This window comes from Gambusia affinis, linkage group LG14, assembly GCF_019740435.1.
Source record: "Gambusia affinis linkage group LG14, SWU_Gaff_1.0, whole genome shotgun sequence".
NCBI lineage: Eukaryota > Metazoa > Chordata > Actinopteri > Cyprinodontiformes > Poeciliidae > Gambusia > Gambusia affinis.
The window spans coordinates 13,789,501-13,861,589 of NC_057881.1; the positions used below are offsets into that span (position 1 = coordinate 13,789,501).

The following is a 72,089-nucleotide window of genomic DNA, read 5'->3' on the forward strand; positions in this document are numbered from 1 at the left end:
TTGATACATACAAAAGCATTGTGTAAGGCATCACTACCAGTTTCTTTAGCAAGACATAAGTATATAATAAAAAGGTTATAAAATATGATGGAGTCTGTATGTTTTCCGTGTTATATATGGATGTTCGCCTGCATATTGCTAATATCGTAGCATTGTTGCCTTGCAACAAAAACAACATGGGTTCAGTCCTGACCTTTGCTTTTTCACAGTAGAATTTGCATGTTCTCCCTGTCTATTTGTGGCTTCACTCCATGTACTCTGGTTTCCTCCCATAGATCAAAAACGTGTTAGGTTAACTGCCCTTATTTATGAGTGTGTGTATCTATGGTTGTTTGTTCTTTGTGCCTCTTTGTTGGCATGTGATGGACCGGCAACTTGTCTCCAACGTACCAATGACTGCCAGAGCTAGACAACCCCTATGACTGCACGGATGGATAAGATGTTGAGGGACATATATTGGCTTGTTCAATTGTGTAACTAACATATGATGACACAACAACTTTTTGAAGAGATACATTATTTTGCAATGAAATATTTTAAAATCTGCAGTCGTATCAGCAACTGGATTAAGGGCTTTGAGTGTAGGAGTAAAGACAACGCTGATAATCAAAAGGGACTTGGCTTCACAGAAACCCCTGATCCATTAATATGTTGATGACTTTGTACAAGCAACCTGTATGATTTTGTGGCTTTGACGCGTGTGAGGGTAAAGAGCAACATTGATTCAGACCACTAGTGAGATAATGTGGACAGCTGCCAAGGAGACTAGGATGGATAGATAAAGAATGAGCAGAAGAGAGTGATCCTCACTTTGCGTAACACCCAGCCCCTCCCTCCGGAGACACTGAAAGTGTTGTCATGAATAATGCATTAGGTCTTAATTTATGGCCAAACTTTAAATAGTGCTGAAACAGGCAGTACGCCTATATAAAAATCTATCTTGTTGCATTATATGCTTAGCTGGTAATCTTTAAAACCCATTTGCAGAAGTGTAATTAAACAACATGTTACTGTTTATTGCTGAAAAATGTTTTTTTTGGGGGGGAAGATAAAGAACTGTAAATACATATTAATTTATTTGGATAGGACATAGCCTAAGAAATTATATTATAGGAGCCTTTAAAGTTACAATATTAACTTTAAGTCATCACTATGTATTTAAACATTTGTTTCAAACTCTTGATTCACACCTGCGTCCTGAAAGAGTTTTTTTATTTATTCCTTTTTTTATTTTATTGAACTTGTCAGCTTATGGTAACTTTTATTACTGGAGGCCTTGGAGCGTGGAGAAACTAAGATGTGATATGTGGTGCGTGAAAAACAGCAACAGGGAGCTGATTGCAGTCTGTGCAGCCTACCTTCTCCCGTCTTCGACTCCTCTCCTCCATGGTAATGAGGCGATGAATGGCAGCATGTCTACAGGGAAGGCAGGCGTACGGCATGCAGCTGGAGACTCCTACGCATGAGGCATAGGAACACGACTATCTGTTCAGATCACCCAAGGCTTGCAACGTAAATGGAAAAATGGGATATATGTAGGTATTTTATGGTAGTCGAAGTTCTTGTCATCACGTGTGGAAACAGTTTAAGTTGAAAACTGAAGCTCTGTGTTATATGTTTAATGCTTTCCATGTTTTAGCAATATGAGGGTCCAAGAAACAAACCTTGTTTCAGTTTTTAAAACGGATCATTACCCAACCCCTGATCCAACTTAAAACAATCCAGAAAGTTAAGTGCCAGTCAGAATCTATTCATTTAATCTTCATCAGAAATATATTACATTTCTGAAAGTATTTACTTGTCTACAGATATGAGCTTGACTGGCAACCAATTCTTAAGCCACAGAATTTTTTAGGATATAGGCTCAAATTTTGTACCTCTGACTGCCTCAACATTTCTAGATTACTTTATTGTGGCGTTTCTGGAATTTTTTGATAATTTTCCAAGAAGCACATTTGAAAGATCAGACTTTGGTGTGGGACAAGAAGGTCTGGATAATAATCACCTCTCTACTCCATCCCAGGGGGGTTGTATTGGGTGAGGTCAGGACACTATGAAGGGAACTCATGTTCTTCCATCCAAACTCACCCACCGATGTTTTAATGGACCTTCTTTGCTGAAGCATTAAGAGTTTGTCACCGGAACAGTCACTAAAAAAACTAAATCCACTCTGTGCCAAATATTATTCTACTGAAGAGACGCAAGGGCTTAATCTTTTCCAACTGATAATTTCAGCCATTGGATTGCCAGTTAAAGAGGCATGTTTTGGTCTTCCAGGACACATCTGGATGGATCTGGAGTCATATTATTATGTGCTTTAAATCTTTGCATTGGATGCTTTTCATTTCCTCTTGGTGCTGTAGGGATGGATGCATCTATAAAAACCCATTCCTCAAAGCTCTTTTCTCAGGTGTCTGTAGTTAATGACTCTGCAACTATCATAGCAAATGAACCCACTTGGTGGCTGTGATGTTAACACCTGCATAATTTTTCAGCTAAAAAAAAAAACAAAAAACAAAAACTAAAAAAACAAAAACCCCAGAAAATCAAGGGAATGCCAAAACTTTATCAGACCCAGAATGACAACACCGAAACATATGTCCCACTGGGAGAAAAATACTCATCTTTATTACAAGCAGTCTTTTAAGTAAATATTGTATCAAAAGTTACACCCACCATAAATCAAACATCCCCACAAGTTTTATATTTTATGCACAGTGTTGCTTCCGGCATTTCTGCCTCCAAAACATGCATTAAAAACAGAGGATTCTCTGAGGGGAGACATGCGTTCTTAAATTTATTTATTTATTTTTCAGGGCGTGAAGCAGCTCATTTGAAATGCTTCAAAAAAATACTTCTATTACCCCCTCGGTGAAAAATGTCTGAAAGACTGTACACAGCTTGCTGCAATTGAAAATGTATCCCCTGTGGGCTTTTTGGCCACTCCTAAATCCCTCAGTTACTTTCATTGTTTGTGTTGGTGTTAATATTTCATAAAGATGTTTCAATATTTATTCATCTTTGCTCTCTCCACATAGATAACCATCCCACCAGCTCCCTTGTATCATACATTTTAATGTACTGAGCGATCACATCCCCCGAGCAGAGTGTGCAAGTTTTTCTATCCCTCCCTTTGCAATACAAGCATCTTCATCAATAAAACATAACAAATGCCTCTGCCAAGAATCACTCCCTTTCAACAGTGTGCAATACATAAGCTGATATAAGTGCTCTTATTATTGTACATAAAAACAACTTCAATGCTCTTGTACTGTAATTGAGTCATCAGACACTTTTATCTGATGTCTTGTTGAAACTATCGTCCAATTTCATACAGAGCAATCGATTGAAAAATCAATGTAAACACGTAGAATGATTAAACTTACGTAAACAAATGGAAAGCATATGAAGTATGTTATTACAGAATACATAGAAAATAACTAAAACTATTTTGAGCTTCTCCTTTCCTGCACACCACAAGGAGGCAACAGCATACTCAGCATTGCCTCATTGCGCATTCGACCCAACATATGGATCCATCAAAGAGCTTTTCCTTATTTTGGTTGTTTTTTTAACTACTTTCAATACGAGTACGACTTACTGTACTATTAACAACAGCTTAACTACATTTGAGTTGATTTTTACATCTGCAACTGATGATTAAGAGGAAAATGACAATAAAAAATTTAATGTGTAGTTCCTGATTGTTTGTCTGCAGTATGTTCCCTAGCTATCTGAAAAATGGTTGGGGATTACCTGTCGCCTCTGGAGCTGGAGAATAGTTGCAAATAAATGTGTGGCACTGGGCACAAGTTTTAAATCATCCCTTAGAGCAGTTAGTGCAGAGAATACTAGTGGTCAACACCATTTAAAACATTTATGATCACTTGGTCACCATGGAAACAAAGAAGTGATGGATGACCATCTTACAGATCAGAGGGAGCCGAGGCACAGGCCACTGATGAAGGCTGTTCCTACAGTTTAAAGTCCTTTTTAGTGGTCATTGTTTCTCCATTCTGAAAAAAAGAGCAGTTCAAATGCGCCGATAAAAAACTCAACATGAGTGTAACATTAATGTCCATAATTTCACATAAACTTCTGTACAGAATCATATTAATGTCTGTGTGTATGAGAGCTATTTTAAGTTGATCACTGATAAAGGCTGTTCCTACAGTTTAAAGTCCTTTTTAGTGAGATGCCAGTGACCAGAGTTTTCTTTGGAAGCCAACAACACAAATAAATAAAATAAAGAAAGAAAGAAAGAAAGAAAGAAAAACATAGAAATTTTTCCACATTGGAAAAAAATAGTCATGATGCTACTCTGTAAAGATCAGAAGAGATAACAGATGTAATATTCAGTGCAATGTTAGCATACAAATAAGTATTTGTTAAAGTCTGTTAACTAATCTTAAAACAAATCAACGGTAGGTAGCGTTACAACGTCAATGATCAAAAAGTAATTATTCTTCTTTCAGTTTCTTTCTCCCCCTTAGACATTCACCTCCTGGTTGTTGTTTTCTGTAACACACCTGGCTGTTGGTTATTGAAATCAGTTACAACCAAACATGCCAGCAGCACATGTCACAACAGAGCTTTGCTTTCTCGTCAATATTTAACTTTATTGCCTCCATACAGAAAATAGCTTGTGGGATGTGAATTTTTCATACTGTTTAAAAGCTCTCACCAGTGTGTTTCACTCAGGTATACATCCAAATGTTGCGGAACAAGATTTTCTTTGTGATAAATAATTGAGCCTTTTTTTTAGATTGGGGAATGAAGGCCCATCTGCTGTGAAAAAGGGCTCAAAAAGAACCGACTCACATGCATTATTCTTTGCCAGACTAAGCTGAACAGTGAAGTTTAAATAATGGAAATTGAACAAATTTTAAATTAGGTCTTAATAGGTAAGGAAAAATACCTGCCCTTTCTAAATGAATGGTTGTCAAGTTCTCCCAAGAACCCCTTTGATCACCACGCTTATTAAATCTTAAAAAAAAAAAAAAAAAAAAAAAAAAAAAAAAATCAACATCACAGTGACAGGCTTATTGTTAAGAATTAATCCTTTTAATGCCTAAGCACTAATCAAGCAGGAAACTTTTGACACAAATGGTCACTGGCTTGACACAGTGGTTACGGGTTATGTGAAAGGGAGCTGATTGTAAATTATCTAAAACTAGTAGAGTTTAAATCAAAAGGCGTCCAGTCACCATGTGTTCTTCTGCAGCATGCGCCTACTCCCGTTTCCATGGCCATCAGAGAAAGGTTGTTCGAGATCCTTCACGCTGTGAAAATGTCAGGAAATGGCCAGATAGAAAGAGTTGGAGAGAGACAAAGCCATAGAGCCACTTCCTGCATATCCATTTCCAGTTGGTCCAGATGGTTCATGAGCTGCATGGTGGGGAATGTTATTAGTATCGTTGCCTTGCAGTAAGAAAGTTCTGAGTTTTAAACCCCAATCTTTTGCTCTTCTGCGATATGTTTGCATGTAGTTTACTTCATGCATACCTGTGTTCAGTACAGGTACTTTCCTCCTCGTGACTAAAATATGCCTGTTAGTTTAACCGTCTTCTGTATATCACCCTTAGATCTTAAGGTGTCCCTGCTTGTTGTGTTACTCTTTGTTGGACTGATTCATGGTGAACCGTGAATCTCATTCGTCAAACTTGAGAAACGTGACCTGGAGATGATGTATAAATATGTATGCTGTACAAATATATTTAAGTTGAATTGAATGGCCGTCTCAGTTGTATCACATCAATACTAGAATATTATCAAAAAGGTATTGTTGTTATGATTTGAGGTTGTTAAGGACACAAACACAGAGACGGTGACAAGAATAATTTCCTAACAAGTAAACCAGAGTGAGAACAGCAGGAGCATCTAAACTGAGAAGTACTTATGCTGGGGACTTTGATTACTGGATGCAACACAGGTGAGTAAATGAGCAGATGGGCAACAGCTGTAAGAGGCAGCAAAACCAAGGAACTGAGGTAAAAGTAAAATTTATAGTGATCTAGAACAGTGTTTCCCAACCTTGGACCTCAGGGTTCCCTTCCCAGCATGTTTTAGGCGTTCCCCTGCTTCAGTCCAACTGATTTCAATTGATAGCTGATTATCAGGCTTCCTCTGAACTGGAGTCATCTGAATCAGGTGTGTTAATGCAGGGACTCATCTAAAATATGCAGGCCAGTGGGTCTTAAGGACCAGGACTGGAAAATGGATATAGAACACAGGAAAATATAGACATAGAATGAAGCAATATACCCAAAATAATCATAGTGAGCTTCAATAAATCATTTAATGAACATTTAAATGTTGTTTCTCTGAAAAGTATAATGCAACAATGCCCCCTATAAGTATTTTTTCAACAAAAATATAATAGTGCAAGGTTATGGCTACAGTATAATCTGTATTATACTGTACAGATTACAGTATTATAATCTGTACAGAATATTAGCACTGTCAAGAGTGCTAACTTGACAGTTATCCAGCAGATACTCACTGGCACCATCCTAAAAGGTCATTCCTAAAAGGTGGCTATTCACGGACTGAAAGCAAATTAGGAAATCAAATTGCAGTGTTACAAACTCAAATTATGATCCAAGCAGGTACCGGTAACCATTAAATCACTGTGGCTTTCCTGAAGACTCAAACAATACTGCAGGTTGATTGCTTTCATACCATGCTTCAATGATGCAGTAATTCAGAAGCTTGGCTTGTATATACTGTTCCTGTGCTTAGATTTAATACTCTGACCTCCAGAGTATTAAAAAAATTTAAGTTTAGCTATATATCTATAGTCAAAAAAGTAAAATAAATGCTAGAAATACATCACTCTGTGTAATGAATCTACAGAGTCTGATTATGTCACTGGATATAATGCTAATAATATATAGACGCATGATTCAGATGCAGAGATGTGAGGTCTTGCTAAAACATTCATTTCAAACTACAGGCCTTACACTCATTTGAAAATAGTTCTGACAATTTGACAAAACAAGCGCAATAATTTGGAGATAATAATGCACCGTTATAGTTTGTTCTGATAATTTATTTAAGCGCCATCAACGGTTTTTTTTATCTGTTTAAATCATGTTGCACTTAGCCCACTGCAGAAGAGACAGCCAAGCAAAGTTTGTAAAAAATAGTCAACAGTCTTTCACTCCATGTGAGCCCGTAATTAACCAAAGTTCAAACCAATCAAACAGAAACCCAGAGGAAAAAAAAGGACATTAATATTTCAATTTTTCTCTTATTAATTTAATCACATTTCATATGCTGATTTGAATTGGCCATGCTCCACCACTCAGAGTTGACTCTAATCCCAATCTAATTACTAATTATACGGTTGGAGGTTGATTGGACCAATCCTCGCAGCCAAGGCCAATTTGACTCCCTCTGATGTCGAGCACCTTTCATGTGTGATGTCTCCCAGGTTTTGAGGACGGTGTGTGTGTGTGTGTGTGTGTGTGTGTGTGTGTACACGGGCGTGCATTTGGAGAGCACATGAGTGTGTGCCTGCATGTCTGTGTTTTAATCAAATAACTATTTAGCACCCTCAGTCAATAAAAATGTTTCCCAACTGCTTGTAGCTGAGTAAAAATTTCAACAAACTAACGGATCTGAATCCAGGATGTTGCTATCAGAAGAAAACGTGTTTGTTGGATTTTGGTTGGTAACGCTGCCTGGATTTTTCACCTAAAAATCACAAATATTAATTATATATTTAATATCCTTAATACCGTATGTAAAATTTCCTGTTTAGGTGATTTAATGGCACAGATTCTTTCCACTACACCCAAATGTAAATATAAGTTCAGTATATTGTCTCTGATTCCATATGCCATGAAAACCACCACTATAATTCAATTCACCGCCATTCAGTCCAGTTCATTGGGTTTTGATTCAGCTACATAGGTCACAAATTGATTTGATGTGACATGACAGGATAAATTGGGATAATATAAAAAGATAATTATCTTCAACTGAATGAGAAAAAACTGTTATATTATTTTCAAAAACATTCTTTAAATAAAAAAGCTTTCTAGTATGATTACATTAGAGTGAGCCTCATTGGGATATAAAAAAATATGCTGTGTAAGAAATGTGTTTCTTGGACATTCAGTAAATGAACAGTGAGGAGAAAAATCTTCTTTTTTAGCATATTGAACAATAAAAATCATGAAAGCTGAAATTGGCGAGTTTTTACAAGTGCTAAAAGTAAGGACATTCATAATTCTGTGACTATTATCTATGCCAAACTCATTATAGCAAACTTACATATGACAAATAAAATCACACATTGATCAGCATTGTATTTTAACCAAAAGCCATATAATTTTTATTTTTATTTTTAATAACAGTATATTAATAAGTTTGATTTGAAAAACACTTAAATGAACAGATGAGGTCCAAAACCCGTGAGTAAAATTAACTGTATTAATTTACATCATAAAATAAAATTGCACATCAAAAATGGTGTGTACCCTTTTCAATGAGGGAAAAATGTGTGTGACATATCTCTCCTGAAATTTAGACAATCTTCTGTTTACTGATGAGCTCCAAGTCATTGAGGTCTGACATGCTAATCTCCAGCTCCTGCTACAGATTCTCCATTAGCTCAAAGACCAAACTCCGACTGACCCGCTTCAAAATGTTAATATTTATTTCAGTCAGAAGAAGCACATTAGTGCACATCTGAAATACCAATAATCAGTCAATAATGGGTCTATTGATTGATTCAATAATACAGTTGCACATGTTTTCCACACTAAATAATGCCATAGAGGTAAATAGCTCCTTATTTGATCATATATAGACAGTAATGTCTTCCTATTAGCTTATTAAGTGGTTTGAGTATTTGCAGGTGCAATTTAAAAGTCATACGCAATAACATGTAATGCAATAACAACTACTTCATGTTCAGGCTCCTAAGCATATCCTTGTTATTTTTGTAGTTTTAATTTTGAAAATGGTGCACAGAGAGTGGGCTTTGTTGGCTCCTAATGGAGGTTTAATATGATGATTTGAGCGTATGATTCTCTGTGCATATTTGTATGTGGCGCATAGCAGTGGGTATATTTGAAAAGGTCATCTAAATTAGTTGCAGAACCTCAAGTTGCGAGAGCTCTGACAGGGCAGTGATGAATGGCATCACATTGGGACTAAAAGACACCAGAAAACCAGTGAGGAGTGACCAGAATAATTTATTTCCTCTTAAGAAGTTTTCACTGGAAGAATTTGCAGGATAGAATAGACAATGTGTGGGCAGCTGCTCACAGTATGTCACTAGGAAAAAGAGAGGAGAGAAGCTGAAGTTTTCTCAATAAATAATATGTATATATCCACCATGTTTCTTTATTTCGGTTTATGTTCAGGAACATTCTGAAATAGGCTTTCTGTTCCTTTAGTTTTCACCTTTGACATGGTTAGTAGTTTGAGATTTTCTCTGACAAATCCTCTGTGTTTTAGGAAGCCACAATATCTGTAATCAAGCAGACTTCAAATTACATTCATTAACTCTGAGATGTTATAGATGCAAAGCTGCTGTAATGGAAGCTTTACATGCAAACACTTTTGGTCCAGTATAATTAAGTTGTCTTTTTTATCTGACCCACACATTATGCAAACCACATCAGATCAGAAATGAGGACGTTTTGCAACTCGCGTTACAATGTAATTGACAAGTAAATATAGTGAAAGAAACTGATCTTTGCAGCTGTGGAAAAGTAAGCCAAAAAAATCCCTAAAAAGCCTGTTGCCATGGCCTTGGCAACAGGATCAAAATCCTCAGTTTTGATGCCGATTTTGGAAACTAACACTGAAGCTGTAAAGCACATTTCTTCTCAGGGACTGTTTTTTCTTATTTTTAAAAAACTTTTTCAGTAATGTGTGTGCTTGATATAATTGCTTGCTAAAAAATGTTTATGGATTTCTTATCACTTCATCCCCACCAGTTGCTTTGACGTCACAGTGTGTGAAATGCAAAACTTTGTCACAGTAAATTGTCAGTGGGGATTTTTGACAACCTGCAGTGTGTCTGTTTGCTTGGTGTTATTAATGACTCCACTACACCAGGGGCCTGATTTAAATGAGCCAATCAACCCTTATCAAAGTATCTAATCAGATTATTAAAAAGCTCTGATTGAAGAGAAATATTCATTCTCCAAGTTTTAGCTGAAAGACTTCAAACCGTAACCCATGTCTTCATTTCAAAATCAACGCATGCTTTAAAAATACCATAAGGTATTGTTACTATCGACTCTGATAGTACGGCAACCTTATGTAAAACTACATAGACAGAGGTAATAAATAAATAAATATGCCACGTAAAAGCTGGTCAGTTCAGCCCTTTGCAAATTAATAAACCCATTTTCAAACCTCAGATTGCAATTTTACCATTTCCCACCTTCATCTAATACACATAAACAAACCATTTTGTGCCCGTTTACAATAATTCCCTGCCAAGGGATTTTTTTTCATGAAAGCAAGTATTTTCATGAAATGTGATAAATAGACCTAAATGTTCAATTTTCTTGTCTAATTTAAACTAATGGGAATTTTTGTCTTTACCCCGATTTTATTGATCTTGGCTCTATTTCCCATTTGGGCCATAACACTTATAAATTACCGTATGTCTAAATATAATATGATTATTGTTAAATCAGAATACCCTTAGACAACCTACTCTTGATGGTTAACACTTTTAACTGAATTATAAAACCCCATTTACTAAGAATGGACTCTGAAGAGAATAAAGAAAGTTAGTTTAATTAATCAGTTGTACAAAATGTGCACCTGATGGAGGCATGTTCTGATGCTTGGTCAGTGCTGAACATCCCACAGGATCCATTTTACACTCAAAAATGTTAAAGAGTTAAAGCAGCAAATGAGTACTATGACCAGCACTAGATGGTGATGCTGTGTTTCCTGTCAGAGAAATGTGAGCTGATTTGAAGGTAACTTAGTTCAGGATTTAAACACAGTTGACTGACAGCATTTCACATATCTCTGTTTAATCTACAATGTCTCTTTTAACTGTATGCTGCAGATACATTCAGAGCTAGCATTCTACACATTAAATACCAGCTAAATATATTCTAGAGATTCTGATAATGTTGTCAGCTTTTAAAAAAACAAGCAAACAAACACACAAACAAAAAAAAACAAAAAACAAAGCTGCAAGTCAACATTTAAAAACATTTTAGACACAATGTTCCAAAATGCTTATCACATGGCAAACAAACATGAAGCCAAACTTGGAAACCTTTAGTACACAACTTTTGTTTGCCACTATTCTGACTTCCTGTGGCAGCTAGTTATGCTGCGGTGCAATCATTAGAGTTGTTAAGCATTTGGTTTCAGCAGTATTAGATTATTTTTGTTCTCCTCTGTAACACCTCTGTTGAAAAGATTCTGTCTGTCTGTTTGTCTATCTGTCATAAATAGGCAATAAATGTGTCACTGCTGCCTGTATGTTACTCGTTCCCCTTGTGGTTGGGCTTTGCTCCTTCATACAATGCTTGGTGGAACAAAACTGATCTGACATCTTAAAATTGCTTGGCGATGAAACCATATAAGATTTCAATTCTGCTCCATGGGGAAATATTGTTTCAAGCCATTACTCTTCATCAAGGGGATGTCATACCCACTCTATCAAGCTATTGTCCTCCACGGCGCGTGTTTTCAGCTGTGCCCCTGAGACAATAGTATACGAGTTGCACAAGCCGCTGAATTCCTATCACACAGCCACAAAGGACCACATTGTAATGATCAAAATACTTCAATGGTGCTTGCATGGAAATTTCATCATTATTTCACAAGTGAGATGCTTCAAGCACAGCTCTCTTGATGAGATGAGATGGTGTAGCTTACAAAGTCTCTATTAAAAACAGTGTAATAATTCACTTGGATATGTTCCCCACTGTCACTCTTGAATATGCTCTGTTGCAGCACGACTGGCACAGCACCAATGATCTGTGCTCATTCCCCGTTCATCGTAGTTACTGAGGATGGCACAAATTGCAGCCCTGGTGGATTCCTGCTGCTCTAATCCTCTGCAAAACTGTGAGGGGGTTCATGTGGGGAAACCCTGCCAGCTACCTCAGGGGGCGAATGATCTCTCCTACCTACCCCTAGCAACCCCAGTGGTTATATCGCTGCAGGAAAAGATCTATCTCTGCTTATTATTACTTGCACCTCCCACCGGCTGCACAGAAGATGAATCATACCTGTCAATCCTTATCCCTGGTGCAGGGAGGCCATGTTTGTTTATATTGATCAGCAGCATATGTGGCACAGCTGTTGCTTGAGGAGGCTGATGCTGGCAGAGGCTTGTTCACGCTTTCCCTTGGCAACAGTACAGTTGGCAGGGACGATGACAAACAGTGCACACTCGACTAATCAATACAAACAATGCGGCAGCAAATAACAATAAGGCCAGGAAAAGCAGAAATGATAAGAGGAAGGGTTTTGATTATTCGGTGCATGAAATATACTTTGTGCTGGCGTCCGGCAGAATATGATGTCAACATGAATGAACATATTTGATTTTTCTCACTTTAATTTAAGCAAATAGATTCCTCTTATAGGAAGGCACTTTTACCAAAGTGTCCAGCATTTTTAGGTTGTCAGTGTAAATACTCACCACTTGTTCAAATAACACTTGTCCTAGGTTTCAATATGGACTGACCAAACCTTAAAATGACTTAGTATAACCTGGTACATTACAGGTTTGATGCAACTCTTAAGACAATCAAGGATTAATTAGAAAAAAAAAACTGATTTACGAAACAATACTTTTTTTTTTAGCAATGCCATGAAGCTTACGCTTACACAGATGTTTATTGAGAAACAGCTCATTTGGATTGTTCAATTCATTCTGAAAATATTAAATATACAAAGTTTTTGCTCTCCTCTCTGCTGCATTGTTCTTAAAAACTCCAAGACAAAAGGAAACATAAAAGAGATTGCACCCAAAATCAGGTAATCAAAGAAATGCAATGTGAAACAAGCTCACTGACATCTTTCCAGTTTCAAAGGGAAGTCTGGGTGAATTATAAAGATCCTCTTTAGTTTCATCTATATCTCAGCAAACTGGATCACAATTTTGTATACAATGTTCACAGAAAACTGCAACACCTCTGTCCACACTAGCATTAATGCTACAGCATTCACCCAGCCGTCTTTTGCATGCATATGTCTTTAACTCTGTTGTAATATCCTGTCAAAGTATTACCATGTAGCTATGGAAAGTCCAAAGCTGAAAACCATTTGGATGGAGAAACCGTCTTGCGATCTCACATGATAAAAAAAAATTATTTAATTTTAAAGAATTGTGCGAACAGAGACATTTATCGAAAAGAGAATGCAAGAATATAAATCAAGAAAAACAAACATAAAAAAACTTGACATACAAGAATATAAAATTACCACAAACTATGTTCGAGACACAATTTTGTGTTAATAGTTGCTTATGTACCTCAAAACCACATCTATGTCTGAAATCAGCAGCACAAGTGGAGGAAAATGACTCAAGAAGTAGCATCTGGCAATGATCAGTGGCCATTAATTGGTGTTAACTGGTGCTACTAGTGTTTACAGAGTTGAAGGATAATTAGTTGGGGGTCATCTCAGGGTTGAAATTAACATGTCAGAACTCTGCAGCTGTCTGTGACAACTGAGTGAAGTCGAGGTGGAAAAATTATTTATTTTTTTGACGAAACAGGTTACGAAGAAATGTTTATCTGGCCAAGATGTGGATTATAATAGTTATTTTTACGAGAAAATGAAGAATGTATTATGTTTTAGTGTGTTTACTTTGACCAAAGTAAACACACTCTTTACTTTGATTAAAGTAAACAGTCTATCTTTGTTTTATGGGACAAATAGGGGAGGTGAAAAGAGTGTTTATAAGTCTGAGCTGGTTCGGATCACTGCCCAGTCGAAGTGACAAAAATGAAGTACCTCAAGAATAGCTGTCAGCGGGACTCAAACCTGATTTGCCAACGCAAACAGTGAAAGAAACACTCTGACCGAGTCAGACGGTCGAGGACCCACTCAGAAATCCAGCTGGAGCACCTGTACAAACAGTCCAGCCAGAAACTCGGTGTGGGCATTTACCACACACAGCTGGAAAGATCGGCTATTGCTGTGCAGAAGAGAAGCAGACGCAGCTCTCAGATTGGAGTGTGGTGAGAAAATCTGATGCATTATCGAAAGGGCAGCCATTGTCATTTAACTAGGTGGATGCAGAGAGACGTGAATAACAAGCGAGTTGCATCCCTGGTGGGAGAAGCATTCATCGTAGCTCATGTGGCACCCTGGAGGAGCACTTTATGGATTTTAATAGAAAGCAGAATAAGTATTAAAGAATAAAACAGAATTTTAAAGATGAAGACGCAGGAATTTAGGATAATTTCTACTCTCGTAAATTAAGTTACTATTTGCTATAATAATTCCCGATTACTTGTCTTTTATTTGTGTCTTTTTTTACTGAAAGTACAGCAGACAAGTTACCACTGTCTTGTAAAAGTTTCATTCAAATATTTAAATAAGGCCAAATCACCAGGGTAGCACTAAAACTCACACACTAATAAGAATACCATAAAAAAAACTACAAAAAAACTAAAAAAAACATAGGCACCCTTCTGTCAAAATTTAATCGGGGGATGATTGATGAGTGATTAATGACCCTAATTAATTGCTTTTAATTTCCGGTCACATGAAGCCCCGTCGCCCCAGGACGACTCATGACCTCAGCATGCTTACATGGATTTAAGAAAACTTACATGATCTTACCACAATGAAGATTTGAGTAAAGAGCTCATATTCTATTGTTTTTCAAAATCAATGTGCATAATGGTTTAATACACAGCTTCTGATATTTTGAAGAATTGATTTCCTGAAGACTTTATATTTCAGTTGGACGGTGTGGGGATTGAACCTGTGACCTTGGTATTATAAGTACCCTACTCTGACCAGCTGAGCTAACCATCCATGCAGAATGTTGAGTTTTCATCAATGTAAGAAAAACTTATATGATCTTGACAAAAGCAGTGAAATTCTAAAGTTTTTCAAAATAAACATGAATAAGGGTTTAATTTAAAGTCTCCTGCTATTTTGAAGCATTGACCTTATGAAACACTTTATGTTTCCATTGGGCATCATGTGACCGGAAATTAAAAGCAATTAATTAGGGTCATAAATCACTCATCAATCATCCTCCGATTAAATTGTGACAGAAGGGTGCCTATGTAGTTTTTTTTTTTTTTACCATTAATACAGCCTTGTTCAGTAAAATGTGAGATGAGTAAATCAAGTTTTATTGTCTTTTTCTCTGTGTATATAAATTATGACAAGATGATCAGAGTATTGTAAAATATAAATAGTACCAGCAAACATCTTGTTATTAGTTATTAGTTGTTCGGGCTTATAGTTTCTGTCACATATCACACTGGGTATGTGCAAAAGTATCGATGATTCTTCTCATGGCCATTTTCTTTGCTGTTGGTTCCATTTTGAAGCTGCGTGGAGATTTGTACATGTTTACGCTGTGGGAAATAGGAGGACTGAACTATTTTGTTTTTAGAAGACAATTGTAGTAATAATCACATAGGTTTCTCAAGCATCTTTTGTTCATTGTGGTGAGTGCGTATGCAGATGTTATAACTATTTTGTGAATAGGTCATGTAAATTATTGATTAGCCACTGATTACTCAGGATTATGAAGATAACTAGTTCAGTGTGACCTAACTGTTAGCTTTGTCAGGGTACAGCAAGAGCTTATATGGTGCTGATAATATTAATAAAAGTACAGAATTATGTAGTTAAAACATGGTGTTCAGTGCGTAAAAAGAGTACAATGAAGGAAAAGAATGTAAAAAAAGAGAAGGAAATACTTTACAATTTGCAACTTTTCTTGCTTTTCTGACATTAGGCAGCTTATAACTATAACTTTGCTTTGGTGCTGATAGAAACCACACCCTAGTACCGCTTGCTACAACTAACTGTAAAGTATTAAATTATAGTAAGCTCCTTTTCTCTCCAGAACTTAACTGCAGACTTTTCTCCTGGAGTCTCTGCCAAGTGCTACACGTAACAAAGGGATGTCTGCTGTGATATCATCCCAACCCTCCCCACACAAGAGGATAACTCCCAGCCATCAGAGTCACTTGGCTCCGATACGGGATAATGAGTGGAGCGAATCAGTTGTGAGATAACTTATCTCTCTAGGTCTGCTGGACTTTCTTTTTTTTCTTCCCTCATATGAATCCGTGCGTTTAATAAACCCAAAATTCATTTTCTCTCTGTATCTCTGCTGATACAGTTTGTCTGTCAATGAGAAGAAACTCTGCGGCTGGGAGATAGAGAGGTGAGAGAATTCACTGCACACTGCAGACGCTGCGGAAAAAGTGCGATAAGAATATTAAATAGGAGGAGGAATTTTGTCTTCTACCCCAAACCAATAACCAAACCGAGGATGGAAATGGAAAGGGGAGCTTGAGTCTGCAATCACTCTAATGACAGATATTGAATGCCCGCTCTGTTTTAAAAGCTTTTTAGAGTTAGGGTTTCACTCAATCATATAAATGTGTGTGTGTATATATATCTTCAGCCTCTAGATGTACACAGCTGGTGGAGACACACCGCAAAGGTTTTTCAGTTTTAATTGGAGTGAAAGGACCTGACTCAGGTGCGGCATGTATTCCGCACCTTTTCAGCTATTGCATCGTCCTTATGTTTGTGCGTTACTTTTTGTAGATTCATCACATTAAATCCTAGTAAAATACACTGAGCTTTGTGGCTGTAACATTTCAAAATGGGCAAAGATTTGAGCATTATGACTATTTTTGCTAAGCGCTACATCCTAAGATGAATAAAATATAATTTGCTCTCTTAATGACCACAAGAAAATGGCATCTGTGTTTGGAAATAATGCAAGGATATTAAAGCTTCAGTTACAGTAAAATTTGATAGACACTGTGACTGAAATTTTATGACCCCAAATCACACAGCATGACATTTAATAAATCCTTAATTTCTCTATTATCATAAAATCTGGCCTTAATCCTTCAAATAACCACATATTAAACAGGTGAATGATTGTCCATGTCAACATAAACGCTTTCGGTTTACTGTTTATCACCAAAGTGCTGCTGAAACCCGAAAATGTCGAAGACAATTTGGCTATTTAAATCTGACAGTAGGATAGTTAATCAGTACCCCTGATGATACCTGCAAATTGCCCAAGATTATGTTGACACATCTTCATTGCCGCATGTAGGAGGGGGTTCGATAGCGGTAGTGCTACCATTTATCCCGCCGGCAGCCCTGGGGGATTCTTCTTCAGCAGTATTCTTTTTAATGTCTGGCAATTAAAGGCCGTCGAACTGCCGGAGAGGGAGGATAGCTGGGGAGACCGAGGAAGCTGGTGCAAATGAAATGACTTTCAAGGAGACAGAAGCACAAAGGGAACAGAATAAGGAAACAGGTATATAAATAGATATAGAGCACCTCACAAAATTACTCAGACCTCTTGAAGTTCTTCACATTGTGTTAGCGTACACCACAAAGACTGCAGTATTATAATGCATTTCGTTGTAAGTTTTTTCACAGACCAACAGAAAGAAGTGACTATCTGTGAAGTGAAATCAAAACAGTCACATGGTTTTCAGTTTTCTTTACAACTAAAATCTTAAAAAGGGTTGTGTACATTTGTGTCTACCAGTCAATTCTTTATGGAGCCACCCATTGCTGCTGTTACAAATACAAGACGTTTAGATTGTGTTTCTATGAGCTTTGTACATATAGAGAAAAGTAATTTGCAAAGTAGCTCAAGTTCAGTCAGAGTAATTGGGACAAATATACGTTTTTTAGGCTTGCCATATATTCTCTTGGAATTCGGCCCAAACTTTGACTGGTTTAGTTTTAAACAAGTTCATTTGACTGATTTAGTTCTAGTTTCTAGAGTTGCACCAACTCTACCTTCCAATGTCTTCTGCATGTCTCATACAAGCTGTACAGCAGAAAAGCTGTTCGACAGGCAAATCTATCGTGCCTAGTTTTCCCTCTCAGTAGCAGTTGATGCTAATGCTTCACATATCTATCAGACTGACAGGCACAGCATGTTGGTTTGTTTCACTCAACGGGAGAAATTAATCACACACATTTAGTACAACAAGAGAACATTTGAGCTCTGCATTAACTGCACTCACGCTGCTTTTGATGGCCATATTAAGACAATAGTCTCCGACTTCTTATTGAGGCTATTTGTTAACAGTTCTAACTTAACTGTCAGAGCAGGCTCCTTTCTACCTGATTGTATGCCTGTGTACGTTTACAGCATATGTTGTGAACAGCAAACGTCAAGGTTTTCAAGTTATTTTCCTGTCTAACTTTAAAAATACCACTGTGTGGACACGTGTGGCAGTTTCCCTTTTCCCCTGACAGCCTTTGTGTGAGCAAAAATATCACCAACAACTTTTTTTCTCAACGTATTCCTCCATGAAAGGACAGTGTTAAAGTGGTCCCAGCAAATGGCAGCTCCCGTGTAAAGTAAGTCATAATACAAGCACATTATAGGGAGATTACATCTATTAGTTGCTGCTGAGCTGCATGCAAATGGCATGCCCATGGGAGACCAGAAAATCGCTTTAAACTTCAATAAGTTACAAGCGGCGGTAAGCCGAGCCATAATCTGCACAAAGCCCCAGGCAGCAGTAAGACTGGATGCAATTAGAGAGGAAATAAATTTCTATACTGTAAATAAAGAGAAAGTAAAAAAGAAGAGACTGATGGAAGTGAAATCAGCATTGTGAATTGAGATGGATTGGCTTACTTTAATTGTCATTGTTCAGTCCACCAGCAGGTCATTGGTAGTGATCAAATAGAGTAACTATTTAACTGATGTAATGTGAGCTATAGAAAACCTTAACCTTTATTAAAATGCTGAGATTCATCTTTCATACAATCATTTTTGTGAGTTTCATTACATTTTTGCAAACCTTAGATATATAACCTGTCATACAGATGCCTTGCCAGGAATTTACACCTGAAATAGTTACAAAATCACATTAAACAGACACATTCAGCCATCAAATCGAATTTTGTAGTTCTTTTCTAACTCTTATATCTATTTCCATAATTTTATTTATTTACACTTAACCAAGAAAAATAAACCTTGAACTCATTAAAGGTTTCAACAAAAATATCAATAAAAGATAAGAAGATTAGAACAACCTACCCCATTGTAGTTATTTCAGTATTTCAGTGCAGTACTTCTCAGTGGGTCCTTGCTATATTTAATTTAATATTTTGGGTCACTATTATGTTAAAATTTTTACATAACATATGGTCACGCATTTCACTTAAAGGAAAGCACAATTAGTTGTTTTAAATATTTTTCATTTGAAAAATATTTCTCTTAAAACAGTGCAGTAATAATACCAGGGTTTCGCTCAGTGTATTATAAGCCTGGCGGGCCAAAAGGCTTTACTTGTGCCCCACCAGGCTTAGCATTGTTAATTTATCTTGTTTGTTTTTTTTAATTATTGCCTTTTTATGACTTAATAGTTGGTGTTTAGGTTTTAATCTTCCCGTCTTCCAAAAATGCACAACTGTCAAGTAATATGTTCATATTTCCTGTCAACATTAAACATTTGTTTTGACTCAAAAACATGGTTGAAAGATTGCCCTAGCGTCCCAAGGGTCTAGTATGTTTTCTGGGGGAAACCCTGTAATACAGTGGGCTGTTTAGTTTTTATGATGCTAATAAAATGTCACAATGACATCATCATATTGTTTATGCTGCAATAATAATCTATGAAAAAAATCTAACTCCTCCACCCCCACACCCTCCATCCATAATTAATCCCTAGGATTAAATAAGTGTCACTTCTTCCCACTCCTTTCAGAAAAGTAGTGGTAACAAATAATTTTGTTCTTGGCTACGTATGCACATGTTTTTCTTTGTCCCACGGATTGCTTGTTCTCTTGTTTGTTTGTTTTTTCAAACCTTTGAAATACATAAATAAATGAAAAGAAATGTAAAATGATACTTTAAGATTGCTACCTTCTTGTGTTATTGTTGTGTGTACAACAGAGAGGTTTTAGGTTTTGATGGATTGTTTTTAAGTAGGGAGACTGTGTATGTCAAAGAACAGCAGTCAGAAGGTGGTTCTGATCCATACAGGACTGATAAAATCCTGATGTTTTTGAACATCCTAAGTAAAATAAGTTAGAATAACGCAAGTAAATCCTGCTGCGCTCACTGCTCCTCCACGCTCCCACCCGGCTTCACGTTATTGGTTAAAGTCAAGAGATCTCGCCTCCGATTGGACAAAATTATGTCCGTCACGTAAAGCAGGAATTGTTTCAGGAAGTAGTGGTGTGTTGGCAGTCTGGAGAAATTTGGATCGAAGTACAAAAAAACAAACATTTCCACCGCTCTGCTTCCTCATGTACGTCAACTAGGGGAAGTAAATGCTGAGGAACAGCGCCTAAATAACTCGTTTTTTCGACAAAAAGGATAACTGTAAGTATGCACGACGATGCAGTGAATAGAAGCTGCTGCAGCTAAAATGTGTTACCTTTTGCAAAGTTGTTATATGCACATTTACTCTCTAGCTAATATTAATACTCGTATGTTGTGTACATGCTAATAAAAGAAACATTTTCTTAGCTATAGTTCACAGAAATATTCTTAAAAGTGTAAATCTTTACTTCTAGAATAATTCACCCACTTAATAAATACATCTTTATAACTTCTTTTTATTTAAGAGCTGTTATTTGCTAGACTCCATAACTCGATTTACTGCATTTAGTCAAACAAAAAAGTACCTACTCTGTTTATGTTGAGCGCCTTTGGTCCCACATATTCTCATTGAAATTTGACTCCTGCATCTTATGTTTGCTATACTGTAGATTTTCATTATCAAGTTTCTTGTGAGAGTCTTGTGATTATCACAAACCCATTAGGAAAGAGCAAGAGACATTGGTGTGAACACACACACACTTTCCCTTCAAATAGCAGAAATCCTGCTTCATTTTTGGTGGGTAAAATTATAACCAAATATTACTGTTCTAGTTCTGAAAAGGTCCAGGTACAGAATGTTTGATCTTGCAGTAAGATCACTGATTGGTTACTTGGGTAGGTAAATGACCGCTGCAGGGGACCAACATGACATTAACGTGTTGTTTTTAGATGCATGGAGATTACAACTTGATGTAAACAGACACATGCAGAGCAGCAGATGTAGAAATAAATTGGACTAAAAAGGACATCTAATCTAATATTAGCTTTATTTTCAACACACTTTATTTTTATTTTTTAACTAATCCCACCAAAACTTCAGAAGCTCTGTAATGCTTGATCACTTTTTTGGGTTCGATTTGACAGGATAAATAAGGTGGATAAAGTAAAAAAGAAATTAGGGACATTCTGGATCTGTTTCTTTGCTTTTCTTTACTTTTCAAATGTAATTTTGAAGTATCGGATCGGGACACTCAAAATCCAATGATTCGAACTCGGGGGCAAGAAAACCTGATTGGGACATGCCTAAAATTTGAGGAAGTAAGACTGCACACAAAGATAAATGCTGCAAATTTTTTATTGTTTTTAAGTGCAGGTATAATCTTATGATGTTGCAATTCAGTACTTTCACTCTTTCTAACTATAAATATTAAGATTTATAAATTTATTCTCTCTCTCTCTCTCCTGCTTCCTTTAACTTGCTGACTCTGGTTTCCGACTCCCTCAGAACAATAGCTGCACATATATCCTTCTTCTCTTGCTAGCCCAATTGAGTTAGAAATGCGTTTGTGAACAATGCTGTTAGCAGGAGGTAAAATTCAGGTGGCAGCAGCAGCGGTCTCCCATGAGAAGGTATCAGTCGGGAGCAACAGCCAGCCACGCTACTTGAACATGCTAATTCGGGTTCTCTCTCTTCCTATTCCCCAGCTGCTTCTCCAGACTGTCCCGCTGCTTTTGTTCCTTTTGGATGCGGATAGTTGTCTTTCTCTATTCTCTCCATGTACTCACCTGCATGTACAGATTTTCCTCTCTCTTACTTTTTAATGCAATCAATTTTTATTTTCTTCATTTGTAGCTGTTTAGTTGTATTTAGCTGTGGATGGATGGAGCTATGTTTCGCTCGTCAACAATCGCCAGTTTCTTGGTCCCTGTTGAAGAAATCATCGCCCCAGAGTGATACAGCCTGTATGAAGATTGTCTGTTCACAAAGAAGAGCTGTTCTTGTTTTCCACACATATTGTGTATCGACTGTTGGGTATTTAGGATTGACTCTTATCCCAGACGTTTGATTTGACACCTACTTTACTATGTGACAAACTCCATACTGTACTTGTTACAGCTTGTCACACTTCAACATTTCTCTTATTTGTGTAGTGCATGACAAATGATTATCCTGCCAACAACTGTGGATTTTTGCACCTTTCTTCGGCAATTTCTTGGTACATTTGTGTTTTTTACTTTTGCATAGCAACATATGAGACATTGAAAAATCGGAATATTGTTTTGCAATGTAATCCTGTTGTAGGCTTCTCTAACTTTATTCCCGATCTTTTTTTATTGTGTTCCTCAGTCGTCATAAAGTTGTTTGTTAACTAATGTTCTCTAACAAACTTCTGAGGCCTCCATCGAACAGCTGAAGTTATTAAAAACACACACACTGTTTAATAATTATGTGACTCCTGAAGGCAATCTGTTACGCTGGATTTTATTTGGGAGTATCAGAGAAAAGATGGCTAATTACAGATTTTAATTGTGGCCAATGTATAAAACCATGTGTCATTCCCCTGTCTTTACAGTCATCTTTTACACTGAATTGGTCTATTAAATAATATCACAATGAAATATATGGAAGGTTGTCATGTGATCAAATGTGAAAAAGTCAAGGGATGTGAATGTTATTTTTAGGACATTTTAAGTTTTAACAGTGGTAAAATAAATAAATAAATTAAAACATTACAAACATGGTTTGACAACAGTTCATAAACTACAGGAGGTGTATATTTCTTAACACAAATGTAGTCACCAGCAGGATACCGTCTGTATTATTCTTAGCTCTTTCTCTTTATATATTTTACCTCTGAGCTGTCAGAGTAATCAAAGAGAAGTCATGGTGTGAAGAGAAACGGCGCTATGCTAAATGAGACTGATAGGAAGCTCACACTGCGAACCGAGCGCACATGGAAGGTGGTGAGAATTAATTTAATTATGTGCGCCAGATGTATGTGAAAAGATAAACCATCTGGTTGATCAAAACTGACTTACTCTGTCTCCGTATACGATTGTGCAATTACTTGAAGCTTTTTGGCAGACTTTGCGAGTTGTATTTTACCGCAGCAGAAAATGGATAAAGGAGCTAAATTTGATTAAGCTAAATGCTTAGGTGAGAGCAGTGGAAGCAGCTGTAAAATGTTCTCTTTTTTTTCTCCCCCTTTTTATTTTCTCTCAGACAGTGGAGGAAGGATGGGCAAGAAGGATGCCGGTGCCACCAAGTTACCAGTTGATCAATACAGAAAGCAGATTGGTAAGTTTCCAGATGGATTCACATAACACAATCACTACCATTGTAGCAGATATTTAAGGGAATTGTTTAATTCATTTTAGAAGATATAAGACATTATAGCAAGGTTATTTAATAATCAAAAGACCAAGTTTTGAAAATGAGTTCCTGATACTCATCTGACTCACAAAGTTGATCTTTTACTTGTAGTTTTACTCTATACTGTTGTGTTTTAATCATTCATAACTAACTATAATTTTGTTTTAATAAATTGCTTGTAGGAAAGATTCCACAATTATCCCAAAGTCCTTTTGGTTTCTTATATCTTATCCTGTTTGGGGTTTCTGCAATTAAGTTTCATATTTCCAGAGTCCCAAAACATATGTTTTGTTTTGTGTTGTGTGTTACTTCCACATAATGTGAGGCGAAAACATATTTGCTCTCTTACTTATTTTTTTCTGTTTTCACTCTTTTGTCGCATGTAAAAGTTTCAGATCATCTGATTTTTTTTTTAAAGTATTAAACAAAGATAATTTCCACAAATATAAAATGGAGTTTTCAATCTGTTATTTCATGAAATACTCACAAAAAGCCATCCGAACCAACTGTATGTGGAAAAAGTGATAAACCCCCAAACCTAATGTCTGATTTTGCTGCCATTGCCAGCAAGAACAGCCATCAAGCGTTTGTAATCACTGGCCGTAGGTGTTTTACTGAAGAGTAATTTTAGTTCAGTCTTGTTGACAGAATTGGTTTAATCTCAGAATATCTGAAGTTTATTTTTTTAGCTTGAATGGCCTCTTTAAGGTCATGCAACTTGGATTTAAGTAATTACTCTAAGCTGGTCTCTACAAAAGCTTTATGTGTTTAAGTATTTCAGAGGAAGAGTTTCTGGTAGTGATCTTAAATATTCAGCTGTTACAAAAAAAAGTCTGTGAATGGATAAATACTTTCACAAAGGCCTGTATCAATTTGATTCAGTGAAACTATTACGCCCTGGACACGGTTCTCTGTTGAAGGACGTTACTGTGCTCGAATCACGACCTTTATGATATTGTGTGTGCTGCTCTTCTGTTCATGTTTAATACTGCTTTAATTTGATAGTACTTGTGCTCATCACCCTTCCATAGTTTATACCCGGTTCTCCTGGTAGTGGTTTCTGTGGCAGTCATTGGGTTAGAGGTACACCCTGGACAAGTCATCAGTCTATCACAGAGGTTCTTCGTCTCTTAACTAACTAAAAAAATCCTGACTAAAATGAGGCGAAAGATTTGAATGAAGTACTTGTATACCCATGGCTCATTTCAAATCCTTTGTGCTGTTTTTTTTTTTTCTCAAGGCTGGATAATTATGAGAATATGCATTAACTTATAAAATAAACCTTGAAAACTGTTTTTTATATGGGCCTTCAGTTTCCTTTTCACTTGATTAAAAATACAATTTAATTATCTCATTACGTGAGTTTCTTGCAGAGTCCTGAGACAAAGATGATTTCTTTTTTTTTTTTTTCCCTGTTTAATGGAGAGACTTCCATGGTTGGTTTTGATTAGCATCTGCAATCACTAGGCAACAGCATCTGTATCTGTGCATGGTGAGCAGGAATTAATGATGCAGAGCAGACAGGCTGGTATAAAAAAACGTGAAAGAAAACATTGGAGTTGCAACAATGCAATGATGTTCTGATTGAAAAATAGGGAATAGTGGAATCTACTTACTGGAAATAAATTTTGATTAGAGATATTTTCCCAACATATACAGTCTTGTCCAAGAATTTCTATCATACCAAGATCTTGGTTTTGACTTTGTACACGACATTATATTCCTTAATTTTCAGCCAGTCGTTGGTGGATCTACTGGGATGTTTTATGCCATTGTCATGTTGTAACGTACAGTTCTGCTTCAGCTTGAATTTTATTTTTTTTTTTATCCCAGATGTTGGCTGTTTAATCAAGTCTGTTTTGCCGTTGTTTTGGTTCATACTGTTGCTTGGACCCCTCATGTGTCCAGGCAACAGTATAACATTCTGTTTTCTGACTCTCCTCCTTGTTGTCTTTCCATTTTTTATGATGACTGTTCAACAGAACAGAAGAATCATACATACCACATGCATCCAACTTATTTAAGTGTCTTTAAAGATAAACCTTCCACAGAGACGTACAATCTCAAGAAGATGTTTTCAGCTACGTCTTTGCTGCACCATTTATTGTATTGTTCTGACACACTTCCCCTCAGCGGATGATTGCTTTTTGGCCGCTTCTGATTCACATCCTCGGATTATTCTTTTGTTCCTGGTGTTTCTTTTGTGTTAACAAGAAACGCTGAGGTATTCATCTTTATTAACCAAAATAATTTTTAATGGCTTGTTTTGCAATTGATTTTGTTTTTTGTTTTTTTGTTTTTTTAACTATTTTATTGCTACTCTGTGATTTTCTTTCCTGTTGTTGAGGAAAAAAAGACTTTGTATTCAGACTAAAATATTTGTTTTTCTGCGTCTTGCGACAGCCTGTTGAGAAATGTCCATTCTTTTCCCACTCTGCAGTCTCTGTTGTGTTTTCATGTAGTGACAGATGAATAAGACAATTTAGTCTCCTGATATTCCCTAACCATTTGCCATTATGCTAAATCGTTCAGGTTCAACAAACATAACAAGCTCAGCTCCTGCAGTCACATTCAAGAAGAAGTGAAGAAAATTATATTTTCTTTCCTTCCTTTTTTTTTTGTTGTGTTTTGTGTGTGGTTTTTCGTGGCACATTAAAGTTTTGCCCCTTTTTTTTTAGGAATAAATATCCTATTATACCACTGTTTAACAAGAAGGCTTTCAAAACAAACACGAAAAGTGTGTAGCCAATGTGGAAAATTACTATCTTCTACGATAGCACAAATTTATCCAAGAGATGGAATTAGCAGCACGTAGTATTTTGAAATTGTAAAATATGGCATATTGATTTATCAGTACCGGTACTCTAGTGATTTTTGAGCTGCACCGTCATCTCTGCTGGAGTGCTTTTGCCATATCTGGCGGCCATTCAAAGGCTACTGTCGACACTTTCCTCCTAAATACCATTACTAACCTTGTTATAATGGACTGGCTTCTGGGTGGGATGTGTGTTTATGTGGAACTGCAAGCGTTTACTCAGTCCATTCGATAATTGCTGCTGCCTGTTGAAAACTTCTGGAAGTTGTCCACACAGCAACAGGATGCCTATATTTCAGGCCCATAAAGAGAAGTTGATCAAAGTGGACATGTTGTCCTCCAGTGTTGGCTTGGTGATAAATCTCTACTGTGTGGCTATTTGCTTGTTGTATGTATAGTTATGTTAACAGTCAGACTTTAACCTGTCAAAAACTTTAACGTATTATTTCATACACTTAGAATATATGTAATGTATATATAAGGTGTGTATGTTAGACATAACTCCTCTCATTACCGCACTGTAGTGACATTCAGTTAGGTTAAATTTTATCATTTTCCATAAGATAACTGGTCAATTAGAGTTCATTTGAAAGAATCAATACTTTCCTTTTTCCTCTCATCTCTGTTACATGAGAAGAGTTGTAAACATTTCTCATGATCAGTATTTACAAAGACTGTAGATCTCCTCCTTGCTGTCTGTTTAATCAATCTTGAGCTGGAATAAAGAAAAAAAAAAATTCATTCCTGCTCAAGATTGTAAAAAGAATCGACGAGAGCCAATTAATCAAATTAAGAGTTAACTTTAGTTTTAACCCACTGAAATGTATTTTCTACAGATGAACCAACACCAATAAGCAACTAGCAACCAAGTCAGTCACAGCACTACTTCTGATCTACTAATCCAGATTAAGGGAATCTATAATTAATAATAAAGCTATGTCCTAATCAGAATATTGTTACAAAAATATATAATTGGAGCATGGCAAGACTTATTGGGAAATGCAAACTGATCTGAAACCCCTCAACTAATTGTCAATTCCCTGGGCCCATTGGCAAATGACCCGTATTCTTCTGAATATAACTGGATGAGCCTTCGGCCAGTCAGAGAAAATGAACATGCCATGTAGGGCTACAACAGTAGTGATCTCATTTCCTTATCATTCAAACAAACTGTGATATTCTTAGATGTCTACTCCTGTTCTGGTTTCAGTTAAATAGCAAATTTGTATGATATGCAAGACACACAGCCCTTCCTACTCCTTCCCCCGAGTGCTCAATCAAATGTGATTAATTTTAGCTAATACCCCCTACCTGTCTCATTATGCTAAGCAGAGGAACAGATCAAGATAAAAACTAATTTCTCCACACTCTCATCAGACACCATTTAAATGCAATGTCAAGCCAGCAGGGGGGGGAAAAAAACACAAAACTCTAAGTGGATTGGCAGGCCAAGCCACTTTTATCCTCCTACTCCTACTTTGACATTTAATTAGAGATTACTTCAGTGGCAGTTACGGTCATACTCCATTTGAGCCAGGTGCTAGTTCTACACCTCCACTTGAACCCATCAACTTCAAAACCTTCCATGAACTGGTTTGGTCTTACACTTTGATGGTCTTTTCAGACCTGGCATTAACATGTGTCAGCTAATTCAGACACTAGAAGACCAAGACATTAACACAGCTTTGATTCACATAAGCAGAGATAACTTTAACTGTAGCCAAAATAATAAAAAAAAAAGATGAGCAAGTCTGGTGAGATCCATCCACATGAAGCAGCAGTAGACTAATATTTATTTAACTGATTAGACTTTGACATTTCTAATCAAAGAGCTTCCCACACTGTACACAGATCACTCCCTCGTTCCATATTTTTATTTTTATTTTTTACTGCACCTCTCCTCAACAGGTTGACACCTTGCTTCCCTGCTCTGTGTGAAGGAGTTGTTGAACCAGTCACTGAATAAGTGCGGCTTCTGCATGAGCCTCAACTTCCCCGACTCCGAGGATCTTATAAACCCAAACCCTTTTAGCTGCTGGTTGTCTCTTCCTTCCCCTCCTTTTTCTCCTCCTCCTCCTCATCTGTAAAAGCAATGCCAGGACTCGCGCATGACAGCTTGACAGATACTTTCTGCATTCCCGTCTTCAGCTGAAAAACTCTGCACTTTTCGGTTAACTTTTTGGTCGCCTAGCAACTATTGCCAGTTTTGGGTATATTTGCATGGATGCACCCTTCTCCCCTTTTCTGCTCTACACCACCAAAGCAATTGCAGGTCTGAAAGCCGTCCTTCTTGGATGTGGCACAAATCTGCAACATTTAAATCCTCATTTACCACATCTGCTAGTCCAGTTGTCTTGCATAATCAAAGATTTTATTTATATATATATATATATATATATATATTTATATATATATATATATATATATATATATATATATATATATAATCTGTCAAAACAAACCCATATTGGTAGATCTGCAAATACAAACTATATACAACATGTTAAAGGAGATATATAATGTTGTTTTTATAACTTTTAAAATCAAGAAAACAAACTGGGTCCAGTGTACAATTTTCTATCAAGACACAGTGGATGCATATGACAAATCATTATTCATATATGGGACTCCATTCTATTTCTAAATAGAAAACATTTTTGTTGGAATAAGGTGCATTGATAATTGGCTTGCTTACTTAAAATAAAAAAAAACAATGGAAATGGTTATGTTGCTTCATACCTTCAATAATTCTGTCTTCATCAACAACAGATGAAGATGAGTTTGTTTTGGCTGACTTTTTTACCGCCTCTCGGCCTCTACTGATTTGATGTTGCTTCCTGATGCGATTTTACATTCAGTTGTTTGCGGTCGGCAAAGCTTCTTACCGTTTGTGTGAATAGCGAGGTGAGAGCAATTCTCTCCAACCAAATTTCCCCTTTCCATTTTCTGTCAAGTGAAGGAGACATCCAGTGCCCCCTAATGAATTCCCACTTGCTCACTGTCTGCTTCTGGCAGCACGCTCCCCATTTTTATTAGTCCCACACAGAGTCAGCGGGAGGCGAACGAAGGGTGTTGCACCTGAAGGAATGGAAAAAGAAAGGAAGGCGGAATGAATTTGAAATTTCAGAAAAAAGTTATAGGGGAGAATGATGAATATAAACCAAAAAAAAATGTCTTGTGAGATTGAGCCTTAACTCACAGCTCATGGTCGTTTCTCTTTACTGTCCATATAACAGAGAGAAAAATTGCTTTTAGAATCATATGCAAATTTCTATTTATTTTTCGCCTTTTTATTGGTGAAAAAAAAAAGGATATTTTCTCCAAACACTTTCTCCCACTGTAGACTCCTGGATTATGCTTCCAGCCTAAATGAAATTAGACTGTTAATTCAAGTTCCCTGCATGTCACATGCAGGAGTCCTCATGTGACATTACAAAGGATGTTTTCCTGCTTCATACTAAAATACTGTTGTTTCTATTGAAGCTTTAGAGATAAGTAGAGTGCTAAGCTGTTTGTATTTATTGTTATGGAAGTGAAACAGATTCTAAACTTTACTCTAAAATAATTGATTTAAGATTGTTTTTTTTTTTTTCCAAAAAGTGATGTTGATAATAAACCTTGACCAATCAGAACTCCTTCTTGTAATGGATTTTAACCATCACTTCAACTCATCTGTCAAAGTTAAGTTAATTCTGTTATGCACTGTATTTGGTTTCAGGTATCATATCAAAGTTTGTTCCGTTTTGTAAATGAGCTCAAATGGAACCACTACATTATGATTGTGTGATTACAAAATACTATTACGGACCTGCTTTTCATTTCAGTGGCATTTTGTGACACAATGTCAAAGGAAAATAGTGCTCCAGTGTTTAATATGCATTTGACTTCGTAGCACAGATAATTTGATCAGGAGATAAAGCAGGCTGCCATTTTGTGGGCATGTTGACATATTTAACTGTATAAGCATATTGCTCACATTACGCCAGGCATGTTCCTCACAGCCATACATTTGAAGCAACTCAAATATTCCAACAACAACCCAGCAAAGGTCTTACTTAATTCCATACTGTACAGTACCGTCTGCACTGGTTATGGATCCACTCACCTCGGCATAAAGGAGGCTTGAATCTGAGAGTGAAGCTCATGTCTTGTACTATTTTCTGATTAATTTGACTAATAATTATTGGACTACTTGTTGGTCTTAAGAGCATCGTATTTTGATACCCAGATGATGAGTTGATTCTTAGATGTAATAATAAATGAATTATATAGGATGGTAATGGAGCTGGACAAGTAAAACACCATGCTTAGACACAGCAGATTGTTTTTAAACATGTAAATTGTTCATAAGCTATCCATCATTACTGCGTTTCTGCACAGTACATACTAAAGTGGAGGCCACAATTCTAGGGTGTCTTATTTTACTTTTCACTTATTTTACCAGAGGTTACATTGACAGGAAATGGACAGTGCTTTGTAAGACTGCCCTTAACAAAAGACATGATGATTTAATTCATGTGAGAATCTGAACTGAACTATTTTCTGTTACTTAAAGTTTCAGCAGTTATTGACAAAATTTGAAGCACCAAACGACTCTCTTTCACAACTACAGTCTGTGATTCTGTCTCTGATTGATTCGCAACTCACCATTCAGTAAGTTGTTGACTTTCGACATTTTGTTTCCTGTTGTGTGATGTTACCAAGGCTTTGCCTCATATTAATCATATTTGCACTTGCTTTGCCAGTTGGCGAGTTTGCCTATAAATATCACTTGTGGGAGTCAATCCCAAAAGGATGTCAAGTAAGCATAGGTGTGTGGTTTAGATTAGAAAGATTTTTTTCTATTTGACTGACACTGAGTTATAAACATGAAAAATATGAGTGTGTGGAGTACGTCTGGGACGGTACGTCAATCCATCACAGGCCAACACGGGACAAACAACCTTAGAAACACTCATATGTAAAGTCAAGGTAGAGAGACTAATTAATACGACACACATGGTCGTATTAATTTCACTGTGGGAGGAAGCCAGGCTACCTGGAGAGAACTCCTGCATTCACAAGAACACGCAAACTCTATCTAGAGAGAGCCCAGGTCAGGATTCAAACTACTATGTAGGCCTTTTTGTGGGCTATTATTAGTTCAATATTTCTTTATGTATTAATGTTTAACTCACGACTACTGCGTTTAAGTTACAAAAGGTTTACATTTATCTTTTATGGTTTGAAGCAAAAGTTTGTTTAAACTAGACCTAAAATCTTTTGGAAATTTTCCATATCTATTGGGTTCCTTCATTACACATACTGATGCTGGCGGGAATGTGCCGCCTCATAGACTTGTTTTATTTTTATCACACTTTCACTCACTGATCAGTTTTTTTCGTTTTTTTCCCGTGTTCTCTAAATTTTAGGCAAGCAGGACTACAAAAAGACAAAATCTGTCTTAAAGGCGACACGATTGAAAGCTGAAGCAAAGAAAAACTCCTCTGTATTTAGGGTAAGATTACATAACCTCCTTGTCTCCTCCAGTGTAATTTGAGTGTATATTACACTACAGTCTGCCTGTTTGTCTCAGTATATCTGGAATTCCTGCCTACCTTTTTGTTCTGTTTGTCTGTCTAACTATCTGATTGAGCGTGTGCCTCTCTGGCTCATTTTTACTATTCCAGACTCTTTACTGTACTGGCTCAGGAACTCACTGTAGGCCTTTTGGGAAGGAAATGACAGGTACCAGATTCACCTGTAATTATGCGATGTGGCCCTACACCCACAGAAGAATTGTAGGCTTCAAACAAAATTGCAATGTTCTACTTGGTATGAAAAATGCAGCTGTGGTATTGTGTATACAGGAATTCAAAGCGTTTCTCTTATAGTAGGGAAGGGCCGCAATATTCAATTTGTTCATGTACAACAGTCTGAAAGACGTTACAAAGTTATTTTAATGCTGTGGGACTCTGGGGAGGTGGAGACATATGAATCACCCTTAAAATGTTATCATGATATTTGTTATTTTACAAAAAAATAAAAATAAAAAAGTATTTTAAAATATCTGCAGTCTTTTCGCAAATTAAATCTAACAACAAAACATGCTGATTATTATCTAGGCTGCCATAGGACACCAGTTACATTATGTTGTGCAACTGTTTTGCTAAGCAGCACACAGTAACCTCAGTTCAGGGCTCCAGAGTGCAACCAATTTGGTCCAGCTGTTCATGTAGATGTCTATGTCGTGTGCTGCAGTCAGGTCGGCCAGGCTAGTCAGGTATACAGAGTAGCTGCAGCGCAAATGAGGAGAAAATATGGAAAAGTTCAGGTCTGAGCAGTCCAAAAGTCATTACCACTGCTCTGACACGAAACCATCAATCTCCCAGGTTGTGTGAAACATTCATGGATATGTGGGTGTTTTACCACCACTTTTTTTCCCTAAGTGAGAAAAACTGCCCTTCCAGTCCAGTCGCCGCAGATTGTGCTGCTAATAGTGACGGCATTATATTTGTGCTACCAACCTGAAGGCTCACTGAGACTGATGTAAGCACATATCTAAGTGAAGAAACAATTTGTGGTGAGTGTGTTTTATATCTCGAAACACACGGGTCTGGTGTGTCCCGGCACTTGAGCTACTCCAACTCTGGGCCTGACGTCTGCGTCCACAGAGTGTATGTAAATGAGCAATTCGTAAACACCCCAGCCTCCCTTTCACCAGTTGTTTACCTTTAGCCAATTAAAAAGTAGTTCTGTTTACACTCAGAACAAGCCAGCCCCTTCTTTTCCTCATTTAGCCTCAGCGGGCCACAAAGAGCTTAAAGAATGAGCAAATCACATCCAGCGTTACACACTGGGTGAAATGGTCAGGTTTTAAAATATGCATCTCTTAGACATGCATGGCCTCATTAACCACGTCTTTAATCCAATTAGATTAGTCCATATCTTGAAATATTGATATCAGTCATGAATAATTTATGTTTTTCGTGCCCAAGACGAGGAGAATTTTCAGAGGTCGGATTAAAAATACCTCCGGGATGAGGATATTAAACTGACTTGGACCTCTTGGCCGAGAGTTTGATTGAAATTCCGCCTAAATGTAATGGATATTTGGTCATGCTTGCTTTCCCATCAAGTTCTTTTTAGTGTGATGTTAAGTTGAAAAAGTGTTTCTTTTTTTTGTGCTTTCACACAGCCTTACAATGAATTCAGAAAGCTTTCACTGGCCTCCACATCTCTGGCTAACGGCATCAGTTTCCATTGGTGTTTGTACTTTAGGTTTGGGTGCAGGTGTATGTTGCAGGTGTACCTCAGTAAATATTTTATAAAGTTCATTTATTTCAGTAAATCATTTAAAAAAAAATTAGTAGATTTATTTGATATACCTCTAGTGATGTTTATGACTAACAGTTAATGAAAACCAAATATTCACTTTTTTTTTTTTTATGTGATTCCAAAAGGCTCAAACAATATTGCGGAAATGCAGGCCTACAGAAAGTTATGTCCATGTTCTGTACAGCTTATGCAACCAGTATTTGACCAGGGCTTTATTGGCTTGAATTACTGCATCCATGTGAAGTAGCTTGGAGACGATCTGTCTTCAACATCTGCTTCAATAGCCAAATGGCTTACCCAAATAATCACAGAATGTTGAAACCTTACACTGGACCTGAGGTGATGCAGAGTTTGTGTCTCTAGACTCTCCTCCCTGTCTCTTGGATATTGATTTCCATATTAACGGCACAATTCACTTTCATTTGAAAAAATGATTTTGGCTAGAAAGTGCTTCTCTTTTTAGCCTGGGTTTTTGATGTTTTCGTTGGATCAAAAAAAGTGACTAAAAACAAGGATTGCTACAAATGCTCATCGTTGCTGTGGAGTGAATCTCGACAAAACTGCTCATCGCTCTCAGAAATAAGTCATCGTCTCAAGACATGCTGGACAAAGAGCCAGCAGCAGGTTTATTCAACCACACTGTCTTGACTGCATATTATTGGAAGCTATTTCTGCTAGCTATTGTTAAGGTCCTTTTACCTTCTCCATCAGCAGTAGATCAGGGTTCACAGTATTTATTCTAAATAGATTTTATTGTTTGTTTATTCAAATCATTTTTTTTATTATTGTTTTTGGTTAATCAGGGCTTAAAAACTCACTGTATGCCCCATTTGCACCTTTCAACCAGACGTGTGGTAAAAGGTTCACTATGAATTGCGATACCTTTTCTGTAAAGATCCCTCTTTACAGTAAGAATCAATCATGTATGTTGTTGTCTGGTGTTAACTCTGAACTAGGGCTTAACATAACCTGTGAGGTTGACAGCTTCATGTCACAATATTGGTTAAGATTTTTTTCAGGCCTTATATTTTTTTATATTTTCTCTCCTCACCCTCACTGCAACTACTCTGATTATGAAAGCAGCCTAGCCTGCTCACCTTTGACTGACTGCAGGACTCTGATATACATGAACACTGGAGCGCAGCCACCATTCATGACGGGTGAAGATGGGGACTGTGATTCTGTCTCTGATTGGTTTAGAGCTCTATATGGGCCTGAGGTGTGTCTTGTTGAAGCTGGAATACTTTCAGTACTCTAGAGCTCTTTTAATGTTTGCATACATTTGTTTTCCTTTTTGCTTTTATGGGATTGACTGCTGTATCACTTGTAATTTCTTTGTCTCTCATTAATGAGGCAAAATCTGCGAGTTTGTGGAATAAATAGAGACATAAACACTTGAAATATTTGTTGTGTAAAATATCTTTTAAATAAAAGAACCAAAATAAAGTAAGGTAACTTTTTGATGGTTAATATTTTGAGATGCACCTGTATCCGTACCTCTCTTCTTCTTTGTATGAGACGCCTAGAACAAATGCAGATGGTATCTCAGAAGGCCCAGCAGACATGCAGGCATGGAGAATCTGGCAGCTGCCAGGGCAGCCTGTCTCAGGGCTGTCCTAGTAACAGAACAGTCTGGAAAAGTTGGCAAAACGAAGGATGGAGGCAGGGCAGGCAAACTAAGAAGGTGCCTGACAAACAGTAACTATTTATTATGTTTTCTGCTCAAGTAACCAACCTACCTGCAGTATTAATGAAGACACCAGCACACTCGTTCCGCATGGTTTTACAAAAATAACATGTAGCTGAAATGTAAGTCCTCTTCTCTGCGTTGGGATCTGACAGCAGCGAGGAGGAAACTGGCAAGGAGATCAGTCTACGGTCTCTCCTTCAGATTGCCTGGAGAAGAAGCAGAGCCTTCAGAGTAGCTCCAGCAACATTCTCCTGCAGCACAGGAAACAAGCCTCCTGCCTCGTCTAATTGGCACAAACAACCTTCTGTTCACTTCTGCACAGCTTTTCCCGCAGTCTTATTTAGTTGCCGAGTCTAGAAAGTTGGGTGGGGGAAATTGCTCATAGAATTGGCAGAGGATGGAGAGTACAGATGATGACTCTGAGTATACGCCATCTGTCATTTGTGAATTTGTGTTGTGTGGAAACATAGTTGCAGTTCTTTATTTGGTTTTTCCCTGTTTTGTAAAGGTAGTGAAGATAGGAAATAAGTACAGAGTGTCGATTTGGGATTGGATGTAAAACTGGTAACTGGCCAACAAGAAAATTACTACTGTGGGTGGCAAACACAAGATAAACCGCTGTTATTTTTATTTTTGGGTAAAATGTAACACGTTTGCATTTTGGAATATTGCTAAACTGTTGGAAAAAAAAGCACAGCAAATAGGAAAGGATTTGGTCAGGTTTTAACTAAAGTGTTACTGACCCCCTAGAGATAACCAGTTGAAATAAGTTGTTTAGGTAATTTTCCTTTTGGTCAGTATATCTTGGTAAATGTCTACATCACACAACCCAGCATTCGGGTGTAAACTGAGACACACGCCCCTGGTGGTGGTGGTGCAGTTCTGCATAAAACACAGCCACAAACCACTGAACTGTCACACAAGACATGCTATGTGTGAAATAACTCAACCCGGGCTTGGTGTCGGGAAGTGGAGGCACATGTGTACAAAATGTCTCAATTTAGTTTCATCGTGTGTCTCAGTCAGTGAGAACCGATTCCGGCTCTTCTGATGATGTAAAGAAGAAGAACCTTTAATCACTTCACCACCTCACCTCTTACTTTCTAAAATTGTGCTGTTTTATTTCCTTTGGTGTTTTATGTGTTTTGAATTCTTAGTTGTAACTAAATGGTAGTCTTTGTTCATATTTTCTAAATATTGTGGATACTCATCTTAACTCTGAGATTTCCAAAAGGCTCCCAGCATTTCTGACTCAAATTAACTCAAATGTTACTGTAACACCTTCTCACTCTCCGTTTTCACAATGCAAGTCAGGTAATCCTGATTTTTTTATTGAACATGTTGAATATTTCATTGGGTATAATATGTTGTGAACATTTTCTTTACTGAATTAGCATAAATATGTTTCCAATAACATTGATTCTGGTGTTTTTACTCTTCCAGTGACATAGAAAAAAGGCTCTGAAGAGTTCGTCTTGCTCATATTTTATTTGTATTCCATAAATGGCTTAGATTAGAAAAGAGATTTTTATTTTTTTTTATGCCTCCTTCAAGAAGTTAAATCAAATGTAGCCAATCAGAGCTTGTGTATAAACGAGACATTTAAGTCACATGGAAAGAAACTCTAAAATAGTTAGTGTGTTGCTTGAACTCGTGGAGTTTAACTGTGCTTTGTTACTGCAGGACAAATGCCCCAGCAGCTGCTGTGTCTATCCACTCGCAGACACAAACAAACGTAGGTGCGTCCAGATTGATGTACACATTCCCTCATAGGCTCGCGCAAACAAACCCAGGAGGGGAGTGAAAAATCAGACCAGATGAGAGGACGTCTGCCGAGCTGTGGCTCGTCGCCAGGGCGACGGGCACTTGCGCTTCCAGCACACCGAGTTTGCTGCAGCTGCCGCTGGAGCGGAGGGAGCCGCGTGATGAAGAGGATGATGTGCTCAGGCCCCCGTCCAGTGGTCTCCATCAAAATGTGGGCAGAGCGGCTGCGTGTTTGTGTCTGAGGGTGTGTGTGCTTGTGTGCGGTCTGCACATGCAAGTGTTTGCGGGCCTCGACTCAGTGGGCCGCTCTCCTCGAAAACAATGATCTCAATCAAGTGCAGGTGCTTTGTACGACTTGAGTGTTTGCAGCGAAACCCCTCCAGCTTGTTTTCATAGTCGAGTTACTGTAACCAGCTGTTCTCATAAAGAAGCAGGGGAGGGAATGTTGTGTCTCCTTTTGTTTTTGGCAGATTTGGCAAAATGCGTGTATCTGGAGCGAACTGCTTTCTTTCTGGAATTGTATTTATTTATTTCATTTGTCAAATAGCTTCTGTCTTTATTATATTTTCAAAGTTGCCAGCACAGAAAAGAGAAAAGCAGAAAACAATCAAGGCTCCGCGATTTGATCACCCTTTCCTTTTTCTCCGAGGCCCGGGCAAAATGGAAAAGTAAATCAAGCGGCAGGAGCCCGGCGGGTAATAAATGAAGCTAAAGTGCATGAAATTTAAAAGTTTTCCAATTAAGAGAGGACTTTAAGCTGTTTGGTGGCTGCTGGGTTGGAGATAAATGCGGGCCAAGGCTAATGAAGACCAATGCGGCTGATGACAAGACGCTGCAACGTGCACAGATAGCTGGGTTGAAGCTGATGCTTTTTAATTGTCAACCCCCATCATCTTAGTCAGAGAGGAGTTATTATTATTAGCCCCCTGCCACCTCTCATTTGTGCTCAGTCTTATCTCTTTGTTGTTTTCTCTTTCATTCGCTTATTTTTCTTTTGTCTTTTCTCTCTGCAATTTGGCCGTCGGGTTGAATTTGTATGGTGCTTTGTTGTTTTTTTGGGGTTTTTTTTTTTTTCTGTTTACTTTTGATTATGAACTGTGAACCACCAGAGAGTCTAACAAGATTATAACCTTGAGTAAGAAAAACAACAAAAAGCAGATTTTTACTGTATTTACTCAAACATTTAAACAAAAGAAAAAGTGCAAAACATGATTCACTTATCTATCTATCTAATCTATCTATCTATCTATGTATATATCTATATATATGTAGATATATATATAGATATAACGCTTTATAATTTGACATTTACAGGTATTTATTGATGATTTTAGCCCACTGACTCTGAATATTTAACATTTTTTATTATTATTACCTTCATACAGCTTCATGTAAATAACAAATGTGTATTAACTAGCCTTCAGTCAGATGTTTAACAGACTTGCTGTGAAGCAAACTTAAAAAAAAACCGAAACTTTTCCCAAGTGGCTCTCCTTTAATACCGTGACTTTTTAGGGGCTAAAAACAATTACAGACGGCTCAAAACTTGCCAGCCAGCTGACCAGCAGTACACAGCAATGAATTGGGGAGGGAAAGAGGGCAGATTTAATCTATGTTTCACGTATCCATCAAAAACTCTGGTCACTGCTGGATGTTCTCTCACATCTCACTTGAATCAGATGGAAGACGCTAAGAAACAGTAATATTTGAAAACCTTGGCATACTTCATACCAATAACCCGCCCATGCCTACAAACTGACCAAGTGCGTCAAAAAAAAAAAAAAAAATAGATGCGGAGGTTATAAACATGTTATAACCTTGAATTTCCCAGGGTCGCATTCCTTTTCTGAAAACTAAATGTTTCTTTTTGAATAACCTTTAATCAGGCTGCACTCTGCGCTCTTTCACAGCCCTCCAAGCTCTCTGGTGCTGATTAGAAAGTTTGCGGCTAATGAGTTCTCTTGATAAAGAATTACCGGCATTGTTCAATACTCTGAGTGCCCCTAATGAAACTCCAGCTGATGAAGATTGTAATCGTCTGAGCTGCACATAATGAACAAGCGCTCCAGATTTCCATTTTCAGCTTGAATACCACTTTGTTGGAAAGCCTCAATTTGTTTGACAATTAACCAATAGAAAGTCTTTAGGACAGAATTAGGCCACTTTTTGTCGAAAAACATTTTACTGTGAAGATCAGAGGTGGAGTTCAGGGACCTGGACACTGAATTTCATGACTTGTGGAATTAGATTTCTTTCAGCGTATTATTTTAAAACGTATGCAGCGACTGCATCAGTTATTTTGGAAAGCTTAATTTTACAGGTACATTCAGATGTATTCTACATGGATCCACCACTGTTTTCTTCACCCGCCATTACTGGTGACCAGCGTGTGGAATGCTAACAATTTAATGTATCAAAAATATTTTTGCATTTTCTGTCTATAAATGGCTCAGTCTTAGAAATGCATAAAAACAGAGAGAGGTTTGGGATTTATGTTTTGCTGTATTCAAAATTACTTGTAGCACACTTACTTCTTTTATAATACTTATTGGGAAAAAAAGTCTGAATCGACAAGGTATGGCAAAAACATGTGCATCTCTAATTCTTCCAATTACAATTAGAGGTTTTAATTGTAAGGTGTATTGAGCCCTAGATTAGATTGCATCCCGGTTTAAAGAACAGCTGTGCAACTCTTAGAATTTTCCTGTTCTAGTGGAACATTAATGTTTCGATATCTTCAGCAGTTCTTCCTCAGAAGAAGAAAAACTAGAAATTTGCCTTCTGAAGCTGTTCTGTGTTGAATTGTGGGTGGATCACTGGCGGAGAGCTGCGGCAACGGAGTAAAACCACAACAGCGTGTTTTGAAAGCAAACATCTGGACTCAATTCAGATTTTTAGGAACTTTTCAGAAAGTGCAGCTTGAATATATATATATAAAAAAAAGCATGTGGCGTGTAAAATCTGTCTTGGTGAAAGTTAAATGTTTTGCCGATGCAGTTAATTTAAGGAACCATGTAATATGTGTTTCCTGACCCACGTTTTGTCATGAGGCCTGACATTTCTTCAAAACAACCAGTTCATTATGCAGATAGAATTTAATGATTGTAATGGAGAGTCAGATGTCATTATTTGCTGCAGGTTTTTTTTGGGGGGGGGGGTTTTTTTGTTTGTTTTTTTCACAGTGAGCTTTGTATAGTTTTTTTTTTCCTCCTTTATAACTAATCTTCCATTCCCCAACTGTCTGTAGTGATGAGATAAACTTGGGTCGTGACTTGACTTTGTCACAACTTCGGCTCGTTAAAATCCCTTCATTGTTGCTCTGTCTGGGCAATTATCGCCTGATGTAGGCAAGTTCAGATCGGTAGATTTGTCGTCGTTGCTTATGAAGATCAACAAACGTCGATCTAACTGAATGGCATGTTCTCTTGTCTTCCCCGTCTTGAAGACTAAAATATTTGCACATGCTTCAGCTTTAGTTAGATGTACTTGTTTTTATTTTATTTTTAAAAGAAGAAATTGTCAAAACAGATCTCCTTCAACTTTTTAATTATTACGTAAAGAAAACATTCATTAAATCTTTTAGTAAAAGTCCATTATCATGGTACACATTTTTCTTACGAATTGAGCTTCGCAATTCCTCGTCTTTCACGACGGCTGTTTTTGTTCATTATGAATCTCCGTCACCTACAAGCTTCTGTTTCACCGCGAAGCTTTCCTGCCATGAATCGGCTGGGTGTGTTTGTGTCATCAATGCGCAGATGGAGCCATCAGAAACAGAACTCCCACTGTGGAGGCTTGTTTTACTTAAAACAAAGCAAAGCCATTTCCATGCGAACACAGGTATACACAAGAAAACACATCTGCTTTCGTTTTGGCTTTCTGTCAGCCCAATAGCTTCTGTTTTTCCTCTGCGGTGGAAAGAATAAAGAAGTGATTATTATGAGAGGATCCCTTTAGAGCCGTGCCAAAAGGCGGTTAGATCCTGCATGAGTCTGTGTTCCTGTAAGTAAATTATATAATCTAAACACCCTGAGTCCTTTGTACTGTTTGTCTGATTTTGCAATTAAAAATAGTGGATGGACCTCTCGTGTTCTTCCGGACAGCAAGTGTTGTTCTTCTTCTGAAAACATGCCGTTTCTCCTCAAAAGACATCAGAGAACCAAGGGACAAATCAATTTAGTATTGCTTTTGCTTCACTGAAATGCCACTTTCATTTTCCCTTTTTTTTATTGGTTCTTACTTTGCAGGCTTTGTTTTGTAATACAATTGCTTTTAAAGCAGCTCAAACCTTGTTTTTTTGTTCTTGTAAGGCAACGTGAAACAAACTGTCTCTTGGTTACTGTGAAAGTAGATGGAGAAAAAAAACTTATGTAGAAATTTCATAAATAAGTAAAATGTAATCCTTTTCTTTTTCTCTTTAGGATGCGTTCCTGGTTATTGCAGCGATTTTGCTCTTTGTCCTCTGCGTTTACGCCTTCTTCTACCTGAACCTGAGCACAGAGATCAACCTGGACCTGGACATGGATTAACGAGTTGTGGACAGTAAACCAAAGCTTTTGGTTCTTCCTTTTATGGGCAAAGACAAATATGTGAAGTAGACGATGCCTTTGTTAGTTACCGCTCATTCCGACCCAGATATAATTTCCCTCAGGTTTGGCTGTTTGAATATGGCAAACAGTCATATTCTACACTTTATATGCGGTAAGGAGACTCTCACTCTGTGGGGGGTAAACACATCAAACGTTGCAGTTTCTTGGGTTTGGTTCATTTTACAATCATAGTTGCTGTTTAGCCTTGAACAGTTTGTTTTCATCCTCTTAATTCAAAAGTATTTTTGAATTTGAATGAAATTTCCGTACTTTTGCTCTGGAACACAAATGTATTGATTTGTTTTTTCTGATTTGTTTTTTTTGTTGTTGTTTTTTTTTTTTTTTTATTTGACCAATTTCTGTTTTTCGAAGGACTGACACTCAAAACTTTGTTTTGTTTCACCAACTGAATGTAAAATTTTTGCAAAGTAGATTTGTACAAGAAATGTACATTTTAAAAATCTTTTCTAATTATCATGTGTTCAATGAATAAATTGCAAAAGAAATTCAAATTGTCAGTATTTGAACAAGCGACAGACCTAATGAGAGGACTTCGATTGATTGGTGCGTCACTTCTGCAATAATTCCCCTGCTAAATCATTATACAACAAAGACAATGAGCTTCTTTTTACACCTCTGAGTCGTGCCAGTCATATCCCGCTCAGTCACGTCCCTTTGTTTTCCACCGCTAATAGAAAAAATGTAAATCTGCTGCCGCTGCAGCTACAGACAAAACCCCGTTCCTCACATTCCAGTGCACAAAGCTTTCCTTGTGGATATCTTGAGATCACAAAGTGTGAGATTAGAATCCGCAAAGCCCCGGTCCTGATTGAACATGTGTGCAGAATACAGAACGCCACGGTGCACCTGCTGCACACAGACGGGCGCGTTCAGGAGAACTGCTGCAAATGCAATCCGGTTCTTTTATTTAAGTAGAAGTTAAAGGCTTAAAGAGTGGAGCGGAGAACCCAGAATTGTTTTTTGCCTTTTTATTTGTATTAAGAGATATGCAAGTTGTTCAGAACTTTTTTTCTACCACTTCTCTCTTTGTGCAGCTGGACTCCAGGCTGTACGGAGTGACCTTCTGTCCGCTGTTTAAGCCCAAGTTCTCCTGCGCTGTGTTGTTAGTAGGAAAGTAGTCAAGAGTTTCTGATGACAGTTTTTCTTGGAAAAGTTTTTTTTCTTCTCTTTTTTTACTTTTTCTGTGAAACTTTTCGCTTGCTTTATTATTTTTTTTTTGCAAAATACACAAAAGGCATCACCAAATACATAAGCAGCCTCTCATTCCTAACCTTTTTTTTTTTTCTTTCCAATTGAATGAAGGTCTTAAAGTCTGAGTCTGATCATGTTCTGCTGCTGAAATGCCTTGTGAAATGTGAGACAGATTTTTTCCAGCTCTCAGCTTATGTTTTCTCCCACAACCTTTTCGACCTCTTGAAAATAGACTACATGTCAAAGAAACCATTATGATTAGAACACACTTGTACCCTCAACCGGGGGCTTTTATCACGCTTTGGTACATCGAGACCCTCCTCCTCCTACACTGTGACTCACTCACATGTGTAACTAGGGAGAGCCGGGCCTAATAGACCTTCAAACATGACACCTGTTATCTAAAAGCTCACCATTACAGCTACAAGAGCTCTGACATCAGAATAATGGAAAGACTCTGTGCTTTTTGTATCGGTTCAGATGATACGTTTAATATTTGTATAATGGTTTCTACTATTCTTATGCCTGTTAGAAGAGTGCATAAACATTACTGTTTTTTTTAAAAGGGTTGTGAATACTTTGGATTTTCTCAAATTTTCTACTGCGGAATGTAAATCGATCTGCTGTTGAATAAAAAAAATAATACTGCCTTATTATCACAGTTTCATAAAATCATTGATTTTGTGTGAACTAAACCTCGTTTTTCATCTCCTGAAATGTAAACGTTTGGTCCTAAACTTTTCCAGCTGAAACCTTGCAGAGAGCAAGAATGGTGTTTGTGATAAAAGTATTACTTTCATTGCAGAAATTAAAGCAAAGTTGTATTTAAACTCGATGAAAGGTCATCAAGCAGTCTGAACTTTAAATGACAAACTTTATTTCCTATAATATTTTGCTAGTTGTTTCACAGGTTTGTTGTTCTTACATGTTGGTGTCATTATAACAAGCCTTTAAAGTTAATGCAAAAATAAACAAAGAGGTGAATTGAGATAAAATTTATGTTTTTCATTGTTTAACTTCCATCAATCTGTGGAAAAATTATGCAGCAACAACTTTAGTTATTTGAAAAACAAGAATAGGACGCACAAGTTTGAATTCATTATTGATTTTTCTCTAATCCATTAAGGCCGGCTATTATAATATTATTAGTTTAAAGGTTGCATACCAATATCCTCAACCATCCACTTTGGGTGGTTGAGGAGCAAGGTCTATATACATTAATTATATAGCATAATTATATCAGCAAAGTTCTGGTATAATTGTGTATGTAGTATTCATACCATTGCTAAAGCTTACATTGGTTGGTTGATAGCAGCCTAGATTTTAGGCTTGGTCCATTCTGTTTTAGGAAGGTTGAGCCTGGGTCTTTTTCACAAACTTTATCTTAACTGGATTTGTCCATTCTGTTTCAACCCCCCAGTCGTTGATTTGGATCAGATGGTTGAAATGTAAGGTTAGCATTAGGTTTGGTTTAGTTTATTTTAACTCGGAAACGATTCCAAACATACATCAGAACCGACTTTGGAATCGAAGCGGGCTAGCATGAAGCTTCTGGTATATATGGCCCTGATCTTGAGCCCATTGAAGAGTCATGGTTGCTTTTCTTTATGTTATGTTTAAGTTAGACTTTGACTACTAGTTCTTGTTTTCTGTCAGAGGTTTCTGCAGTGGCAATAATTGCCACTACAACAATTGTATTGACGTTACATAAGAAAATGTGTGTCAAAAATATTTATGTGTGAAATGTCTTCAAATGGATTTCTTACAAAAAGTTTTCCTCCTGATTGTAGCAGGGGTTTTTTAAAGTGGAAAAAAACAATAGAATCAATAAATCTTTTAAATCTAATGGTAGAATAAAAATAATGATATGAAAACCGGTGCTGCTGTGATTCACTTACCAAAGTCAGAGGCTGCAAAAGTCAGGAACACTTTGAAATGAATGTAAATGAAATGATTTTCACTGTTACACCAGTTTTAGTTTTTTTTTAAATGCTTGCAGTTAAAGGTTCCAGCATCATTCCACTGAGAAACTGATTTGAATACATTTCTAAATTCAATAACATTCATGATTGTGACAATTGTATGTTACTATTTGATTAAAACCCCAGTTACTTGATGTATTTTGAAGATTACTCTTTGCATGTCAGTAAGTTCTGTTAGTACTGTTAGAGTCCCCTGGGATAAGCTGCAGCATCTTAAAGGACATGGTGCTTAGTGCAGCATATTAATTCACAAGGATAGTCATGGGAAAGACATAATTTGATGTCATGACATTTTCTACCATCCATGAGTTCTCCCTGTCTTGCACTTGCTTGGGGTATCAATCAGTATCTCTGTATGAGTATTTAGCCTTTATATGTCAGCAACATTTTGCTGGAGCTGAAAGCCTTACCCACCATCCTGTGACAAATGAGCCAGAAGCCCAGCACCCAAACTTTGCTCATTAGTCATGTAAGGTACGTCACCAAGAGTAATTACGCTTTGCCTGAAACCTGCGTTTACACCAGCTTGCACACGAGAATAGCACGTCGTGCTCCACACTTCACCACATTTAAAACAATGTGAGGCATTCTAATATGTGCACCGCTGCTTATCTTGACATGAATCATAATTATAAATGATGAGTATGCTAGGTTCGGTTTGGTGATTATTTGCCTTTGCCTTAAACAAATGTGTTTGGTCGCATCCTCTACTGGATGTAAATGCGGATTGACCTCAATTTATTTTCACTTCAGCTTTTAAATGGTGTGTTCCTCTGGTTTGGTTCCATTTTGTAAGGCAACACATCAATCCTGTAAAGCCTCTCTCTAGCGTCCACCTGCATGCCAGGGTGTGTGTGTGTGTGGTGTATTTTCAGCTCTCAGAACCGTGGCTGTGGCTATGCTCCAGTGAAGCAGTCAGTCTCTCTGACAGACTAGTGGGAAGTGAGGAGGGTCAGTTCCTCCAGAAGCTCATTTAGTCCCTATCTCTATCAAACACACACACGCAACCACATGCATGTGCACGCAGTTTCTCTGAGCTTCTCTGACAAAGCAGCTCTCTCTCTCTCTTTCACTCACACACACACACACACACGCACGCATGCAAACATACACTGTTGCGGTCCCATTAGGGAGATATGGTGAAGACAGGGCTGATGATGCGTGTCACACAGTACTACTGCTGGGCTCACACTAATGTCTTCTCCCTCTTCCTTCCCCACCGTCTTTCGTTATTTTCTACTTGCCATTGGTTCACTCAGATTCGAGCTACACATTTCTGTTTCTACACTGGAATAACAAACGTAACGTGTATTTCGACATTTGTTTGTGCATGCCAAATGAGGAATTTCATGACGAATAGAAATAAGGCTCACGTGAAGATATGGAGCCTAGCTCCAATATTCATCACAGCAGTGTCAAATGAATATCAAGAAAGCATACTGCAGTCAACTTCTGAACACTGTTGTCACTATATTGTCTTAGTTGCACATCACCCATCCATCCATCGCCTCTCTCCAGCTTGTTGTTGGAGATCTCTTGGGGTTCCCAGTGCAGAAAAGGATCTATCTCGCCTCCAGCATGACGAGGGTCTGGGGATGTGCCAGAAAAACTCTCAGGAAGCATCCTGCGCACATGTGTAAACCAACTCACAAAAAAACTGATGCTCTTTTCTTTTATAGCTTCTCGTCGTAGCTTCTCTCAGCTGCCCTGATCTCCTTGGTCAGTTTGTCTTCTTGACTCCTCATGTACGGCCCGCTCCCTGCTGTGTAAGCCTCTTCCTTGTTCTTTTGCTGTCTCTTCGGATGTGAAGTGAAACAAGGTTTACTGTTGCCATAGGTGCGAATGATCTTTGTCCTCACACGCGTCCTTGAAAAGTAAACTGACATAGGAAGTATCACTAGACTCTTCTAGATTAGTGGGTGAACCTTCAAAAAACCCTACAGGCGCCTCCGGTCCAATCCGATACACTAGTGTCACATTATCGAAGGAGCGTAATCTGAACGCCTAAAAGCCGCTCGACTTCATTTAGTGCTGATTGTTTTGGATTGGGTCATCAGATGGTCACCACATTTGCAGGCGAAATTTGTCAGGTAAATTTTTTGGTGATGAATTTAAAGTGAAAAAAAGGATCATGTACAGATTTGCAAAGGATAAATATTATGTGTTATAAATTCATTGCCTAAAACAGTCCGATTTTAGTGAGACACATCATTAATGAGGTTGCTAAATCTCACAGAAGGCGATAAGGACATCACGATGGGAAGAAAAGAAAGAAAAGGAGCAAAAGCAAATTAAACGCTAATATGGAAATTGCATATTTTCTGAATATCGTACAATCTTGATAATGAATATATATTTATATTCTGTCTCTGAATTAAATGAAACACATTTTCTGTTTCATATCTTTATAGCCTTCTTTTACTTTGAGGATTTCCTCTCCCTCTTTCCACATTCACATTATTTCATCAGTTTGTGTAAGAGCCTGTCCCTATTGGCAAGAGATGATGAAAGGTGGGGAACATGATGGTTGTGCAAACACACGAGCCCTTTTTTTTTCTAGAAGTCAAAGCATCACCTCTGAAGTGGAACCTCACACACCTTGGCTGCACAACACCGTCATAACGCGAGCGTACCGAAGGTGAACAGGAGGTCTAAGCAGTCTGCTTTCCAAACACAGACTCCGTTGTCAAGCAGATCATTTTGTGATTCAGTTTGTTGTCATTGTGACCAGACTGACGTGGCGCTGAGCTGTTCCGGCTTGGCATGTGCGAATTATTTTCTGGGAATAGGAACAACATCATAATGACGTCTTTTAACTAATGTGTGAAATTCAGGCTTGTGGCCATGTACTGCAATAGGATTTCTAAAAATGTACAGTTCATTTTTAGTTTCATTGCAGAGGACATGAGTTGCCACTTTTACATTTTTTTTCTTGCTCTCTTTATTTTGTATCCCCCCCCCCAAAAAAATCTGACAGTTTAACAGGGACGTGTTCACTTTTGAGATCCACTGTAGACGTTCTGGCTTAACGGGAAAACTGTCATGAAAATCCTGAAAGTCTAGTCTGGAAGTGTATGAAAATATGAAACCAGACCTTTGCACACGCCACACTGATATTTATCCTGAAATGACCTTCCGTCACGTTCAAAACCAAACCTCAACGAAATGCACATATCTGCAGACATTAATGTCGAAAACAAACATGTCGGCGTTGAGCCCGGCAGTAATGCCATCAGAGTCTAATTCTGCCTGAATTGGTTGTCTGTGGGTCTGATGTGAATGTATTAACAGGATTGTGCTGAGCAGTGGATTAGAAACTCCCCAGTGCTTTGTGAGGTGTGTAGTAATATCAGACTTAGATGTTTCTACTGCAAATCTCACCCTGCGATCGGGCTTTTAATCCATGATGCGTGGCCTAATGACAGAGACTCCTACTCGGCGGGAGATCAGAAACTGTCAGGGAGGACAGAGGCAGACGGGGAGGAAGGTTACACAAATCAAAGACTAATATGGAAGATCTTCAAATTATAACATGGCATTCTTGTCATTTTAGCCTGGCACAACTTTAGTCTAAAGCATTTGCGCACATCAGAGTTTGTTTTTGTTGTTTGTTTTCAGCCGCATGTTCACAATTGCTACAACTATAATCGGTGCTTCGTGTACAGGCAGAACAGGTGATCAACAGGTGCGAGCTCCGATACCAGTCCCTCTCTGTTTGTGTCCCTTCGTGTTTGCACGTGCTGTTTGTGTTTCTCACAGGGGAACACCTGGGCTCAGCTGCACCTGGGCTCGTTGCCCAGTCCTCCGTCTGACAGCGAGCGCTCACACACAAACAGGCGCGCGCTGGAACACAGCCAGTTCCTGTTACGGGCTAAAGGAGGAAGCAGCCGCTGGCATCCTATCCGGCAGTTCCCAGGAGGCTCGACACCTTGAGTAAACCGACCAACTCAGAGCCACTTGAGAGAGATTATTTAAGAGATCAGGCATACCAACAACCTGGTTTGCATTTAAAGTTGTAAGCCTTGAAAGGTGTAAACAGCCCCCTGTTGAAATACCAGGGTTTTTTGTGATGTAAAAGAAAATGAAACCACAATGGATCATTTCCAAAGTTTTCTTTTACTAATTTTAACTATGCCTACCTGTAAAACGAGCAAATCTATTATATGAGTGAAAAACTGTAAAATATAAAAATAAAAATCCCAGTGAAGCTAGTTAATTTGGAAGAAAAAAAATCTCAGCTCTCATCAGAGATTTTTATTTATTTATTTTTTTGTAATGTGTATCTTTTAACTAGAGCCATTACTTGCAGAGAGGTTACAAAGAATTACAAAGCAGACTTTATATAAAGGTGTCAGTCAGGAGAAGAATCTTGTGGTGTAATTTTAAAAGGTCTGATAAAATTTACTTGATGTTTTTGGGCCACAGACCTGGCTAAAATCAGCTAAAACTGTGTAGAAATTTTTTTTAATATTTAACTTTTTTTTTTTTTTTTATCTTAGGCAAACTTGTTACACTTTTGTTTGTTTCACAGACAATTCTAGAACATTATAAATGCATTATTAACCAAAAGTAAATGTGCAAGCTGTTGCTTCCACGTCATAATCCGTATTATAATCCATCTCTAAAAGCTCTGAGAACACTAAAAAATACATCCCAAATAGTTCAAATGTCTGAAATGTGAGTATTTATGGTAAATAATGTTAAAAAAGCTTCAGGTCCACAACGTGTATAAAAAGGAGAAATAAAATCCACTGAGCCGACAAAGAAAGAGAGAGACAGAGAGAGGGATGAGTTGCTGTGCTCCTCAGAGCGTTGTGTTTGGCCATGCATCAGTGAGCGTGGAATTACCTGAGGGAATAACATCCACATGTTTTCTCCCACAGTTGTGTTGTTTATTCCAATAAGTGATGTGATCTTAAGGCTCCTCTTCTCCCTCTACCAACCACTGTTCCAGAAAGCAGGCAGTGATGTGTGCATTAGTTTAGCACTTGATTGTTTCTCAAATACCAGGAAAAAAAGTCCCAGACTTTAAAACTTTTATGGGCTGATGTGATTGTCAAACCGATTTTATATTTCTATGAGGTTTCTAGTTTTTCAAAGCTTATTTACAGGTTACAGGCATAGCTAAAGCTTGGTCTCTTGATACCTTTATAACTTATACGTCTGCTGCAGCTAATCACTCATAAATGAAAAAAAACAAGTATATTCAGTTCGGCTCAGAGATGCAGAAAATTTATTGTTCAATTTAATTGCTTGTTGGTCAGATCTCTTGATGAATCAGTCATCATGAGTTGGAGGTCAAACAGTGTGGGACTGATGGGAACTTAAGAAGGTCTCCTGCTGTACTAATCGTTTCATTGTCAAGGATTGGCAGAACAGACTTCAGCCTCACAATAAACCTAAATGAAACAGAAGAACTGCAGAAAGACCGTACCCACATCACTGTTTACATGCAAAAAATAGTCACTTCAAATAATTAAACAGACTATCTCCATTATCCTTAATAAAGCCTTCTTTTGTTCAATAGGAACAAAATGTTGACAGATAACGGTAGTGGAACAAAACAAAAAAAACTCACCTTAAACCACGACATGTATTTACAGCAGCGATAGTGAAGATATTAAATCCAAAAGCCAATGTAAGAAGTCTTTATTTATTTTCAAGTGTACATTTTTCTGGAAATCTACAATGAAAAGTGTTTAGAAGTTAAAACAAAAACATTCAGAGCCACTTAATTACTTATTTCTGTCAAGGGAACTTTTCATGGAGTAAAAAAACAAATTTGCTTCCAGCACAGTCGTGGCTCTGAATAAAAAAGGGTGGATGGACCAAGAAATGATGGCGCTCCATCTTCCTCCAGAGCTGGAGGAGTTGTCCAGAAGTGACACAGAAAGTTAAGAATTCAATCGATTCAGCAACGTGGAATGACACCGGTGAACTTGCCGGTAACTTGTTTGTAAGACTTTCTGGCTTGCTATGTTAAGTAAGTCTGTTTGGCATCCCAGCTGTGGGTATTTCCAGATTAAATGTCTGTTCTTGGACTCCGCGAAATGCACTTCTAAATACATGCAACTTACATGTGTAGTTTTTTTCCCTCTTTGTGACGTATCTTTGATTGATGCGATTTCTACTCTAGCCTACAGCAACTTTTAGTCCAGAAAATATGGTGCATACCAGAAACACTTTTCAAAATGTTTGAAACCAATCAGGAGAAATGTTATCTCTTCTCAGCATAGCTGCTAAGAAGATGCAGTCATATCATTGTGACCCCAGGTCAAAAGGCCAACAGGCAACAACATAGATGCTTTCTGATGCTTTTTCCCTTCCCCTTCTCCTCTTTCTGAAAGCACATCATTCTCTATTTGCACACCACTTTCCAGCCTTTGTCTTTCTCGTCCCCTTAAGCTATGTATCACTAAAGGTCAGCGCAGATTACATTCAGAAAGCATTTTTAGAAATTTCTTTTTCTTTTCAGATTTTTTATAAAAACTCTATATTTTCGATCTAAAGGGCCTTAAGTAACTGACACAAATAGAAAAAAGAATTTTATGCACAAGTCAGATGCTGGATATTCTTTAAATATTAAAGAAGTTTGGAGGTTGCACTCTAATTTTGCCATTGCAAATACATTGCATCACACTTTTAAGTTAATGTTGGTTTTAAATAAAACAGTGAGGTTGGGAGACCCAGGAGACCAAGACATTTTCTGTAATCTTTTTAAGCACAGAAAACTTTCAGGTATTTTCAGAAGGTTATCAGTCATCCATAGCCTGGTTGAATGGAAGGTATGACTTCATCTTAGGAAAATCACTTAGGAAACTATTGCAATAGGAAGTCTGTAAAGCTATTAATCTAAAGTCGGACTTTGGTGTTTGGGCTTCCTGAGGGTCACTACATTACCAGTTGCCCATTTGTGCTGCAAATTCAGTGTTTGCATAACCTAACATCCCTGGAGAACATCTTCTAGCCTGCGGAAGTACATTACTATTGAAGATTTGTTTTGCGTAGTTAAGACAAGGCAGCACCCTTTCTAGTTTATTGCTTTACGTGAAGAACAGTGGGGGGCCCGCGAAAATGTTCACATGGATGACTAAACCAGGCCAGTGAAACTTTCAGGGTGGCACAACTTAAGAAGAAATTAGAGGATTTCTTCACTGAACCACACTGTCCGCTGTTAAGGAACCACTGTGCTGTGTAAAGACTCAGGAGAGGGAAGAGAACCTAAAACCTTGACAGAGTTTCACGCAGTAAAAGAAAGAAATTGCACTTTTGTCTGTCTGCAAGGTGGTAATGGACTTTGTCTTAAGAGGCCTATGGGGCTCTGAACACTTTGTAGTTCTCTTGATGGACATATCTATTGAAGTGGCATAGAGGTCCAAGGTTGTATCTGTGAGAATGTGTTTGAAATATTTATGAATCGCATTTTGAAAGAAAAGGCCCTGAATAATTTAAATTCAGTGCAAACCGAATGCTTTCGGCTCTGTACCTAAGAGAACCCTGTGGGGCTGATCCAAAGGTCACTCAGGAACGATCCGGTCCCTGCACAACCAAAGTGAAAGTTATTTTGTCTCTGAGACCAATTCAAGCCTGTGAAAAGTGAGTCTTGGACTCCGGTAGTGCTGCTGTCCCTTGTTGCCATGTTAGTCTGTTGGAAACTAAGGGCTTTCTCTGCTTTTTGATTAGTTAGGGTAATAAACACCTGACTATTTGTGGGCTCTCGTACAGTTTATAAATTTCATGCTCAGGTATTCATTAAATCTCGAAATAAATAAAGATAAGATAGTAACATGCTCTTTACCTGATACACCAGTTCACTGAAATCCATACCCTTGATCTCAGTACACATGAACTATTCGTACCCGGAGCACATCAAAAGTTACACATCTTCTGAGACATTGTCTTAACCCTCCTGTTATGTTCGTTTCTGAGGCACAGCAAAAATATTCGTGGGTCAATTTGACCCGGGGAGTGTTTAATTATGCAGTGGTGCCAGAAACCAAAAAATTCCTCCAAAACATTTTTGTATCTGATTATTAACTCCAATACTAACCATTTCAATCAGTATTTGTGCAATTATGTCTTATTATTTCCCAGAAATTAAGGATCAGTGACGACAACCTACTCATTTACTCATTTGGACATAAAAAGTGGAATTTACATTTTTTTATGTCCACTGAAAAAAAACCCAGACACTAAAAAAGCAATAATTTCCTTGAAATTGATCTATGGTAAAAAATTTTATATTACACTTTTTTTTTTTTTTCAATGGGTGATCTTTATAATCAAACTTGAGACACACATACTGTTCAGGGTCAAATTGACCCGGTGATTAAAATCAAGATAAATTAGTAATTTAGAGAGTATTTATGTTTTCCTCCTCTTCTGCTGAGTGTCCACTCAGAGTGGGTGGGGTTTATCCACAGGAACAGAAAAGGTTCCCATCAAAAGTTGAATGAACACCTGCTTTCTCGCAGTTTCCTAGCGAAGTAAAGAGAATAGTGAGAAAGTGGGCTTGTGTGTGTCCACATGTGCATGTATGCGTGTGGTGTGTTGTGTTTGTGTGTGTGGTGAAATAGAAAAAGTTTCATGCAAAAAACATATTTCCAACTATTTTTAGAACATTTTTAAACTTTAAAACGGGTCAATTTGTTTTAAAGGGTACAGGATTAACTTTCCTGTTTGGCTCTGGACTCTTTTGCTGTCATCTTGGTTGACACATACTTCAGTGATGTGTCATGACTTCATATTTTCACTCATTTCAGGTCATCTTGTCATCTTGTCACCACATAATTACCCTTGCATATAGTTTTTTGTATGGCTACATTTTACTCCTACTTTAATAAAACGCATTTTGGAGGAAAGCTACCGTTACCTAAATCCAATTTTGGGCTACTTTACCCACTGTTTCACATGTTCTTATATGTGTGTCCCATTCATTCACACGCTGATAATGACGAGTTGTTGGAGTGTAGCCACAGTTGCCCTGGGGCAGTCTGACAGAAGCAAGGCTGCCATATCATGCCACCGGCCCTTCTGACCAACGCCAGCAGGAAAGAGGGATGAAGTGTCTTGCCCAAGGACACAACGACAAGTAATCTGCTTTCCTTTCACAATTCAAAAACATGAATAGAGTAGATTGGCCATTCTAAATGTTCCTTATGGGGCAATGAATGCATGCATTGTTTGTTTTAGTCTTTGTGTTGCTTCATAATGGGCTGGTGACCACTCCAGGTTGTGCCCTGCCTCTTGCCCATTGACCCCTGGAGATAAGTATCTTTCCCCCCCAGTGACCCTGCCTGGACAACAGGTGTTGTAAAGAAAAAAATAGTCAGATATTCACTTGAAGTCAAGTTAGGTTTGTTAGCATGGCACATTTCAGCAACAGGGTAGTTCAATGTGCTTTACAAGACTTACAAATTTTACTGTAACCAATTAAAAAACAAGCTAGAAAATATTACAACTTGTCAAATGCCATCATGCCATTCTCATTATAAAACATGACATAGAAACGTTATTGCCATTCATTCAGACAGATTCAATTCTGTAAATAATATTGTTGGAATTGGCTATCAAACTATGAAAATGCCTTGGAGCCACTCACTTTAAAAACTCTGAAGGAACTCAGTTTGCATTAAAAAGTGCCCATTTGCACACAGTCGCAGTTCTGGCTATATGGCAGTTTACACAGTTCTGTCAGTTTAAATGAGCTGCATGAAATAACTTTCTGTGATATTTACATTTCACTTCCACACATCCTGCCCTGTAACACACTCACACCCACACACACCCACACACTATCACTAAGTGTGAAACAGGGAGTGACAATGAGCTAACAGGCCTTGGGGCAAAAGTGGCATTTTATACAAACAGGCCCAAAAACCAATCTTACTCTGAAGCAGGCTTTTTTTAAAACCACAGAGGCATTGTGTCATTATATCGAATGCACATCAGAGGGAACTGTGTGAGTTTGGGTGACACCTTCCAGAGCTGGATCTGTTTTTAATGATAGGATTAAAGAATACACACCTGTGGCCTTTTCTCGCTCTCTTTCTTTTTTTTTCTTCTATTTTTTTTTTTTTTAAACACCAACACTAAGACGGGCAGTTGAGCTGATCCAGTGTTTATCACCGCTGCACTCGTCTCATTGAGCTTCAGCTTTTCTACCCGCAAACATATGTTGACCATATCTTTATTGGCATTATTGCGTTGTGTGTGACCAGACACTTGGTTTTCAGCAGTGAAAACAAAACACTTCTTCCCTTTCCAGCTTTGTAAACACCCAAATCCTCATTATAATTATCTCTTCGGCATGAATAAGACAGCTGGATGCTGGAACGAGCCCACAAAAGACCAACAACGTCCCTGAATCCGACTATGACAGTCTGCTACAAATAATCTACTGCACACAAGGGTTTGTACAGATTTGTTGTTTTCAAAGCTAATTATAGTTTTCAGTCTGCTGCAAATCACATTTGGCTTAATTTTAAGACTGGTAGTCGATTATTTCCAGACCAAAAAGTGATTGAGTATTCAAATGTAGTTCAGATGTGACCTGGTGAAAAAATAGTAACTGATGAGCAATTAGTAGTTCAATTAAACCTTTAATATATTTTCTTAGGACTTTTCTTTATTATTCTGTTTGTTTGAAAAGTAAAATGGATTATGTTTTGCAGGTAAATGTTCTTTATGTAGCTCAATTAAAGAAGTTTGTAAAGTCTTAAAATAAATTAACATTTTATTGCACAACCATAATCTAAATCCATCCAAAAAAAAAAAAAGAGAGAAGCTTTTATTCCTTGTGTATAAATACGAAGACAAATAAGCAATTTGTTTCAATCGATGGCCACTGGGCTGGACAAGGAACCTTATTTATCTTGTTACAGTGCATCAACTATTATATAACTGCAGCATAAATTATCTGTACGAACAGACGCTGCCTATTTGCCAACGCGAGTGCAGTCTTTTCTTTTGTACCATCTCCAATGTAAATTTTGCCAAACCTCTGAGACTGTACAGGAGACCACATGCTGAGATCAGATTAAGAATGAGCTTTTAAGCATCAAACGCTCCAGATTGATCTGATATGAAATAAAGGATGAATCTGAAATAGACCTCATTCCCACTGTTCGGTAGAGGATCTATGATCCTGTGGGCTGACTTCACTTTGAAAGGCCTTAGGAATTTTTTTTTAGAATGCATCACAAACTCTTTAAACTGAGAAGAATAGTAAAGGACACCCAGAGTTCTGGATGATCTGGAAAGAGGATTGATAAATAATCCCTCTTTCAGACCCCAATAAAAGTCCAGTACCGTATTTCCAGAAGTGCTTTGCTTCGTTAAACTGGTCCTCTTTTTTTTATCACACAGAACAAAAACTTGAAGAGCAAAAAGTATTTACGAACACTGTGCCTCTTGTCAGACCTTGATGTTATGTGGACACATCCTTTTGTATTTTGCTGCCCCTCAAAACTGTAAAGTCTTTTATGCGCTTTTCAAATTGTCTGCGACCTTTACACCGTTCAACGCTGCTGCATACGATCGCATGTTGTCAGTTAAGCTCATTATCACACTTTTTCTTGTTTTTAACTACCCCTAACAGGGACAGTAAATAATCCCACTGCCACCCATCACTCCCTGACCCCGCTACTCCCTCTTGACCACAAATAGTGTATAATGGAGGTGAGCCAGATGGGTTCCAGGCCTCTGAAAAATACTAACATGAAGGTGACTCATGGTCCATGAGTCATGGAGCACCATCCTCTGACTCACCTCGGCCTGAGGTGAACTCATTCAGCTCACCCATGTCCCCAACACTCATGCTTCAGGGTTGAGAGTGCCTTTCATGGAGCACAATGAAACGTGAGAAAATAAATCACTTTAAGAAAGTGTGCTGTTAAGCACTTTGTATGGAAGCCCCTTCCTGTTTTCCTCATACCATCATAACATAGAGAAGAATAGAGCTTTATATATGTATATATTTCCATTTTTTAATTATTATTATTATTTACCTTTTCTGAATATTAACACTGTCTGTTAAAAAAATTGCACACAATGAATTTCATAACAAACAATTCTGCTAGCTTTAACATGTTATTGCATTTTTTTTTTGTTTGTATTCACTAAAAACAAAAAACTAGGCTCACAATGCTAAGAAATATAAATCATATAAGAAATAATAATAAATGTAGCTCCAGCTAATCCAAAATGCTGCAGCATGAGTCCTAATGAACACCAGAAAAGATATGGTGCTCTTCAGTACCTAAATCCCTTCATGTAGTTCCTGCTACTTGTGTCTGGTCTATACATCATGGAAAGATCTCAGCTCAAAAAGTATTTGTTGCTGGTCAGACATGAACTAGTTCAGAAACTTGTTATTTTAAATGTTCCCAAGATCGGCGCTAAACCTCAGGAAGCAGTATTTAGTTTCTCTGTTATTTATCTCCAGTCCCAACTTCCTGAAAATCCGGGAAGCGTAGGAACTGGGCTTATTTGGATCAGGTGTGAAAACATTACTCTTTACTGCAGTGTTCCCATAAAGGTCATAGATTACTTTATTAGCTCATTTTTATCACATCTTAGCTCTACTACAAAGATCAAAACCAGACGATCAAAAGCACCAATTTATTTTTCGATCTTACAGTTTCTTTGTAGAAACTATTGATTCTCTGCCAAAACTGTTGTGGTGTTAAAGCAACAGCTGAGTCTCTAAATGTATTCCTTCTGCTATTGTATGTGCTTTGGTTTTCCTCAAGTTTAGCTATTAAGGGAGTTTAAACAAAGACCCAAAGAGTGGATGAAGACAGACAAGAAACAACTATTATTGGATTTCAATAACATTTCTATTAAATTTTGTACAACTCTACACTTATAAAAAGATTCTTTGTCACAGTTGACAACTTATTAATCTATTTTACTGTTGTTACCTTGAATGCCAGCTTTGATAAAAAAAAAATGGATTATGCTTTATTTGCTGATATAAAAGAGTCACAAAAACATTTTAGAGACACCTTGCCTGAAGTTACTGCTACAGTAAAAAAGCTAAATTATTTCACATTCCTGCTATGTTTGCTTTGACCCTTGAGCTTATTTCTCACAAATCAGTTTAATATGCTGGCTCCATGGTAACATTTGCACAATACATACTTTCATGCTCTTAATAATTTTCTTTCATACATTGTTGCATTTTCCTTTTAGGTGAACTTAGCAGATCTGAAAAATGACATCAAATCCAAAAGAAATGTATTAATTGCCGTAAATGGTTTATTAATAAGTGTACACTGTAATCCTTTCTGCAATGCAATATTGTGACTGATATGTAAAATCGAGTTTTTTGAGCTTTACATAATAGTAAAAGGTTATTCTCTCATCAAAACATACCTGGGGTATTGCTTTGATTCTCTCATGCATGCTTTGAAGAATCCTAGAACTTCTGGTGGCAGCCTTTTGGGGGTGCCTAAACGCTTGCTCTCACAAATCGCTGCCTTGTTATGCAAAGCTGCTTCTTGGAGCTGCAATCTCCAGCTGAGCTTCCACCTCACAGAGCACCCCACCCTTGCACATTTCCCACACTGCTCCTCCAGACTAGTGACAGCAGCAGTTAGCGAACACCTGACATGCTGATGGGAAGAGCAGGAACTTCTTAAAGAGACAGAGGCCCAAATTCAAGGCATCAAATCATAAAGTCAAATTTCATTTCAGTTATGTTTGACATAAAACAGATTTTTAGAATCATAATGAATGAATTGTTTCTTGACTGTGCTACAAACTGGCAGAATGTGCCTGAAAAGTACACAGTGCCACCCTGCATGTTAAAAGGAGTGCATTGTGTTTTTGGAGACATGCCAATTTGTACAATAAAGTACTATCTCATTGGTGTTGCTATGCTTGACTGCTAATTTGTCCATTTCTCTCATTTCACAAATCAAAAGTCGCCATTAGACTCATTAGTCTATGCTTGGACATATTTTACAGAAGAGGTTATATGCTGTATGTTGTTTCCCACTCAGACTTAGAATACAATCAGATCTACAATAGTCTGACCTAACAGTTATGTTTCAGAACTGCAACTGAAATCCATATTAATTGGTGACACCTGACAAAAAGTAAGTGTTGTTCAGTGAACCTTATGAAATGAAACAAGTCATAACAAGGAGTACAACAAAGGAGTGTTTTAAGCAGGCAGAACAGTCTTGGGTTCTGGAGAGTTACAATTTAACATCTAAAATGTGAACATTTCCTGCTTTTTTTTCACAGTCTCAAGATGTTAATCGATATTGTTATTGGTTAAAATAGATTTAGCCCCTAATAGGTGTCAATTTCCCCTTCATAATTTACCTTCATTTCATTATATGAATGGGTTTTGGCCAAGTGTTTCATGGCGCCTACGAGTGAAAAGTTTGGTAGTTTCACCAGCATCTAATGGTGTGCTTGTAAGAAGATAATATTCCTCAGAGATTTCTACAACAATTCAAAGGATCACAACTGAACACACTCTTTTTGCTTTCTTTGTGTGTGTGTGTGTGTGTGTTTTGTTTTTTGTTTTTTTTCTCTATGTATTTGTACCAGTGTACGTTTTTGTGTGGCTGTGAACACTTTGCCAAATGTAATTATGACTTCCCAGGGCTACTTCCCACTGTCTGGGCTGGCTCTCCCAGCAGGGGTAGATTGGGAGAAAATAAGGGCTTATTCAATGGACTATAAAAAGAGCTGTAAACAATCCCACATTGAAGCTACTGGGAGGAAACAGAGAGCTGGCAGCAAGAACGAGACGCTGAGCTTCACTGGCTGCCTGACTGGTCTGTTTGCTCTGAAGACAGCTACTAAACTATCTGGTCTGTAGAGTCGCTGGACGGCTCGATTGCAGTTTTACCATTCATCACCCTACAATCAATTACGTGTTGATTTGAGAACGTCCGTTTGTGAAATGGCTTGTGCAGTGTAAATTAATTAAGGACATTAAAGGGTCTGATGACAAAGTTAAAAGTAACAAGAACATTTTAAAAAGCAGCAATGTTCAACAGAATATCGCCGTCTCCTGTAAGTCTCTGATGGTCTTGGATAATATAACTAGTGGAGATTTATAGATAGAACGTGTTTGTATTGGTGAGAATACTGTCTTACTGGTCAGATAGGACAACATAAGAGTTATTTTACTGCTGCAGTTTTGAGTTTTTTGAAAGCTGAGGATCATTTTCTTAAACATTTTAAATCAAATAACTCATCCCACCTCACTTTCAATATTTTTGCACAAGTTGAATTTGGACAGGACAGTTGAACTAACAAGGACCCTCACCTTCTTGTGACTAAAGATTTTACATGACCAAGAAAGTTTCATTCTCTGGTTTATTATTATTTTCTAATATCCTGTTTCATTTCAGATCCAGCATTTTAGCAGCAACAAGTCCTAAAGTTTAATAATCTGCTCAGCAACAAGACCTCAAGTGGTTAAATGATGCTATTTGGCTTGTTATCACATTCAAAGCAAAATTATTCCTCAAAAGACATTTAGTTGGAGATGTCAGCTGATAAGGATTTCAGCCATTTGATTCGGGTGTGAAGTTTGCTTATTATCTGGTCTGAACTGCAGATTGCTTATTACTGCTTATTACTGGCCCTGAAGGACTGAAGTTTAACATCCCTTCTCCAAAAATAAGTCTGGAAGAACAAAATAGAATTTAAAATAGACTAGCAAGGCCTGGTGTGTCAACTTTAAGTGTCAGAAATTTTAAATGTGACTCAAATCCAACACACATCTGTCAAATGGTCACATTCTGTCCAGGGTTTATTCCAGTCTCCTGTAACTGGACAAAATGGGTGCAATTTGATGATGGAGAGACTCTGATGAGAGGCAAAAAAGGATTATGGCTCATTTTCCAAACTTGGGAAATGGCAGCCTTGTCGCTATGGAATCAGTTTCTCTGCATAAGAAAATAAACGTGTTAAACAAAAGTTAAACGTGTCTCTAAATAGATAGACAGAGGCCAATAATTTTAAGCACATATTTTTTAATTTTAAACGAAATGACTGGCTGACAGGGAAATTAAAGTGTTCAACGATCTGGTGAAAGTAAAAAGATCTGCGTGACATCACCGTTCACGTTGGCTTCATTTAAGACATTTCTGTTATAACCATCATCCATTTCCTGCATTTTAGCCGTTAGTGCAACAATTCTGAAGTTCATATAACGTTATTATGCTGCTTTAATAGCAGATATATCACCTCTGCTGCATAAAATGATGCTGCTCACCTAATTAATCAGATTAATGCTAAAAATGCTAACTTAAATTGCATTTGTATGTTTTTCCCCTCTGTTGAGTAGCTGGCTAAACAACTACACACACACAGACATGCATGCGACAAGTAATATGCACCCGAGCAATGAGGTGCAGCTCATTAAAACAACCTGCGTGTTTCTGCCAATTCCTCTCAGCTTTGGGGACGTTTATTCTCGGATCCACAACTCTATGTGGGAGCTGAAGAGGAGAAAAGGGGGCTATCATTTACTGCTGCACAACTCTGAGGAGCCACTTGTGCGTGAAAGGCAGATGTGTTTGTGCTGTAAACAAGAGAGCAGAGACAAAGAGCCGTGCCGAGCCATGCCAAGGGGCTGCAACGCTGGGCTTCACACCAAAATGTGTCCAGGAAGAATGCCATGCGTAAAAGCACAAAACACCATTACTTAAAAAGTAATGTTTTGTTTTTGTTTTTTTCTCAGAAGCATTCAGCCGTATAAACATCTTATGTTAACTTAGATTTGACTGTGCACTGAACACTTTAAATGTACAATAATGAGGTATTTTGTGTCCTTGGATTATACTGTTATTTGTTCCTCACATTCAACTTGCCTGGGAATATCTGTGGTACTTCTCTTTGCCAGATTGCATTCATCCCAGTGGGACCAATGTGAACATGAGTTAAACATGCAACCATCCTAACTTGGATTAAATTATGATAACTGTAATTTTATGTTATTTATGGGACTGAACTCCAAAAGTAGCCATGTTAGTTTATTGCTTTGTGCATCCTGTAAATGCCCAGTCAAACCAGGATGTGGCAATTTCATTGAGAAACTTCCTCTATCTTTTATGACTTTAAACATAGCAACATGCACTGTCTTGATGAAATAAGTCACTGATATCAAAGAGCAAAACTCACATAATACAAGTTTATGTGGGAGTGTATGTCAATAATGGCCTCATAAATAGTTCGACTCAATATGGCAAAAAGATTATGGTTCTGTAGTACAGCTAGAATTTATATGTTTCCACTGACTGACGAATGGACAAAGCCTCTGATGGAGTTTCAGCTGTCATTAATTCTGTGTACTTTGTTTTTCTGCCTCACAGAAAGAAATCTTTGCTAACTGCTTCTGTGTGTGTTTCTCTATGTATGCTCTTTTTTTGGCTTTTTATGGGAATTAGTAAAGGTGTCGTTGTCATGTCATTGAGTATTTTGTTTATTTTTCTGTCTCATAAAAAGTAGTCCTGGCTCAGTAGTTCTGAGTTTAGCTCTGTCACAATCTGGACAATGCCTCTGACAGACCTATTGCTGCCTTTGACTACCATTTGTGTTCTCTGTGGGTCAGTGCTTTGGTTTTTAGCTGTGTCACTTTCCTGGACAATGCCGCTGACAGAGATATTGCTGCCATAAATGCAGAGAACTCTTTGTTTTTCATTCTAGCAGAAAGTACTCCACATTCCTTTTCTTTTCTGTTCTGTTTTCTCAATCCCCAGTTAGCTCTAGCAGATTGATCGCTTCTACTGAGCCCGGTTCTGATTGAGGGTTCTTCTCATATGCTTCAGTTTGAGGATTTACTGAGAAGTCAATGACTTGATGCACTCATCAAAGCCCCTTTAGGTGGATATTTTTTCATGAACAGAAACTGACAATCAATTGAATTTTTCACTGAATTCACTGAAAAGTTTGAAACAAGGAAACTGATTATGCATCAGACTCCTTACAGATATAATGTCTTTGATAAAATATTTGAAATATCCAAGAATTCAATTAGTACCAGCCAGTAAACACATTTTTAAAATACAGGGAAGATTTGCTTTCTATGTGACCCACAAGTTTTGCTTAAAGTTGGCACAAAAGACTGCGTAATTAATTTAAAGCAAGAATCTACTATTTTACAGCATCTCTATTCCTCGTTGGATATAAATCTTTTGTTTTCTTCCATTTTCTAATTGAATACCCTGCTGGTCTTTCTAGAAGAGTCCCATCTTCTTTAATAGAGATGAATAACTTGGCTCAGTAGGTGCAAACTTAATTGATAGCATTGCCGTAATGTTCCAAAGCTGAATCTGATGATGATGTTTGTGTGTTGCCTTGCTTCAGTGTTTGTGTAGCGATTATGAGCGAGGGTGAGAGGGAGAGGTGTGAGTCGGCATACGACAGCACGCACAAATAACTGGCAAGGAGCATTAAGAGAGAAGTTCAGTGTGAATGGGGACTCGGCGTGTTTGTGTAGGAGTGAATGTAAAGTGTGCACGTAGTGTTAATGAGCCGCTATGCTGGCTTGTGCTTCTCTGTTTCTGTGTGTGCGTATCCATATACGTGTTTATGTGTTTGTACACACGTCTCATCTGCATGGCGCCATGCCCCATCGCTTCCACGGGGCTGTGTAAGAACAAAGACTTTCCATTTGCAGCGCTGCTGTGCCTGCAGGGAAAAGCCTGATCATAATTAGCTGAATGATGAGTCTCTGCCATGCACCACACAGCGGGCCTGTGGCTGCGTCTCTGCAGCACCCCTCTTTTCCTTTCTCAACTCCTCTCGCCATCTAATCTGCGTCGCCCTTGTTTCTTTTTCTCTTTCTAACATTTTCCCTCGATTCATTATCTTTCGCATGCTTTGCATATCACTCATCATTTGTAACCTCTGTCAGACCCGCCCGCTTCCTCTTCGCCTTTATGATTCTTTCTTTTCATTTAATTCAAAAAATTGTAATCTAGACGCTCTATCTTCTCTTTTCCCTTTCACTCTCTTCACCAGAGATGACTTTGTTTTCTGAAAACTCTAATGTCTTATTAAGCTTAAGGCAAGATTTAGTTTAAACTGAGAAAATTCAGACAGACACCACAATAGAATTTACTTTGCAATTTGATGCCTTGAAATTTGACATCTGTGTCTTTAAGAAGCTCCTACACTTGCTGACACTCTGCAATCACAACAATGCCATTAATTATTATTATGCCATTAATAATAGATCTTCAGAGTTGGATTGAGAAACGCCCTTACAAAAACATCCCATGAAAATCACATGTGACTTTCACATGTGATCACATGTGGTTCACACAACTTTTACATGTGAATGATGTGAATCACATGTGAAAGCACATGAATACGTGTGATTTTGGAACGTTTCGTGGTAAAATCACATGTGATTCACACATTTCCACATGTGATCACATGTGAAAACGTGATTTTTTTGGTGGATTATGTGATTCACATGTGATTTTCTTGGTTTTTTTTGTAAGGGCAGTTTGAATGAGGAGCTCAGCAGACTCACAGTTCCACCAGGTATTTGCTCATTTCTACTGCTGCTGGTCTGGAGGAGCTGCTATCTGAGGAACCCGCCCCCAAGCTCCGAGACTGAGCTGGAGTCTCCAAGGTGGAGCCGCGATCCTCCTGAGCATCACGCTAAGTCTGTGTCAGAGCAACACTCTAAGTATGTTATTGATGAGGAAATTTTATATAAAGCTCAAAAAAGTAGATTTTACTTAAAGCTCTCTATTTAAAGCCAAAGAATAACCAAACATAAAAACTAAAAAGCTCCCATAACCAGGCTGCATAGCTTCCAATGGGCTTTTGCCAATTCACTCTGTCAGTCAATCCGTCCAACAGTTTGTCCATTTGTCTTTATGTCAACGATGTGGAAAATTTTTCTTCCAGCATTTTGAGCCCCTTAACATTTGAGCATCACGTAAACATGGCAGGAACCAACAGTTATCCCATTTTCTAATGGCTGCTGTCAGCAGGATAATGTTTAAGTCTGATGCCTTTTCCTGACAAAAGTGTAGGAAGAGTTTTAAGTAAAGCCAACGTCACAAAAGTGATGTGTCTTTTTTTGGTCACATGTGGGGTTTAACACATGAGCCACAAACCGATGGGAAGCCACAACAACATGATGTGGTGTGTCTCCCCAGGCAGACACTCTTGTCCCCTTCTGATTTTGTTCTCAGCTTCTCTCACTCACTCCACTTTCTCTCTCTGTAACAGGCCAGGCAGATGGCAGCCCCTTGGCCCACTGTGCCAGGAAAAGCATGTGAATTAAAGGTTATACCCAGCAGGTCTGAAGAGCTGCCAGCATCGCTGTGGCGGAGCAGAGTGAGAGAGGGGCGACGGAGGGAGGGCAGCCCGGCCCACCTGCCTCCCAGGCTCTGGGACATCTGTCCGGGGTTTTGTGGAATGATGAGCGGGCTGCTGCCAACCTCTGCTGCTGCCACCACAGCCGGCACTGTGCCGGAAGGACACGCCGGCGTCTGTTAGGTTTTTTAGCCTGAAAATGAGCAAACGAGCAGGTGTCGGTTTGTTTACTACTTTGTGTGTGTTTGCGTGTGTGCGCGTGTGCGTGTGTGTGTGAGAGTATTCTTGCGCATTGGAGCTTTTGTTTTTGTAAGTGAGAGGACAGCCCTGACTGGATGGGACAATGAGACTGATTAGCTTATAAAGTAAGCCATGAAGAAAAGTACCTGCAGCAGCATCTGTTTTTCTCTTCTTTTTGAATTGTCCCATACTCTCTTGAGCAACACCCACCTAAAATTTCATCCTGACAAGTTACCTTGAAACTGTTCCCTGATAGATGGACTTTTAAAACTACCAGGTCCTGCGCAGTCGATGCTTTTCAGATCTTGGCGGCGTCTGCCAGGTCCAGCCAGCGCTTGCCAGGTCAGGCCATCTGTAGACTGAAACAGACATGTCACCAGTGGAGGCTTAACAATACAGCCTGTCTCGAATCTGTGCCTAATTCCTTCCCAATATGCTCCCCGATTGTTTGCTTTAGCTGAGAGTGTGCTGAAATGTTAGGACCCCAAGTGGCTTCACAGATGTTGTGGCATATTTTATAACAGAGCAAGCCGCATGCGTTCCACCTCAGAGAGTGACTGACAGTCATGATTAAAGGTGCTTTGACTGGAATGTCCCTTGGTTTGCTACAAAATATTGCATAACACAAAAGATTTATGCTGATATTTATTGGTATAACATCTTGCAGCCAATCAGTAAATGTATTAGCAGTCACATAGAATCTCCTTCATAGCTGACACTCGTCGTCTCTGTCACTCTAGTTGCCATGTTGAAGCGAAATAAGGCTGCAGACAGTGACACGTCTATGGAAGCTCTTGCTTGCAGTAGTTAACAGTTTTACCATATGAGCCCGTTGCTGTTCAAATAGAGATTTCATGGAGTTCTACTTGGTCAGTATTATCTATTAGATGTATTTTGAATCTTAAATGATTATGCATTGATCCAAAGTGAGAGACGTTTTCCATTTTTATTTGACTTTGAGTTGTAACTTATAATTTGCACAACATTACGAGTTACAATTTATAATGTTGTAACTTATAAGTTTCAACATTAATAACATTAACTTATAAGTTAACAACATTAAGTTATAACATTGGGTTTATGTCTGAAGGTGTATGTACCATTACTGCCCAAGAAAAATATTCCATTTGAGTCAATAAAGAACATTATTTTTGATCTTGATTTGTAAGATAGGATCTGAAACGCTTCTCCTGATTACTTAATCATGTTGTCAGTGTAACAGCAGCCTACATCAGAACTCTGGAGGGATGTTCTGATTGTTAGAGAGTAATGATAAGATTAGGAAACATAGGATAATCTCTTTAAGGAAAACTGCACATACAGTGCTGTAGGAATTACAGTCCAGTCTTCCTACACCTCTTGACATTGCTGTCAGTTGGGCCACAAATTCTCATTTACAGCACAAAAAATACCTTCTTTTGCGATGCGGTGTGAGGAGAATCTTTCAGTGTCTCATCCAGCCTCTGCAAGCATCTGCTGTCATGCTGCATCCATGGCACCCAGAAGGATCATCTGTGTATGTAGCTGGTGATCATATTCTTTCCATGCCTGCTGAGAAAAAAAAAAATCTTCAATGGGGTTAAAGCCTGATGATGTTGGTGCGATGGAAACTGGATCATGTCCTCTCCCTCTGGATTCACCCAAGAGTAATTTACCAAATCAGGGCATATTTAGAAAAAGACTAATGGAAATGCTTAGAGATATGCTTGAAATATTACAGAAACTTTTTCAACCACTTTGCATGTGAAGACTTGTTCAGAAGCCATGATAGAAGCCAACATTGTGGAAGGTGAGACGGTTCAACAGAGATCCCATATAAGTTACATTATGATCATCTTGACATGTGTCAGGAAATAAGTTTTTTTAAAATATATTTGTGTAGATGCTATGAAATTGAAGGATTTTTTTCTAGCTCTAAGATTATCATACCAAGAGAATAGTTACAGTAGCTCATGCCTACGCTGAATAACATCTAGGCTTTTAAAGATTGTTTCCTCATTAACATTTTATCCATTACACAACAAATACAAAGTATTGGTGTCTTTACAAATTCCTTTCTTATATACGTTTCTTTGACTGATTTTGTTTGGTTCATTTCTTCACAAATTATTTTCGCACAGTCTAGGAGAATTTCACGTGGCCACGCGCTGTGTTCAGGGAACCGTGTTGTGGGATGAGTCAGGATAATCTGAATTTGAGATGTTCTGGAGGATCCTGTCTCTTCTGTGAGACATGCTGTGAAGTTGTTATGTGGTCCCTGGAAACAACACATGTGAGTTTCTGTATGACCTCTCCACTCCTGAGGTCAAAACCATCAACATTGTCAGAGGAAAGCCAGACACCCAGGGAAGGTGTTAATGACTGCTCAGAACAGAGTGAGGCTGTCGAGCGTGCGCGCCGACGGTGGGGAGCGGACTCCTCTGAGGTTGGGCCATGTGTTTTTTTGAGCTGCTAATGTGTTAAAGTGCTTATCTGATTTTATGGACACAACTCGTGTTTCCTCTCTCTATATTTTCTGTCTTAAATTCCCTATTTCAGGATACACACACACACACACACACACACACACACACAGCCCTGAATGTGTGCAAAAGCAGCTTCCAATGGCTGGAGCCACTACATCCAGTGCTGGATGCTCTCGTCCTCATGCCAGCTGCCAGCTCCTGACCCCCTGATGCATCCTCCTCCACATGGAGCTCACAGCTGGCTCTGGGCTGTCAAAACGTAGGCCGAATTCTTGCTTTCACTAACGCAAGCACATATATGCATACATGCAAAGTAACTTAAGTTACTTAAAAATAAGGGCAGAAAGGAGAAAAATGTACACATTCACTTCTCTCAATAAAGAAAATTGGATTCTTTCTCCTCAGGCCACATGTAAACACATGCTCCTCTCACATCTCACCAAGCACATCTTAAACCTCTTAAAGCAAACGTGATGTATTTTCCTTTAGCTGGTGAAAGTGTAGAGAGCAGAGAGCTTCATCCTGGACAGCACGCCATTGTTCCACGAACTCTGCTAAAGTACTCTTACAGCTCCTGTGTGCTCTTCCTGTCTTCTATTCGGGTCTGTCTGCAGTGTTATATAGTGCAGGGGTTTTGCATGAGAGGATGACAAATAGTTGGCCCAGAGGATGATGGGGAAAGCATGAGAGAGTGATTTAGGGTACATGATTGATTTTAAAGAGAAGCTTAGCTGTGGAAAGGGTTATGTTGTCAGTGGTGGTTCAGACTGAAAATGGGTTATAAATTGCTTCTTGAAAGTTTATGAATCTTTTTTTCTGTTTTTCTTTTTTTGCAGATAATGACAAGAGAAAATGCACCAAAAGAGAAATCGACCTCTGCAAATAAACGGCATAGATCGTCGGTGGTGTTTTTGTTTATGCAACAGCGATTGTTTTTCATCTCCACTCCACTTCAAGAATTTTGTATATACAGTAACTTATATTGAGGTGAAGAACCTGAATTTTGACAGCTAAATAGAAATGATTTTGTCCTGTAGCTTTGTGACTTTGGATATTTATTACACAAGCAACATAATAACATAAGACAAACACCTATGAAACTTTACATTTTATTTTACACACCAGAATCATCCCAGACAGCAATAGAGCAACAGAAACTGTACAACAACCTAATTTTGGCATGAATCCTTGATACCTCTATTCCTGGTTATAATTATTATATAAACTTAATTTTGAAACTGAAAATTTGCCAGGTCAAATTTATCAATGAGCAAAGCAAAAATACAGGAAACAGTAAAAAGAAAGGCAAAGCTTAATTTACTAATAATTACAAACTAATTTCATGCTTTTTCTTTTCTGCTACTGTAACATCTTGTTTTAAAATGTGCAGTATTTTCTAGTTCTATTTGAAAAAAAAAAGGAAAATGTACTACTGATCAGATATTTACATATTTACACTGGTTATGGTTTTTTTTTTTTTTTATCTATAGTGTCATCAAACAATCAATCTGTACAGGATGTGCAGTGACAGCAAGACATTGCCCTCAAATTGTCGAGGTAGAAACATTGTGATTTTGAGGAGGATGCCCAGACCCCTGTAAGAGGGGTATGAATACTTTTATGAGAGACACTCTCTGGGTCAAGACCAGGTCAGCTTGGTTGCCATCTCACAGTGGACCTGACTGCACTGTGAGATGGTGTGAAGACAGTAAGGTCATTTAGCTGATAATACACAAAGCTGAGCTCCTTTGAATGCACATTTAGAGAACACAGCGGCCAGTTATGTTATCCTATAAGGACTGAGAAATCTTGCCAATCTTGGTGCCATGTCATTGTGTTGTACAAACTGGTTCTGACTGTGAACCGAGTCCCTTCTCTCTGCTGAACTCAGTTCTTGTGTGACCATGTTCCCACGTCCTCATCTGTTTTATTAAGCTGCCCTCAGTGAAGAATGCGCTGGCTTGCATCCTCCATGCTTAACCAAATATGCAAAGCTTTGATAGCTTGACGATATCACCAGAGATATCCAGTTTGCAGCAATTAAAAATATATCAATTGTACAGCTAGACTTTCAATTTTCGAGATGAACTACACACAACATCATTTTGACAGAGTTGTTCAGAACATGGAGTTGGTCCAGTGCTCACAAAATGTTGCTGAGGCAAATGAGGAGTGGAATTTAATTTGTATTTAGGAAATAATGTAATCGTAACAAAAATAAAAATCCGAAGCACGCATGTCAAAAGGCCCTGGACTTATGTAATTTGCACTAAAATAGGAAGCATTAACATAGTTCAGCAAGAAAAACAAGGGAGTCGTAAATGAAGCTTTAGGTCTACATCTGGACTTCTTATTAACATCTAAAACCAATTCTACATGTTGGCAAAACGTTCATTTTAAACCAAATATCAGTCAATTCTCGCCTAGACTTCTATGATTTAGACATAGTTTAGATTTGGTTTTCAACTCAGAGATGCTCACTGAAAATTTTCCAACCCATCTGTTTTCTTTTTGTCCATTTCTTACCGGAAAAGTAAGCAGTAACCAATTGGTTACTTGGGAATTACAAGCACATTGCAACCAGTTTAATTTTTTCAATACACTCTGACAAGTACTGAATAAAACACTCTCTGTAGAAAACACACAAATAAGCTTGCTTGGATTTAATTAAAGTCCCAGGTTCTCCCTGTTTCCCCAGGTCAGGTTTTGTTTGGGTTATTCTGCATTTATTAATAATTTTTCCTCTTGTGCCTCAGCTTCCTGCTTCACTTGCAGCTGTTTTACTCCAAGGTGATTAGTCTCACTTGTTCATTGTTTCAATAATCACGCTCCAAAGTATTTGTTTTCCTGGTTTGCAGGCAGTTTCTGTGAAATTGTTTTGTTGGTATCATTGACATTTCACTATTTTGCTCATCGCTGATTATCTTTGTGCTTCCTGTTGTTGTTTTTTCTTTATTAAAGTGGCCTGTTGTTCTTTAGTGCTTCATCTGGACCAGAGAACTTCAAACCACGTTACACTCATTCACACGCTGATGGTGATAGGCACTACATTGTGACCCACCTGTTACAGGACAAAATTCCTACCACTCTAACCAAAGTCGCCTTGTCTTTTATCATCCGCAATCAAGAAAATTATGAATATAAACTAAATATGTCTCGCTGGTATTTCGTACTGTATCAAAAACATGAAAACGTATAATCAAAACAATGTAAACAAAAGTCAAAAATGACCTGATAGGTTTCCTTATATGGACTTATCAAATCCTTTTCCAAGTCTAACAATTTTACAAGAGCCAAGTGTGCAAAACATTATTAGATACCACAGTTTTCCAAAAAAGGCAAAAGCTTATTTTATCTGTTTATATTATCAGCTCTTAGCAATTTAATTGTTTTTTTAATGAGCAGCTTTCTGTTTCTTTCGATGTAATACTTAAATTTAGCTCTTATTCCATTTGATCTATTTCCTGTCTCCTAATGCAATTTGTCTTTCTATGCTCTTTCTTTTCCTCTGAGGCTTTCTTTGTCTTTGAAACGTATTATACCAATAAAATTTCTTTGAATCAGGTGACTTTACTTTATTCACCTTTTTTACTTGACACCTGACCAATTTTAAGCCAAAAGGAAAAGAATAGCTATTTTTATTCATTTTGGACCTATAACTTCTTTTTGTTACAGTTTAGTCTGAATTTCACGAGACAAGGACACTGCTGCGTTATGTGTTGCTATACTACTATGCTATTTCATTTCAACAGTGCTCCGCCACTGTTCCCCACTAAATTTGATGAATTCACAGAGTTATTATACATAGCAGTGATATATAATACGTATGTAAAGAATCTTGTCAGTGTCATAAGAAATTCAATCCTTTGATTACCCCAAGTTTTATCACCATAAACACATTGTTCATTTCTCTATTTTTTTAGCACCTGCCAACACAACCAAAAGTACAAATACCTGCTTTGACGGCTTCACTGGCCAACAAACTCACTTAACCTAAACTGAAGAGAAAAACTAATTAGTTCTTTTGTCTGAAGGAAAATGAGAAACTCCAGATCTGACATACAAATGTGCTCAAGGC

General features: G+C 37.9%; 1 protein-coding gene across 1 annotated transcript; it reads left to right on the top strand.

Annotated features, from left to right (window-relative positions):
• The first annotated feature begins 20,325 nt into the window (after positions 1–20,325).
• On the top strand, positions 20,326–43,670 carry triqk (triple QxxK/R motif containing). Its single transcript, XM_044138510.1, has 4 exons — positions 20,326–20,533; positions 23,478–23,552; positions 31,854–31,939; positions 41,635–43,670. Exons 2-4 carry the CDS (start codon positions 23,492–23,494, stop codon positions 41,740–41,742), a joined length of 255 nt encoding a protein of 84 aa, XP_043994445.1. The 5' UTR covers positions 20,326–20,533; positions 23,478–23,491; the 3' UTR covers positions 41,743–43,670.
• The last annotated feature ends 28,419 nt before the right edge of the window (positions 43,671–72,089 follow it).

What these genes read in the sequence shown, in the direction of transcription:
- triqk (XM_044138510.1), top strand. Translation starts at nt 23,492, where the DNA reads ATGGGCAAGAAGGATGCCGGTGCCACCAAGTTACCAGTTGATCAATAC. An exon ending in TCAATACAGAAAGCAGATTG is followed by an intron (nt 23,553 to 31,853) that starts GTAAGTTTCCAG and finishes TCTAAATTTTAG; the next exon opens with GCAAGCAGGACTACAAAAAG. An exon ending in AAAACTCCTCTGTATTTAGG is followed by an intron (nt 31,940 to 41,634) that starts GTAAGATTACAT and finishes TTTTCTCTTTAG; the next exon opens with GATGCGTTCCTGGTTATTGC.